Source organism: Ischnura elegans, chromosome 6 (assembly GCF_921293095.1).
Source record: "Ischnura elegans chromosome 6, ioIscEleg1.1, whole genome shotgun sequence".
NCBI classification, from domain to species: domain Eukaryota; kingdom Metazoa; phylum Arthropoda; class Insecta; order Odonata; family Coenagrionidae; genus Ischnura; species Ischnura elegans.
The window spans coordinates 18,665,721-18,737,809 of NC_060251.1; the positions used below are offsets into that span (position 1 = coordinate 18,665,721).

General features: G+C 39.1%; 2 protein-coding genes across 2 annotated transcripts; both read right to left on the bottom strand.

Moving 5' to 3' along the window:
* Positions 1-883: 883 nt before the first annotated feature.
* Positions 884-30,585, bottom strand: LOC124160506 (zinc transporter ZIP1-like). Its single transcript, XM_046536365.1, has 5 exons — positions 30,267-30,585; positions 27,086-27,329; positions 25,700-25,953; positions 21,242-21,488; positions 884-912 (listed from the first exon to the last, which is right to left on the bottom strand). Exons 1-5 carry the CDS (start codon positions 30,519-30,521, stop codon positions 884-886), a joined length of 1,029 nt encoding a protein of 342 aa, XP_046392321.1. The 5' UTR covers positions 30,522-30,585.
* Positions 30,586-62,080: 31,495 nt separating this feature from the next.
* Positions 62,081-65,015, bottom strand: LOC124160507 (piggyBac transposable element-derived protein 4-like). Its single transcript, XM_046536366.1, has 2 exons — positions 63,927-65,015; positions 62,081-62,120 (listed from the first exon to the last, which is right to left on the bottom strand). The coding sequence occupies exons 1-2, from the start codon at positions 64,946-64,948 to the stop codon at positions 62,081-62,083; spliced, it is 1,062 nt and encodes a 353-aa protein (XP_046392322.1). The 5' UTR covers positions 64,949-65,015.
* Positions 65,016-72,089: the final 7,074 nt, after the last annotated feature.

Genomic DNA, 72,089 nt, shown 5'->3' on the forward strand with positions numbered 1-72,089 from the left:
ACGTCGGCAACTGTGGAGTTCCTGACCCGGTGGCGATCCCGAGAACTCTTCACTATGTCCATTCGCCGGGAAAGCACGAAATCTTTATTAACAAAAACATAGCCCAACGGTTGGTAGAAGGACGACGCTGATGCCTTATCCTCGAAAGAATGGTGACCCGAAGTTTTGGCGTGACCGTGCAAGCGCGACGCGAAACGGTACAATTTCATCGCTAATTTTAGAGCTCGTGGAGGCGCCTTCGATCTTTCTGCACGCGGCAAGAGAAGTGGTAAGGGGGCGCTGGTGCGAGCACGACCGAAAACTCTTTAACCGTTGCGAGTGACGCGGCGATGCTACATAGTTTTGAGTAAAGACGTGCCTTTCAAACGTCTTTACGCTTCGCTGAGTCTCGTGGCGTTAGCGGAGGCCTTGAAGTTTCTTTCATGCCGCCGTAGGAGGGTCGAAACAAAGAAGACGCAGCGTTTTACCAAGATCTGGTGTTTCATCTCGCAGGGACCTGCCCATCAATGTCGCAGTGAGGGATTATCTTAATTTAGAAATTTTGCAATCGTTTAAGGGAAAGGTCGGCTTCTTATTCGTGTTTTCCGATGAAGTCGCCATGTTAACGTTACTCAAGCTTATTTTTTGTTCCATTTCTAACGTGAATATTAATGAAATGCAGTTCGGTAAACCGAGGTTGCGTTTTGAACGAGAATAGCTTCCCAGGACGCAATTTGACCATGTAATTCCCCGTAGAACTCAAAGAATTGTGTTTTAATAACAAATTTCAAAATAAATATTTAATTCACTAAATTTAAGCGATTTTCTCTTAACGTTAGCATTCATTGTTGTAAATTTTAAAAATGATGGCTGCTTATGGTTGTATGGGTCCATGAAATTGTTTTTAGTACTCAGCTCGCTGGTTGGTGGCTCCTGGTTGAAGAGAACATTAAAAAGACGTATTTACAAGAAAACTCATTTGAACTCTGAAAGTACCCATAGAAATTGAAGGGAGGCTTCGTGAAATGGGAATGCTTTGGTTGATAGTTTTGTCGTTAGTTTCATTGTAAATCGCTTTATTCAGTACATACGAGAGACAAAATGTTTTGTGCTAATAGCATTGACGAATTAATAACATTGATAAAATTGAAAGCCAGTTTTCGTAAGCAATATAAAATTCCATTGTTGAAAGGTAAAAATTGAATTGATTCTCTGCAAATAAATGTATAGAATCATTCTTGGAAGCATTCCCATTATTTAAGAAATAAAATGTTGCTAATAATTTAAATAAATTACCCCAAAGAATGTAAAAGGGGGATAGATGAATATACTGCAGGCTGCTCTCAAAATCTCATTATTTATCCCTGAAGAGACAAAAGCCGATCGAAAGCTACCTTCAATGTTGCTTGTCTGACCTACAAGTACTATCGGTGAAGAAAGTATTCCCAAAAATTGAGTGGTGCCACTACCTCGCCTGAACGAAATGTGACTTTCTCTATTGCTACAAGTTATTCTAGGCTACAAGCATGAAGAACAAAATGCTTACTGATTATTTTTATCTGTTTTCCTTATCTTGACCTCGTTTAATTCATGTTAAAATATTTCTTGGAGTGTAGGTCAACGAATGTTATGCAAAAAGTTATAGCCAATGTTTTTGTTTATTTTAAACCACAACTTTGTACACATTTATTGATAATATCAATAAATTATATATAATTGATATTATCACTAAATGTGTACAAAGTTAAGCCCTGATGATGGTTTAAAATAAACAAAAACGTTGGCTATAACTTTTTGCATAACATTCGTTGACCTACACTCCAAGAAATATTTTAACACTGATTATTTTTAGTAAAAACGAGAATACCATTGTAACGCAATCTTGGGTGCGCTGCTGTTGGAATGACAAAAGCAGCGTTTATGCATTCAAGAAAAGATTCTCAGGTCACTTTTAGCACAGCTGTAATAGTTAATACGCATATACTGGAGCACTTCAAGATTATGTTACCTCTGGTCCTCGGATTCCTTGCTCAGGCTTAGATGGAAACCACCCGGATTAGCAGGCGCTCGTCCGTAACCGTTCTGACCGTCAACCGCTTGTGAAGGACGGTGATAGGAATTGCCCGGCATTATATTCGTGAAAACAGAATTTCCGTATAGGACACCTCAGAAATAATCGTTAGTTTCAGTGAATTTGTTTTTATCTCTCCATATCTCTAATCCCTCGGATAAAGGCCGGGCGGATTTTACGTCCAAATGCTGATTTCTGAGAGCTGTAACCGTTCGCTATTTGTTGGCTTTTGTGTATTTCTATTGCCTTTGTTGGTGAGGGATTTTAATGATATTAGTTGGCAAGCCCGAATTCCAAGAACCAAGTCGAAATTTTTTAGCGTGATTTCCTGTGTATGTGTCACCAGAAGTGGTGGACCACATAGTAACTACGACTTAATCTGCCCTTGATATTTATGTGGGTACCCAAGCACATAAATAACCAGACAAGTGGACAAATAAAAAAGTCCCGGCCGAAGGCCGACTATTAAATGCCTCAATGAGTACCTACTCCATTGCTTCTAGAATTCAACAACGCTTTCCCGGATAGTCCCTTCGATTAAACACATACTCATATTTGTAATTGAATACCCAGACAAATACGTGGGTACTCGACTACCTAATATAGTTCTCGAGTACTTTTATGGATACTCCATTTATTGTTGTCTAGTTGAATACGGTTGCTTAAACATACGTGCCTACTCCTCTTCGAGTACCCACGGTAATTAACATGGGCAATGAAGTACATTTTTTGACGCTCATACCTCTCTGGTTAATTGACTACCGAAGTAGGTATTGGCGCACCAACCATTTGTGCTAATTTACACATTCGTGTACTGCAATACCTGCACTCGAGTCGGTACATTCGGCAGACTCCTACGCCGCGGTTTTGTGTGGAATCTCCGTGGCTGGCGGCATCGGTGGAGGGGACAGGTTGATGCAGAATCTGCGGGGCCCCCTTAAGGCAGGAGCGGGCACCCATCCCACCCACCCATCCACCCCGGGAGCGATTGTCGCGTCTCCAAGGGCAAAGACGCATGTCGTTGGAGAATGTGCGTCCTTGGAGGAAAGACAAAGGAAGAACGCGGGAGATAGGCGGAGATGTTGGCTGAAAGAGAGGCAGGAATGCGCCGCGGATCGCGAAACGAAACGGGCGCCTATCCTCGACAGATTCGTGAAGACTCACTCCACTCTTTGTTTCGTCGTCTTTATTTACTCCTCGTCGACGAGGAGCCCGCCCCGCAGAACTGTGTCGCGACTCCACCTGCCTTACGCCAAAGGCGATCCTGATGGGTTTTCATTTTCTTTCCGAAAAGTAGCAAGTGTAATTTTCTCACGTTTGAGAATTTCATTTTTGGCGAAGGTTTTTAAATATGGGTTTGATTTTTTGCGTTTGTATTTTTATGCATGTGTTAAATTTAAGAAATTCAAAATCCGTTTTTTATTCTTTCCAGGAGTGTTCTTTCAATAAGTGTTCAATTTATGGTATATGTTTTTCCGTTTCAACATTTTCAAGTCTTATTTTTCCTTACAAATCAAGGTTTAAATTGTTCAAATTAAACTTTGATTTGAAAGGGAAAATGTAGCTTGTTTTTGAGAAAAAAATCGGTTTTCTACCTCTGGTGGAAATAAATATTATAAACAGCTACCTTCGTCAACTAGGAACTTCTGTACCATGTCGCGGCCCACCTGCCTTACACCAAAGGCGAACATGACGTCTAATCCTTAAGGCGCCTGCATGGTCTTGGAAAAATGAAAATGATGCTAATCCAGCCATAGGCGTCCATAAATGTATTCAATGAGGCTAAGAACTGGGAAGTTATTTATTATCGAAAAGCATCACGTGTAATTTTCTCATGTTCGAAAATTTCATTCTTGGCGAAGGTTTTCTAACATCTTGTGTAAATTTTTTTGCTCTCCTATTCTTACGTATTCTCTCAATTAAATAAAAACAAAATGCGTTTTTTATTTTCTTTCCAGGCGTGCTTTTTCGCTAAGTTTATGGCTAGATAATACCTTGATTTGAAAGGGAATATGTGACTAGTTTTTAATTAAAATCGAATTTCAACTTCGTGAGGAAATTTATCCAGATGTCCAGTTTTTTCATTCCTTACATTCTTTTTAATGCGTAAAAAAATCCAAGAGTACGTAAGAAAATGTAAAAAACACGTTTATGTGAATGTTGATGTATCACAGGGAAAATGTTTCCTCGCGCAAAAGAAAATATACTTTCTTGTCTGGCATAGTTGTGCCATTTATGGCCTGATTTCTCTCTAAATCGAAATTTGTGTGGCAACAAACGTATCCGAAATATTCATGTTTAACCTGTGTTAAGCTAAAAGAAACGGGGATATGCTTTTTTACGGCAAGAAGTTAAGCAATTCCTTGGAAAAGTTAAGCTAAGACTTAGAAGATTAGCATATCCTTAGCTGCGTCTCCTGTGAGTGAAAATTTTCTAAATATTTTGCAATGTTATTAACCCAACATGAAGAAATGAGAAATATACATTGCAAAGGTAACTCTATTCGAGGTTTTTTGCGAAGGCACATGAATATTATGGACGGAAATGTTTTTAAGTAAAATTAAATGTATATTCTTGATGTTACATTTAGAAATCTACTCATTAAATTTAAATTATAAATTCATTTTAGCAACATTACAATGTTTTGAATCGTTTTCAATTTAAATTTTTATAGTTCTTTAAGATATTTTTCAATTGACTTTAATATTTTTGTGATGTGCTTTATCGTAATGCTTTTTAATGCTTTTGATCCTGCGGTGACGTAATTTATGCTCAGAAAAGGCACCATCTGAAATTTAAAGAATAAATTCTATCATAAACTGGAGATTCGTTCGTTTTTTTTTAATGGCATTGTTTTCGTTATCAAAAATCTTTCTTTATCGTAAATCTTTAAAAAAATTTATTTATCGAAAACTCACGACGCTGAAGGCAAAGCAAGGGGAAGCCGTGGTAAGACATGAGTAAACGAAGGATCAAATGCATTGCAGAACAGGGACTTGACACGATTGATATTTCTTTGAGTGACTAGGAGAGTAGCCGCTTCCTCTTGACCCGTGCGTGGGCGCCCATGCATCTAAGCCTACCTTAATCTCTACCTGCACACTTTTCCTCGTTGAGGAACACAATCTTCCTCATTATTTCCCCGAATTAATTGATTCTCACGTCATTATGCTGTTCCTTGTGCTACTTCCTCCGTCGACTTCAGGCATTTCCGGAACTATTGGATCTCTTCCTATCGACTGCCAGAAATAGCCTCGGTTCGCAAAAGCTTCCCTCAAGTAAAAATTTCTGTAAATAAGGTATAAGTTTGCAGTCATGGTTTAGAAAGCTGAGGTTAGCGTTTTCTCAAATCCAGATTTTAAGAATCAGTACCTCAGCAGATTATATAAAAAACAGCAAACACGCCTTGGGTCTTACGTCAGTACCTTGAAAGTTGTTAAGTAAATAAATAAATAAATATATGAAGCAGCCAAACTGAGGTTTTTAAAAACACGATTCATGCTGGCAGAGACGTTTGGGTACACGTAGTTTGGGTTTATACCAGTGACGTTATGGCAAAATCAGCAGTGCCGGGACGCGCTTTCCTTAACCCATTTCCGCCCAGAAAACTTTTTGTTTGCGGTTTTGAATATATTTTATTATTTTAATCCTATGGCCACCTTAAGAACGCCTACAAAGTATTTTGGTGATATACCATACCGCTTTCGAGAAAAGACCCGTAGCCATATGACTACGCTGGGCAGTTATGGAGTCAAAATTTCGCAGGTACCTGCGATTTTGGTGCTTATATTCGAGAAAAACAATATAGACTATTCATATAAAGGTTTGGATTTAAAGGTAATAATAATCTGGATAGCTTTAAAGAAGTTTTAATTTTTATTGTTTACCATACCTCAAAATACTGTAAAATTACAAAAAATTGACTTGAAAATCATAAATAACATGAGCTGTCAAAGCATATTTGATGTTGAGCATTACATTTTTGAGTGGTAGTCCTTGAAACACGGTATGCAAAGTCCACGAAGGCATTTCGAGCATGGTGTTCGAACTTGGATTCTGCAGTAATCACCGGCACATCTTAACCTCCTGTTGTCAGCGTTTTGAATGACAAAATGATCCACACCATCTAACCGAGAAGATTGTGTGCAGAACTGCTGACCACTAAACTACGACCAGGTCCCCGACTTATAGTCTTATAGAGCACAAGATACGTCTGCACAATGGCTTTCTTTGGAAGTGAAATATTACTCTCTGTGTTTTTTATTGCAAGTAATTATTTATTTTTTCTTACTTAATTGTTTGTTTTGGTTACGAATGCATAAATCCGAAACTTTGAGGCAGCAAAATTGATAAAAGTGTTATTTGACTATTATGTCTTTTTTTATAAATTGCCGTTCCGGTACCATGACACCCCTGGTTTATACCGTGCGCATAAAATCCCATTAGCCTCTTCTTCTTCATTATCATCTTCCTACACTCTTTTCCTCAATCCCTCCTTATTTGACAGCTCGCCGCATGCTCAGCTTCTCCACGTCGAGATCCAATGATGATTCTTTTAATTTAGTGCCAAGGTTACGCCGCGAATCGAAGGGAATGTCATCTCTGCAAATAATTCTAAATATATCCTTGTAATGCTTTTGCTACCGTCAAAAAATGACCCTCAATGCCACATTCTTCGGAAATTTCACTTTAAAGTCAGCAAAATTCTACACGGCGCCTATTCTATACGGGAGGGGGTAAGGCGCCTTACCCCCTCCCTTCAAGCACCAAAACGTATATAAAGACCATTTTAAAGTGGGCACGTCATTACGCAATCTGACGTGCGTACGATGGCGCAATCAAAATTGCGTCGCGTAAAGCGGTGAATTGCTAGAACACATGCGAGAATGCGTGGATGTGACACGGCAAAATACCTCCTGCTCTAATTCTCGCATCCTCGCGTTTTGAACATTTTTTTCAGATAGATGTTGCAGTGGTAGCCATGAATATTAGTCAGAATCTTCTCGTGAACTGAGCAAAAATTCCCCTAATTTCTACTAATAGATAAGAATCGTATGTGAAAATGACAAGTTGTATGAGAATAAATGTCTAAGTACCTATATGAAATATTTGATTAGCTAACTTTTAGTGATTTCCAGATCATGGTGTCTTGAATAATGTCTCGCGATACTACAGTGGTAGAGAAGTAAACGCAAGAAAATATCATTAGAATATCGTTTTTTTCAAATCTATGTATATCTATTGCATTAAGTATTGAACAATAGGAAGGTTTGCGACGCATAAAATTTCTTAATCTACCGTACCGTTTAATGAGTGAATGATTATTTGATTCATCTCGAGTGTATGTTCTATGAAGATAGAAATTAGTTTAAGTTCATGGTGCATTCCATCACATTTCCGGCAGATATAATATTCAACCATGTTACAATATTTATATCCATATATTACAATATTATAGAGGATTCCTTTGTTAGACGTGAAAAGTTTGTTATTCTCGATCATGATTTCAGCCTTATTCCGATTAGTGCGCGTCGCCGGAAAGTATAAATTCCTGGAAGTGGCAAAAGCAATCTTAACTATGCATGGAATCTTCGTCTCCCTTCTCACCGCTTTACCTTATTAATTGTACGCGTATTATCGTCTGCTAAAGTTTCAGGATAATCGCTTTTGTGACAGTGCATTTGCACGGACCAGTATGTCAATAACGCTGCGCAGTGAATTTCGTTTGTTCCTTGTTCCAACAAGTGACACGCCACTCGCGCACTCCACAAACGAAATTTCGTGAATGAATTGCGAGTACCGTGTAAAGCGGCAACGCATTTGACTGAGAAATAATTTTTTCACGCAAGATTTAGTAATGAATGCAGTGCTAACCTGCGCAATGACTTGCCCCGTGTAAAACGGCCTTAAGGAAGAAATCTTAAGACTTATTTTGCACTTATTATGTTTTTGTAACAACGAAACGCGCCGTGTTAAAATAAAACCCAGAGGAAATATTGCAATACCTAATTTTACTAACATTAAGAACCTCCACCACATCGTGCCTCACATCAAACAAGATTATATGAAAGATATTGAACAAAAATGGCTGGTAAAATTTACTAGTCTAAATTATACTCTGCCCAGTATTTCTTTGTAACGATTATCACAATAGGGTAGTTTCCTTCATCAAAGAAAACGAAAGGCATTGATTGTGATTCGTTACCCACCATTAGTGTATTCATAATATGCAAAGTATTTGGTTTTAGAAATACCGGTTTAGACAAACGGCAATGGTCAATTTTTATCCTCATTTGAAAAAGGCCAGATTGGCGCCCATGCGATGCCACTTCACGTGACGTCACAGAGACCTAGTTTCTATACGAGTGGATAGGAGTTTTACATCGTCTGAGATTACCAATGCATGCATGAGGCACAGAGCTCAGGGAAACATGTCTTAATAATCACTTATTAAAACTCGCTAAGCCGGAAAGTTTTCTTCGTTTGATAAGGTATTAATAATCCTTATTTAAGCCAAGCGCTACCAGCTAGCAGGGCAATCAGCTACCTGCTAGCATCCTGCGTCGTATCAGCGCTCAAAGCCTCGCTCCAAGGTCACCTCACTTGTGGCAGCGGGAACCAGAACGACGTCACACGGAGTTTTCCCGGCATTCATACTTAGCCGTCGCGTTTTCGCGCGCTTGAAAATTTTCACTTTTCATTTAATTGCGAAAAATAGATATCGTCATTTAAAAATCTAAATGCGTGAAATACGTACTCCAGGAATAATAATCTTTTGATTTAGGCAATAAAAAAATAATAGGAAACCACCCTATTGAAACCAGAATTTGTTACGAGAGAGTTGGAATTATGTCCCCATTAGATTTGAATCTTGCTGTCGCGTGAGATCCTTTTCCAAGTCTTTCTTCACTTCCTCCTATACTTCGATTGATAGACATTTCTATTCCCTTCAATGATCACCTTCCTAATCCTTCTATCACCCATTCCTTTCAGATGCCTTTGAAATGTCAGCATCCTTCACGCTATTTTCCTGTGATGACAGCTCATATTCTGCTTCCGTGTGTCGGTCACGGTCTAGATCAAAAGTCTTTTTATTGCTGCGAGACATTTCTGCTTTAGCTCTCTAACTTGGCGTGAACATCTGGAGTTATGTTCAAGACATGCAAAGTCCTAAGAATAGGCCAAAGGAAATCATTACCACGCATAGGGGAATGAAATTATCCCGCAGAAAACCCCCTTTTCTTTGCCTACCATACTCCGGAAAACACTCGGCGTCAATTCACAGCAGTTAGAATCAGGAGATGCCGTTATAAAAGTTAAGTATGGCGTAGTGACGTTGAATGGGACGTTAAGTATAGCGTACAGAGCAAATTGATAGCCGTATGACATGATATTTTGATGCGGCGACTCAGAGCTTAGGTAATTTGCGCGACTAGCGATGGGTGAATCGAAACCTGGCATCAGTGGCGTGCGGTGATGATGAGCCTCGGTTAACCTGTAACCAATGCGGTAGTAATGCATACCGCACGTCACCGTTAACTTTTGTAAAGACGAGATGGAACGACGGAAAATAAATTCTCGAATCGGCGCATGATTAAAATTTATGATCAATTTTTTATTCCCCTGTTCTTGGCCACGGTTTTAATTTGTCGCTCCATATTTTCACCGAATTCATGCTAGATTCAATGCGTCTCTTGCAAAAATGAGCTAGTCGGGCCAAAGGAAGAATGTGTCCCTCTAGTCTTTTATGCTTGACTATCACATTAGGACGATGATTATGAGTGTCCTAGCAACCTTTGCTACACAAACTTATATCATTAGAAAAGAGGAGATATCGCTGAGATTACCTCCGTCCGAGGCATCCAAGGTTTCCGACATTGAGAATGTCCCGACGCACTGCCATCCGTAGACCACTGGCAAAAAATTCATAACGTTCAATCTTGACTGCCTGGTATCAGCATTAGGCTAATCTTAAACAATGGAATATCGAGAATTCAAAATTCCCGGCTATCGCCCGAAAATATCGGTGACAATTCAATGGAAATAAAAATGCTCTTAATCAATTGTAGTGAAGAGCCATGGTTGCGCCAATGGTAATGGCTGGTGGAAGCCATTCACCATTTTGAGTCGTCCGAACTATTTCCCGTGAAAAACTTGGCTAGATTAATCAATTCTATCCCAGAGCTGCAGGGAGAAATTAAATTTCAAGACTTTTAATTATAAAAAAGTAAAAATTTTCTACTCAATCATAATCAATTATTGTGGCAGCCACATATTTCACCGTTTAATTTTACGGCACAAAATAACATGTTGTTTAAATCTTTCCTGAATAGAGCTGAAAATATAGACAGTTTTTATGTAACTTAGAAGAAACATTGGGATATAACGGGTTTATCTAAATTTCTCAATTATATGATTTTACAACAATAATATAATAAACTTTAAAATCTTTCATTTCCTCGACTCTGTATCATGGAATGTCATTAATTTTGAGTTTTGGTAAATAGCGAAAAATATTAAAGAAAGCATCTTTTTTTAGAGTTTTCTCTCTCCTGTCAAATAATTGACAGGTTTCTCGGGTGAAGTATTGACGCGATAAAAGAATTATTCAACTTCGTAACGCTACTCGAATCCAACATTTAATGCAACGGTTTTTAAGCAAACGTGTCATTTTCAGCTACATACTGCCATGCTCGAGTAAGTAAAAAATGCGTTTAAATTAGAATTAAAGGAAGATTAAGAAAAAACTTCAATTATATTGCATATATGTCCCAACATTTCTCCTTATAATGCCTAATTTCCAGAGGCGCTGCTGGATTAACCATGCTTCAGCACACTAAACACGAAGACGGTGTCCGCTCTTTCCTGAGTTTTACTTGGATGCTTCGCATGACTACACTGAGGCCATCGGCTGTCGAGATCTTTTTAAGATGACCAGTCTGGTGAATGACGAATGCCGCGAGACTCCGATTGTTTTTTTTTGCAAGCTCCACTCAAGGTTCGTACACGGAAGGCGAAGGTCATCCCCACAATCGGTTTTGCGGATTAGTTGGCCCCGCGCTCGCCGCAGGAACGGGCCAAAGGAATGCAGTCGGAGATTTACGAATTAAAGGAGAGGAAATTTGCTATTTGGAAATTTAGAAATATCTTTATTGTTCTGGGACTTATGTCCTCTAAGCATGGGCGTACCCAGCGAGGGGCAGGAGGGGGCAGCTACCCCCCCCCCCACCCCTAGAAGCAAAAATCGCAAATGTCTTTAAGGAAAATAGTATTTGTTCAAGCAAATAATTGTAAAAACTAATAAAGAGCTGTTGCAGTTTCCTTAAAATGTTGCTTTCATTCACCTATCTATGCTTACATCTTACCTACAACTTGAACAACCATGGCACATATACCATGGTTTTCATATGCATATGCACAAAGGATTGTAATTAATTCCAGCTAAATAATTATGCGTAGCATTACAGCCCATCAATCATCCAGCGACAAATCACAGAGAGTAGAGCCAATGAGGAAGAAGTTTTAGGAAAAGCATTAAGTAACTTACACGATGAAAAGAACAAACAACCTAAGAAATATAAGAGATACTTATAAATTTTTCTTCATGTAAACAATAAGTCATAATGAGGAAGTAAGTAATAATCTATAAACTTTGGCCTTTAACGATTTAAAAAACAATATTTTTTACTTCATCTGGTAGATTATTCCAGAGATAGGATCTTACAACCTGGAATGATTTCTGGAAAGATGCTGTACAATGAGCGGGATAGTAGATGACGTTTGCATCTGATCTTGTAGTCATAGTAGTATTTTTAGGCTTAGTTTTGAATAGGTTACGTAAATATTCAGGATTTTTATAAAGAAACAATACATAAAGGAAAGCAGCGAGGACATATTTCCGTCGTATATTAGTGGAAAGCCATCCTAAGGAAAGAGAAATGTTTGGATTTTGTGAATGTTACCGACATTCACAGATAGAATCTCCGAACCCGCGCAAATTCTCGCTGCAAATAATGCCAGAGAGGTTAATGTTAATTCTCAGTTGCCAAAACCGGAGTCCTACTAAGCACCGAGCTTCCGTTATTACCTATTATTGAAAATAGGAAAAAGTTATCAGAGGAAAAGTTGGCTCCGATAATGATTTGTAAATGACAGTTTAAGCCCTGATTCTCCTCCTTCGTGAGTATTTAATTTTATAGAAAAAATTTCTATCGAAATTATTAATAAAAAATAAACGCTACCATCGTAATCAGCCAATAAGACTCCTTCACGTTTCACGTGATCTCGGATTTTACCGTTTAAATCTTAGACGCTATCCGCAGAAGCCAATAATGGGTCTTGTTTATATTTTATTTGAGAATGAACGTTTATACCTTATGTCGACATCGTCGTCACGGGGAGGACCACTAATTTGCTGATTTCGTGGAAAGAATTTCCTGAAATGAAGCTCATAGCTTTCTTATTTTGAGTGAAAATTTTATTCCCATAGCGGGGAAAGGGAGGAGAAAATGGACCATGAAAGGCAATTGACCTTACCGGGAACAAAAGGTAAAAGTTCACAAAGAGAAAGGGGAATGGGCCGCGGTGAATCGTAAAATCGTTCATATTAACCCAACCTAACCGGTATAATACCCGAAATAAATTATACGCTTATAAAGAATCAGGAAAAAGAAGTAGTATTAGGCGCTGTAGAGCATACATTTTTAAGGTTGCATTTTGATAGCTTTTTTATTCATTTTCCGTACTATTATCGGGATTATTCCGAAGTCACATGTTTTCTCTGCCGGCCTCGGAAGACAAAGGGTGTCTCACGACAGCAATGCGTACTTGCATAAATTACGATGACGCTGTAACATAGTTCAGACAACGCATTATTCCCTTGTTTTCTGTCATGGATTACCCGCGTTAGTTTCAAATTAATCCAATTTATTTGTATTTAACGGATATACAACGTTCCAAATTTTCCAATTCTCTATTACCATGCTTCCTGGACATTTAAATTTTGTTTCATTGGCTCCGTTTTCTTCTGTATTCTTGGCATCTGTGATTCTTAGCCTGTTTCTACGCCTTATTCATTCCGAGCTTCGCAGAAGTATTTATTTATTTTGGAGATCTTCTATTTGCACGTGCCAAACCAATTTAAAATTTCGTCTGTCTTTAGATTTCATCCACTAAGTATTGAGTTACTTGCATCAAACATTCACTTCATAAGTTCATTCCGAATTATTTCTTACACCAGTTCCCAGATTAACACACATTACTTCTTCCCGCCTCCCCTTAAATCTCAATTCCCTTCCTCCGAGCGTTGATCCCTCTCCTCAAATCCCGAACATCCAGTGGTAGACAAAAATGGGGGGCTCAGGGGGCGCGCCCCCCCCCCCCCCCTTGCGGGGCCGTCCGCATTGCCTAACAGAGCAGAACCAAAATTGTACCTTTTTTAAATTATAAGACGGGATTTTCTTGTATATGCGTATTATAAGTTTAAGTAAAAAGATCTTAAACTTTGCATGTGACTTAATTATTTGTTATTAAGACAAAAGTAAAGGTAGTTCAAGATATATTTTGCGCCTCCCCCTTGAGTTTTTTCTGTATCCGCTACTGCGGACATTTTGGCAAACTTGGCTCTATCTTGCCTATATGATCATGAATAGCATCACTAAATAAACACTTCTTATCAATTTTCCGATTCTCTTTATTTCTATATAAACTCTTGATTAATATGTACCTACTTGTTTTCAGTATTTTTATGCATTTGAATCTCGCTATCATGTATCTGATTCTTGTAAAATTAAAAATGTGAATTATCGTAGTAATTTATATATTTGCTTGTTATTAGCCACCTGCACATAGGCAATATTTCAGCATGGGGACATTTGCAATAAAATAACGGTTTTTCTTTCATTAAGTGCCGCTCTTCGCGGTTCCATGGCTCTTTACCATGGCATCGGAAATTTTATACTAAATGGTAAGATATCATATCAATCTCCATGGTAATATTCTAATTGATAATGCTCATAATCTTCATTGACAGTGCCGTAGGATTGAATCGAAGGTTCGCGTCCTACTTGTTGCCCATAATGTTCTTCGAGCAGGGATTTTTCCGTTGCATTGTTAATATTTCCCTTGCGTAATAATCGAAGGCAAATGCATTAAAGCGAATTGCAAAACGCATTATCCGTTAACAGCCTACTGTTCTCGCTATGAGAATTATATCCCTTGCACAATGGATTCCATTAAGCGAGTGTCAACACGAATTGTTCCTCTCCGATGGCGGGCCGTTGCGCCGTTGTCCAATTAGACGCGCGTTCTTTCTCGTGACGGGCCGCAAGGCAGCGAGAGACGCCTGGAATGAAATGCCTCATCCCCTTTGATGTGCTTTTGACGAAAGCGAAAGCCCGCGGCAGCGTAAACACAGCTCCTCAGCCGCCGCCCGCTGCGCCGCCTCCGTCACGGTGACTGTGGGAACTCGAGGAGAAGGGGCTCGGAGGTGTTGCGTCATCCGCCGCGGCCTATCGATGACTCGCGCACCGCCGCCGGATGCGAAGCGAAACAGGTGACAAAGGCGAAGCGAAAATGAGAGCGGTGGAATGGCGCCTTCGAAATAATGCGACGGCGATCAAAGTGAGACAAGAGGGATACGCCCGCTCGAGCGCGAAACGAGAGCGGTGCGCTGGTGTCATATGGGAGAGTCTAAGGGAGTGCCACGGGTAGATTTTTTTCGTGTTGGCAGTCAATAGTGTTCTTAGCATCTTACCACCAAAACTAGGGTTATGCTGTTTTGTAAAGCATCACGAGCGAGGAATGTGATACTTAAGATAAAAGTGGGTGGTGAAAAACTTGAGCAGGTTGTGCAGTTCAACTATTTAGGCAGTACGATAGAGGAAAACGAATACAGTAATAAGGACATCAGGAAGAGAATTGCATTAGCGGAGGAGGCGTTCATGAACAGGAAGGAGCTTCTGAGAGGATCGTTATGTAAGAGTTTAAAGCAAAGGTTAGTGAAGAGTTTGATCTGGAGTGTAGCTCTCTACGGTGCGGAAACGTGGACATTGAGGAAAGAAGACGAGAGAAGATTGGAGGCATTCGAGATGTGGGTGTGGAGAAGAATGGAGAGGATGAAATGGACGGAGAGGAAAAGGAACGACGAAGTGCTGGATGTGGTTGGCGAAGGGAGGCAGCTTTTAGATGAGGTACGGAGGAGACAGAATGTATGGATGGAGCGAATACTTAGCTGGGAGGGGATATTGAAAATGGTGTTAGAGGGTAGAATGTTAGGGAAACGAGGGAGGGGAAGGAAAAGAATAGGATTTTTAGATAGATTGAAAAGGAGTAGGCCTTACAGTGAATTGAAGAAGGCAGCGCTGGAAGGAAATGGAGGCTCCCATATCACTTCTTTAGTACTACATGGAAACCTACCTTAATCGGTAGAATACTGTAACAATAATAGTCAATAGTGACTAGTGGAGCTTCTCCTCACTGCCAGTTATAGATGTGCACATTGCTGGAAGAGAGTTTGAAGTTTCTTGCTCACCGTTTTTCAATCAGGTTCACTGTTTTTTCCAATCAACGATCTTATTCCCAGTTATCATCTTTTATTCTATCCCCCCCTGCCTATCCTCCATTTACTATCCGGCAGTGACGTCAAGGCAAAATTAGCAGTGCTGAAACGCACTTTCCTTGACTTTTTTAAGTGTAATATTACTGTCTGTGTTTTTTATTACAAGTTATTATTTACATTTTATTACAGTTTTTTGTTTTAGTCACGATAATATATTTATTAGAAATTTTGTGGCGATAACATTGATAAAAGTGTTAATTGACTATTATATCTTTTGTTCTTTTGCGGTAAAATGGTGGAAATGTTATGGCAGATCGATATTTTTCATGTTCTAAACCACATGATCCAGTTACATCATTGCCACGCGACGTTAACTAGTTACTAGTTTATGCAAATATATCTCTCTACGACGTACTTGTTTATACAAGTATATTTCTCCAACATATTTACTATGGATGGAGCTAGTGCTTGGCGGGTAGGGGATGTTGAAAATGGTGTTAGAGGGTAGAATGTTAGGGAAACGAGGGAAGCGAAGGAAAAGAATGGGATTTTTTTTAGGTAGATTGAAAGGGAGTAGGCCCTACAGTGAATTGAAGAAGGCAGCGCTGGAAGGAAAGGGAGGCTCCCAGTTCACTTCTTTAATACTCCATGGAAACCCACCTTAATCGGTAGAATACTGTAATAATAATAAAATAATATCTTTTGTTAACCAGTGCCGGAACGTTCCAGCACCATGAGTCCGGTCTAAATCCATTAGGTTAGGTTCAAACGCTTTTGCTTCAGTTCACACACATATTTGTCATCGAGGGTCCCGGAGTTCGTTTGCCTCTTTCATTTCCATCTGGCAAAACAATGAAACCACCGAGAAAACTCGATGAATCGAGAGTTTTCGAGTTAGGTAGTTTATTATTCACAATAATGCCGAACCAACTATAGGGTATCCAATCTAACCTTTGCGTTAAATGACAGAGTGAACACAGCACCACCCTTGCTCATATCAATCTGCTTGGAAAGTGTATATTGTGCGTGTTTATAAAACATTTAAATATAATCCTGTATCCAAAAGTTAATACAGATTTAAGGTAAAAATAAGCAAGGCAAAACTATGATGGTACAATTGCTTAAGATGGTCATTACCTTTGATTCACGTTTTGAAGTACCTAATTTCTGAATTAAGAAGGGTTGTCTTTGATTATCTGATCGCGACGTTTCCATTGTCATTTTTTCATCGCGTCAACTAGAGGAGGGAAGTCCCTCATTCAGAGTTAGCCCTTGAAGCGTGGAGGAGAATTTAATGAGCGCGGAAATGCATTCCCATCTGGGAAGTTTCAAGTCGCGCCACACACCACAAGAAACCTCCCTCCCAACAGAGAGCAAAGGAGAAGAGGCCTCCTGCGTCTATAGCATAGGCTACAGTAGACTGATGATGAATCAGAGCCGTGGTCAATGAATGAAATCAGGTTTACATCTAACAAATAGACTTAAATCTGTGTCACAGTAGTTTTGCTTGGGTTATCAGCACAACTCTAGCGCAAAATCGTTGCATAAAAAAATACCTGTGCTTATATTCAACTGGCATGTACTTCCTTTTTGGGGGTATCGCTCCCCGTACGATATAAAAGCACAGAAAAAAGTAAATAGTATCCACAAAAAGATAAGTATGCCCTTAATGCTGCCTACACACACTAGTTCGACCACAGTTAAGATAAAAATACTATGAAAAATAAGAATTTCAGGGATTACAAACTTTAATAATTTATTCTGGTTCTATTCCTTGTAATTGCACTGTAATAAAAACCTCTACAATGACCTTTTCGAATAACCCTTACAAGAAATCATATGGTTCTCATTATCTTCTGACACCTTCATTTAATATTTTGGCACCCCAATTTAATGTTTGTAATTTTTTATTTAATCTTTTTACACTTACTATGCTGGAAATAAAGCAGATAATGAAAGCGTAGAATTTTATCATCGAAAAAACTTTGATTTAAGTAATCTGACTCTTTTTTGTTGCACCTTTCACGTAAACTTAACTATTCATAAGGACGCTATGGGGGCCCCTAAGCTCGGGGCCATCGGCGATTGCCGACCAGCCGACCTGGCCAAACCGCCCCTGGTTCAGTCATTCATAAAATTCAACGCTTTACATGACCACGCTTGTACAAGGCTTGCTCAAAAAATTCCGTGGAAAACGGTCTTAAGGCAGAAACGGAAAAATAACAAGGAGGCAATGGCTTCATCTTCAATGGCTTCTTCTGCGACTCGTTTAATATATTTTGTACCTGTTATTTCCCCGAAATCCCATAAAAGGATCTATTTGTATTATACGTTTTCCTTAAGTGAATATTCTGGTTTCATTTGTTTTTCTCGTGATAGTAACATAGCCTTCTTAGGCCTATAAAAACTTTAACATATTAATTGATGCCGGAGAAAGATCGTCTCTCTCCCTTGAAAATGATTGAAAAACGTTCCTTCCTGTTTTGACACATGTGGGGAGAGGATTACCCTCGCATCAGCTACGTCACAATAAATTGTAAAATTGCAGTCATATTGGAGGTGCATCAAACAAGAAGCAATTAATATCCATGTTACCTATACTGAACATTCATAAGTTTGCAGAATCCTTTTCTGGGTGCGCTCTTGTCTTGTTATCTTTGGGTGACGAAGGTCTCGTTTCCTATCCTTCCCATATATGTCCTGGTCGAGTTGTGCTGCATTATGAATCAACTAGACGCATGCATGGATGTCTCCAGTACAATTGAGTTAGCTTTCGTCATAGGAAGTGTACCCACGCGTCGATTAATCCGGAAAAGGACTACCTACAGACGCTGAGGACACCTGCCGTATGGAATCATAACCTCATGTAACATCAAAACGACTGCAGGAATGAGACTTCTGTGGCCTTCGCCAAGCGGCGATGACCAGCGATGACTACTTCTATCTTTTCAACAGCCAAAATTGTAGCCAAAAATGGTTAATATTTAAAATAGGCAAACATTAATTATGCAGGGGTTTATTATAAAACGTATTCATTTCAAAATAATCTGTAAGAATAAAATTATGCATAGGTACCCATGGAAAGAATCAACTCTGAAGCGAGATTCCTCCGCGGAATAAACAAATTTATCGTAGTTATACATCGTAAAATGCTTACTCTCCAGATTTCATAGATTTACGTTCAAATTGGCGGAGAATAACAAGAGAACTGACCTCATGGTAAAGAAATTCAGTTGTATATAACTTGGACAGCCTTCAATGTGGATTATTCGTCCTCGCCTCGGAATTAAAAACTCGAAGTTACATTTTTAAGCTAGATTTATTGTTTTCAACCCGCTGCGCATCGCACTAATGAAGGAGCGAGATTCTTCTGTTCTTTTTCCCTCCTCTCCTAGAACTTACCGTGATGGCTCATCATCGCGGCTGCTTCGGCATACTTTTCTTTTCCGTTTCTTCCCCTCTCCGAGATTCAGGGAAGAGGTATGTATAGGGTAAGCTGGAAACAAGTAGCTTTTTCAACCGAAGATCACGAGCAGAATTAAGAGTAAAACCATCATTTTTCCAGTGGTTAACTTGTGTCTCATCTTGGAGAACAATGAGTAGTTTTCTTTGAAGTGGCAATTATTTTAGAAATCGGTGAAACATAACACATGAAACCATGGTTTGCAGTTAGAGTGGAGTACTTTCACCCATAGTTTCTTAATAATTGCGCAGTTAGCTTTCAAGTCAGTCTATTTAACCAACGAAGCGGGTCTATGGGTTACGAGAATCACGAAAACTTTTACTTATCGCATTGCGGGGTAATAAGGCGAAATCAAGAACTGTTACACATCTTTTGAATGCCGCATGATGCAAAAGATTTCACTGAGGTTCTCTTTAGGCAGTGCGAATGCAATGCTTGATAGCTACATCGAATTAGGAGAAACATAAATATTTTTATCAGGGGAAATGAATTAAAGATGATGATGACCTTAAAATACTAGGATTGCAAAATAGTGATTGATATTTCACGAATACGTTCACTGCCTCCCTCACGTGATAATTCGGCACAAAAAAGGGCAGGATCCAGGATCGCCGTTACATTTATAAAATGGAATTGAGGAAGAAAAATAAATGTGTTATCATGGGACGTGGATGGGCTAGAAAAAGATCTCCTTGAATTACCAATTTTGGCATGTGGACGTTGACTTACACCGAAATAATAAAACCTAAATAAAATTAACGACGGCTCAATAGTGTGTCAGGGAAAATTTGGGAAATCGTGTTCGTTAGGTTTAGGGTAATCGCTCCGTAGCACTTCCAAGGAAATATGACAATAACATTGCACAGAGATTACTCGTGTTTTGGATTTAAAAAGCCTTATCAGCGGGCCCTCTTGGTTATTTGCGAAAAAGACTGCATCTGCAAGGAAATCTCTTTATACGATCGCTAATGTCGTCAACTCATAACGACGCTATCGACCGTGCGATATGATGAGTAAGTCGTTTAATGCCCAAATTTAAATTCTAAAACTGCATCTCCAAATGATAATATGAAAGCTAAGCCAATTTTTTCCCTTGAGATAAGCGATTGCTGGTTAAAAGCCGAGACAAGATTCTCACGACCGCGTAACTTAAAGAAAATCAAAAGGCAGTTAGCCACTCGGGAAATCAAGCTGATTTGATGGTGACTTTAATAAAGCCAGAAAAGTGCTAAATAGCTTTATTTTTGCTATGAAAGCCTAATACCGGACCACGAAGAACATTTATAGAAATATGTATGTGTAAATTTTAGCTGTGATGGACTTCTACATAATAGATTTTTCAGAATTCATTTAAGCACATTCAGTTTATCAGTGCATCCGAAAACCAAACATCATCCTTTGTGGCGTAAGTTGCATTGCTAAGAAACATTTTTGGGGTTGAGGATAACAATTTTGGGGAAAAAAACATATTACGTAATGATTGTTTATCTTAATTATTCATTGTTTCGTTTGAAATGCACATTAATCATTGAAACGGCCGAACATTCTGATTCAGTTAGTACCAGTGGCGTAGCCGGGGGGGGGGGGGGGGTGCGAGGGATCCGGACCCCCCCCCCCCCGAAATATAAAACCACAATTATTTTCTTTAATAAAATAAAACAAAATGTTGAAATATCATGAATTTAAAAAAATTTTCTTTAACAAATGACGTTTTTTCGGTTATGAAAAGTGTTAAAATTAGTTTAAAACCCATTACTTAGTGCTCTGTTTTTCAAAAATTTTTCTCCCTGGTTTTGGACCCCACCCCGAACGAAATTCCTGGCTACGCCACTCGTTAGTACATACTAGCTAACCAAAAATTCTCCGCTAGATATGTCGTAACGGGTTGCATAGTTTTAACGCGCGTATGGGCTCGGAGACCATCGAAAGATCTCTCGAGTGAATTAAGTCCCTGCGAAAGCTTACGTGCAGAGAAAATGCACGATTACGATACTAACCCTGCGGAAGTGTCACTCCACCCGCAACTGGAGTTTGTTTTTTTTGTGGCTTCCCCAGCCACAAAATCGTATTCTGCTGTGAGCTATCGCGCGAGATTTATATCGCTGCCTCGTTGCGAAAAAGTCTCGACGTAATGAGAGGATCGGTGAATGAACAAAAGAGTGTGACTTACCGACGTGGAGCAGGCCGTATGTGGCGAGGAAGCCGCAGAGCGCCGCCAGTAGGTGTACCAGTCCAGAGGCCCTGCCTGGCGGCCCTGGAAGTGGCGAGTCATCCTCTCCATCCTCTGACGCTTTGCCACCGCGCTGCAGCACCTCGAAGAAAACCACGTAGATGAGGGTGCCGGCAGCCATGCCTTGCAAAACCACCACGGCCACGGAGGCTCCAGGGTCGGTCGTTGTAGCCGCGTCGTGGAGGCCCTGGGAATAGGGTGGTTTCCTATTATTTTTTATTACCTAAATCGAAAGATTATTACTCCTGGAGTACGTATTTCACGCTTTTAGATTTTTAAATGACAATATCTATTTTTTGCGATTAAATGAAAAGTGAAAATTTTCAAAGCCGCGAAAACGCGACGGCTAGAATGAATGATGGGAAAACTCCGTGTGACGTCGTTCTGGTTCCCGCTGCCGCAAGTGAGGTGACCTTGGGGCGAGGCTTTGAGCGCTGATACGACGCAGGATGCTAGCAGGTAGCAGAGTACCCTGCTAGCTGGTAGCGCTTGGCTTAAATAAGGATTATTAATACCTTATCAAGCGTAGGAAACTTTCCGACCTTATGCAGTTTTAATAGGTGATTATTAAGGCATGTTTCCTGAGCTCTGTGCCTCATGCATGAATTGGTAATCTCAGACGATGTAAAACTACTATCCTTTCGTATAGAAACTAGGTCCCTGTGACGTCACGTGGAGTGGCATCGCATGGGCGCCAATCTGGCCTTTTTCAAATGCGGCTAAAATTGACCATTGCCATTCGTCTAAACCGGTATTTCTAAAACCAAATAATTTGTACTTTATGAATACACTAATGGTGGGTAACGAATAGCAATCAATGCCTTTCGTTTTCTTTGATGAAGGAAACTACCCTATTGTAGGGTAGGAGATATTGTTGCTGATTGTTTAATAATCAATAAAGAATCGGCAAGCTTTTTTTACTCTGTTATAAATTGAAGAAAAACTCTGATACACTTATCAATTCTTAAATTACCTTAAATACAAGAATAAATTGCTACCGGAAACCAAAATGTCTCTTAATGATTACTACTTGAACAAGGTCCGAAAAGTCAACTCAGACATAAGAAAAAAATGGATTTCTTTCATAGACTTGACTGGGGAAGAGAACCCTGCCCAAATGTACTTGAAACTTAGTATGTCGAAGGAGTAGTAAATGATTCCTTTGCTTTCGCAGAAGAATTTTATAAATATTTTATTAGTGTTTTTGAAGCCTCGCACACATTTAACGATATTCGAAACAAGTTTAATTCAGAAGACTTCTATTTATGTACGAGTATCCTGAATCTTTCATGTAACAGCTCATGAATAAACGGCCGATTTAAATTCTATTTCTCAAGATAAATCTACAGAGAAAGTTGGCATTGACAGTCGATTACTAGGAAGTGTTTTTGCATTGACAGCACTGGTCCTGTTTCCCGTGCATAAGAATGGGCGGGCATTACGGACCTATTTCATTTCAGTCCTAGATGATTGAGAAATAAATTACTAAATTGACTTCTAAAGTACCCTCATAGAGCAATATTTTTTTAGCGTGAATCTGTTTGGTTTCTCAGGTGGTTCCGAATGTGCATTAACGAACTATGCTACCGATGTTTACGGTGTCAATGCCAATAAAGGAGTCGGGACTATTTTCATTGACATTTCAAGCCTTCGAATTCATGCCACAAAATACTTACAAAAGAATTTGAGAGTGCTTGAGGTATATCTCTTGACTGGTTCCGAAGTTATTTATTCAACAAAAATGTTAGAAACTTCTTTAGTACTATTAGCAGCATTGGCACTGGTGTACCTCAGGGATTCGTTTTTGGTCGTAAGTATACTCTTGTTAAATGTGATGGTGGGTGGCGTAACATGGTCGAACTCCTTCATGATGCACAAAGGGTAAGAAAAAAGACTTAGCTGTTCCACATAATAAAATATGTATCTGCGACCGGTTTCGTTGATACCCCGTATAGCGTGTGATGGCGGTCAGATGATGATACGCTATATCGAAACCGGTCGCAAATATATATTTTAGTTTGTGGAACAGCAAAGTATTTTTTTCTTACCCTTTGTGCATGCTCTTCTTAATTTACGTGAATGATTTGTGCAACCATAAATTCAAAGACAAGGCAGTAACTTTTGTAAATGATGTGGCCTCAAATTACGTGAATTATGTAATTTTACCTGGAAGGTAGTGGTCAATGGCATGAAGCTTGACGAATCCAGTTTACGACTGGTTCCATCTGGTTTTATTATAATATCTTGCATTTAGTTTAGATAAAAACAAAAAAATCTAATATGACATATGTGATGGTAATAACGTTGATGCTACCTTTCTGTATCAAACTATAGAATGCTCGTCACACTCTTGGAATTGGCTCGTCATTAAAATGGCAAAAGATACTAAATACTTTGGAGTAACTTAAAACTATCGCTTGAATGGAATAAACAAATTAAAAATTTATGTGCTTCCTAAAACAAGTTTAAAAGCCATAATAGTGATAAATTTTTAATCCAATTAATTTTGTGCATATATTTTGTCTGAATTTTAGTTACATGTGACTAATTTCCTAATATTGTTGCACAGAAGTTAGTTTGATCACAAGGTTATTGTCTTTTTAGCCAACTTCCTACTTAAATATAAATAATAACTACATAAAAATTGTTTGGAAAAAATATTATATTTTAAAATATTATAGATATTAAATAATTAAGAAAGGCGCCCAATCCGAAATCTAAGCGAAAGATCCAAATCTACAAAAATCAGAGTCAAAGAACGGGGTCCCAAAAAATGTTGCAAAAGATGCGAAAGAAATTTTAATCGCCGTTAAAATAAAGTTAGATTTTCGTTGATTTATGTATTTTCTTCATAAAATTATTTTTTAATATGCAAGCTTTTAAGCTCTTGTCATTTTAATTTTGAAAAAGGACGGTTTCATTTCGGTTTTCCTTTTTCTGTGGTTCTGCTCCAATAGCGACGAATTTTAGTAGAGTAAGTTCCTCCTTTTACTAAGGGTTTGACTTACGATGGATTCGTATAGAGAATCATGCCAATATTTCACGTGATTTTTAAAATTTCATATTTCGTCGATTTTACTACCACTCGCGCATTATATCATCCGTTACGTAATTGCACCCCTTATGTAACTAAGAAACATATTTTTGACATTGCCGCAGTTTCATTCCTTAAACTGACTTCGAAGACAATACAAATTAAAAATTATTATAAAATGGAGTTAACTTTACGATCTGTCCTTCGGATCGGATCCATACCGTAAAACTAACACTCTACTGGACTATGATACCAGCAAATATTCTCGTCCCTAAGGAAACTACGGTTATACCTGTAAAAAGCAAGTAGCTGACAGGTTGAGGGGATTCGAAGGGCTCTAGCATCATCGGATAAGTTTAGTATATTTTTAGTGCATCCTCGGAGAGAGCACCCCAAAAACTTTTCCAATTGAAGCAATATGACTAGGGCAAAATTTCGTAGTTATTTTTGCAAAAATATATATAAAAAATGCGAAGAACTCGTGACTTCCCTTGATTATCAGGCGAATTGCTGAACCAGAATATCTTCAAACTTTTCTCCAAACTCTTATGAATTGTATAATTGTTTTTATTTGACTGATATTTGTGGTACGACAGCATTCCCTCCAGCTCAAAACTTTTAACCAGTATCACCAGCTGCTGTAAAGCTAATAAATAATACTGTTGTCAATCAACCAACAGGACATTATTGCGAAGATTGCCTACTAAATTGTTGTGGCATTCGTCTGTGTAAACACTGTACTCAACCGTGTTATGTTTTTATTTGATTAGCCACTCAGTATAAAAGTTATTTATCCAGGTGTTCAATTGGGTTGTACTGTTGTAATAAAATTACGTCGAGCACACTTGTGACGCACCTGTGAGGCTGTGACGGTAATACCGGCTCCGATGCCGAGTGGGGTGACCATGCCGTCGAAGTGAACAACCCCAAAAATTTTATGGTTAAAGCAATGCAACTGAGGTTGAATTTCCCAGTAATTATAGCTACAATGCATATGAAAATCACGAGAAACTTGTGACTTTCCTTGGGTATCACGTGAGTAGTTGTACCGGAATATACCCCTCTCATGAATAATCTGCCTATTAATTATAACATTATTTTTGTGATACGAAAGCATTCGCACCAGCTGAAGTTTGTTTTAATCGATATCACCATCAGCACAGCTAATAATACTAATGTCAATTAACCAAAGCGAAATAATTGCGAAAATTTCCTAGTGGATTGTTGTGGTATTCGTCTGGGTAAACATTGTACTCAACCGAGTTACGTTTTTATTTGATTATGCACACTGTATAAAAGTTATTCATCCAGGTGTCCATTAAGGTTGTGTTGTTGTAGCAATGTCAAGCACACTTGTGACGCACCTGTGAGGCTGTGACAGCGATTCCGGCTCCGATGCCGAGTGGGGTGACCATGGCGAAGGTGGCGACGTACGCGAGGAGAAGGGCGGGCCGGGTGCGGGCCGACACCAGCTCCACACCAACACAGAAGGCGATCACCAACTTGTGCGCTGCTATGGCTCCACACAGCACCCACACGCTCGAGGCGTCCGACTCCAGGCCCACCGCAAGGCCCTCGAACACCGCGTGGAACGACAGGGCAAGCACGGCCAGTAAACCTTGTAACAAGATGACAAGGTTGAAAATTTTATAAGCGGGACATTTGAAGAAAGAAACCCGAGCATTGAAAAGAGCCTGAGAACATCTAAAATCCTCCATGTTTACAGTAAATAGGCTTTACTTTGACCGTTCCTTGTCCCAGTATAAGGATTTGATGAAACCTTTTTCAAGGCCCTTTAGGTACGATTTTGTATATAAAGGTATTGTCAATTATTTTTAGTTATAAGAAAAACCCAGTCATAAGAATGCATAAACACTAGAAATTCAACTGTCGAACTTTTCAGCGAAATAGATTAATCTTCTGCTTTTCTAAGCTCGCATTCCTTGTTTATAGACGCCAGTGATAAAAAATAATCGTTCCGGTATTTTCATCATTTATGGTTTAAAGAAAAGGTTAGTGAAGAGTATGATCTGGAGTGTAGCGCTTTACAGTGCAGAAACGTGGACACTGAGGAAAGGAGACGAGAGAAGACTCGAGGCATTCGAGATGTGGGTGTGGCGAAGAATGGAGAAGGTGAAGTGGACGGAGAGGAGGAGGAACGACGAAGTGCTGGACATTGTGGGTGAGGAGAGGCAGGTTTTAGATGAGATACGGAGGAGACAGAAGGTATGGATGGAGCGAGTATTTAGCGGGGATGGGATGTTGAAAACAGTGTTAGAGGGAAGAATTTTAGGTAAACGAGGGAGAGGAAGGAAAAGAATAGGATTTTTAGATAAAATGAAAGGTAGTAGGTCTTATTGTGCACTGAAGAGGGAAGTGCATGATATAAGGGGAGGCTCCCGGAATTCTTCTTAAGCACTCCATGAAAACCTACCTTAATCGGTAAATTACTTTAATAATAATAGTACATTATAATTTAAACATACAGAAAGCTGTACAGATTTATTTCATAAAAATAGCTGATAAATTCGTGATAGCTGGAAGCTATCACGAATGTATTGGCGAAAATGTATAAATAAATACATATGTGATTAGCTTTAAAAATATTTACTCAGAAAAAGGGGCATTCACATATTTACCAGTATTTGTGTGGGATAACCCACTATTCTCAATGAGAGAGAAGTTAATATATAAACATATTTACGAAAAAAAAACAGGTCCGGCGAAATCCGTAAGTTTGGTCATTCTACCTTTAAGGGAAGGGACTTCTTTAACTGTCGGGCGCAGGGCCGGGCCCTCGTTTTCTTGCATCACAGACGCCGTGGAGCAGCGGCGGGCGCCGACGGTTCGATGCACGGCGTCCTGAGCAGCTCCGCCGATGGCGCTACCGTGTACCCAGGCGTGCGCCATCTCCTCCACCAGGTAGACGAGGAAGAATCCGGCGAAGAGGAAAAGTTCTGGAAGCAACGGAAGTGAAGGTAGGAGGCCTGAGTCCTGTAGGGAGGGTTACAACAGATGCTATATGAACAGAGCTGAATAGACAGCGTGGTAAATTGCAAGGAACTACAATCTATGCCAAAAATTCAGAATGGTGAACTGTAAACATGTATGCGAAAATTTTCTGGAGTTCCTCGGAGTGCTGTATTGAGTTGTGCCATTTATTGTTCATATGATCACAAGTTACAGTATTCAAGAAGTGGTTAGATATAAAAGTTGTTTATATTATCATAAGTTACATTATTCGGGAAGTGGTTAGATATAAAAGTAAATACTCTACGAAGAAAATGGTGGTATAAACTTGAATAATAATCAAAGTGAGGGCGAAACGGTCGTATTTTTTCATCTGCGTCTCGTCACGGCCAAAACATTTGCTTTGAACTCGTCATTGCATTTTTTATTAAGAGATTCAAACTTCCATAGTAGGCACAAATATATATTTTTTGAATGGAATTTTGCCCAATATCTGGTCGTTGAAATGGCCACAGCGTTGACTTCATTTCAGGAGATTCAGAATAACATTATCGACGTTACTCATGCGGTTTTGAAAATACTGCAGCAAAGCTTTTCATTTGATAAAATATTGATTTTGGTACCCTAACTTAACATTAACCACTAAGAAGTAAATCGTCTCGCGTTAAGTTCACTTCTGTTTTGCCGTGCTGATTTTATATGGAAAACTTTTGTTTCTAATTTCTCTTTAATAGCATATGCAGTGGAAGGTAAAACGGCATATATAGGTTCCTTGGATACAAATATCATATTTTTTACATGAATTATACGGTTATTTGTAAAACAATTAATCTAAAATGTGCGAATATAAAATAATATTGAGTAACGTAGATTATTTCGTTAGTTCAATCAACGGCGAAGATTAATCAAAGGGAAATGTACATAAATTAACTATTTCCTTGTGAAAATAAGCAGTACTGCTTGAATAATGAGCTTTTGACACGAAATTTTCTCCAGCCTACATCACCACTAGATGCGCAACGACCTGCCTTGTATAAGAAGGACCACGACTATGAAAAATCGATTATCGGAATAATCAAATCGTATTGAATCGACGCATATCTGCCGTGAATGTTTTTGTTGAAGAGTCTATTGGTATTCTGCAGTCGGTCCGCATATTATTTTTCACAACCAAAGTTTTTGAAGTTTTATATGAGTGACCGGAAGGATAATAAACACTACCATTGATGATACACTTTTTTCCAAGATGATTCTAGCCTTTTTATTGCCCCCCTCGATTTAATCATTCGGAGTGAATTTATCATGTACGAAACCTGAAAACCGATATTACCTGTTTAGTTAGCCAGACACAGGGGCGCAGCTAGGTGTTAAGGCTAGGGGGGGTTTCAGGAGAAACTAATGCTGGGGGGCTTGGGGTATTGCATATCCACCAGGGTATGCGGGGGTTATGAGGCCCTCCGTCGGAAAAAATTAAGATAAACGGTTCAAAATGTTCAGTTTTACGGCCTCCTGAGGGATATTCTATTAATCTTCACCGTATTCTATACGCAATATTAATCCAATTAAGTAAAATAGATTTAACTTAAAAATTTCTAAGAGCTCTGGGGGGGGGGGGGGGTTTATCCCCCATAACCCCCCTCGGTGCGCCACTGGCCAGACAGATGAAGATAACCCCATAGTAATGTACACAACTGTTTTGCTGAGCTGTTTTATATTGCACTGTGCTTTTTTTGGCGTATCGAGTTTAGTTTTTATTATCAGTTCTGATTCTAAAATAATTTAGAGCAACTTGAATTTCTCAGTTCAATTGTGGCATAAATTCATCACCGAAAAATACCCTTTATAACCCAATGTTGCTTCAAAGAAACATAAAAAATGTTTAAACTTTCAGCTCTATTTAGGAGATATGTAAAATAAATATTATTTTGTTGAGTAAATTTTAATGACGAACTATTTAGCTACCGAGATAATAATCATTGAGTGTAAAATTTCCAAGTTTTCAAAATGAAAAATCTTGAAATTTGATTTCTCCCAGAAACAGCTCTGGGGTAATACAATATCTTTTCCCTGTGCAAGTTAACAGCACTTCTTAAATACCAAGCTGTTGATACGTAATGTACGCCAGACCACATATATAAAAACACTGAACCAAAATATACATGGCGTCAACAATCGCTGTTAGCGGCTGAGGTTTGAATGGTTGAAGGACGGTGCCACCAGGCATTTTCAAATTTGTGACACTGCGAACGTAAACAATGGTCTATTCCTTTTCATATTTTTAAAATTACAATAGGGTTGTTTCCTATTATTTTTTATTGCCTAAATCGACAGATTATTACTCCTGGAGTACTTATTTCACGCTATTAGAGTTTTTAATGACGATATCTATTTTTTACGATCAAATGAAAAGTGAAAAATTTCAAGCACGCGAAAACGCGACGGCTAAGTATGAATGCAGGGAAAACCCCGTGTGACGTCATTCTGGTTCCCGCTGTCACCGTGTGAGGTGATCTTGGAGTGAGGCTTTGAGCGATGGTGCAATGCAGGCTGCTAGCAGATAGCAGAGTGCTCTGCTAGCAGGTAGCGATTGGCTTAAATAAGGCTTATTATTACCCTATCAAACGAAGGAAACTTTCCGACCTTATAGGCATTTTAATTGGTGATTATTAAGACATGTTTCCCTGAGCTCTATGCCTCATGCATGCATTGATAATCTCAGACGATGTAAAACTCCTATCTACTCGTGTAGAAACTAGGTCCCTGTGACATCACGTGGAGTGGCATCGCATGGGCGACAATCTAGACTTTTTGGAATGCGGTTAAAATTGACCATTACCATTCGTCTAAACTGGAAATTCTAAAACCAAATAATTTTTATATTATGAATACACTAATGGTGGGTAACGAATCGCAATCAATGCCTTTCGTTTTCTTTGATGAAGGAAACTACCCTATTATTACCTGGAGGTGGTGAACGGCTTCGCGCACCTCTGGCTGCATGTGCAGGAAGGTGGTGCACAGGAGCACGCCGCCTCCGAAGCAGAGGAGCAGGGAAACGGTGAGTCGGCCCCACGGTGACTCCGGACCTCTCTTCGCCCGCACCACTGCCCAAGGCAATAGGCCCAACACCAGGGGGCCCGCACCAAGCACCAACATAGCCGCAGCCTTGGCCTCCGTGGGGCTCGATTCCTCAGCACATCCTCCCGAACAATCCATCGCACTTTGACTGTCTGCAAGGATGAGGGAGATTCCACGATTCCGATGCTCTTCTCAGAATAGATGAATGCTAATTGAATGGTGAGAGCATGGCGTGACTGCCGGTGGCGCACTCATAGTCCTTTGGTGAGGCTATGAAATAAGTAGAACGTGAATTGCATACGGCAATCAGTGGTGTAGCCAAAGGGGGGTCCGGACCCCCCTCCCCGAAATTTAAAAGCACAATTATTTTCCTTAATAAAAGAAAACAAATTATTGAAAAATCATGAATTTACAAAGTATTTTTTTAACAAATGAAGTTTTTTCGGTTGTGAAAAGTGTTAAAATTAGTTTAAAACCCATTACTTTGTACCCCATTTTTTTAATTTCCCCCCTGGTTTTGGACACCCCCCGAACGAAATTCCTGGCTACGCCACTGATGGCGATATTTAAGTAGTGTGGAAACTACCATTTGTTTTTTTATAATGGTATCCCTTCACTTTTATTTTGTAACTTCAAGACTACACAGCAAATTCTCATCTTCACTTCTTATTGAGAACCACCTTGCAATATTTGGAAATTATTTCACTCCGTAAAGTTCAACAAAAATAACATCTTTGAAACATTACTTGTTGACATTATGGCCAAATATTTTGTATCAGTATGAGATACACGAGTGTTGAATAGGGCTACGTTTATGATGAACTGTTTGGGAAAAAAATAAACATTTTATCTGAACCATTGCATTGCCTAAACATTGCATGAACATTGCCTAAAATATTTCAGGGAGTCATTTTGAGATGGGTACACTTATGACTCACAGCATCAAACTTTCTGTGGATTTAAACAATGAACCACTCCTCCCCTGTCTACAGCCTTGCTCTGAACCCTCTTAACTCCACTTTAGATCCAGCAGCTGCGATTGTACAGCAAAGGGAGTAATTGGGGCAGGGAGGTGCCTCAGCGTTTAGTATTCCCGTAATTCTAATGGGGAAAGACCATATAAGAGTAGACAGGCCTGATACTAAAAATTGTTCTGGGGTCAACGTTCAAAAATTGTTCAGGGGTCAAGGGGGAACGTTTAAAAAATGGACAAGATTTTTAATACGGTTATCTTTATGTTCGTTTTGCTTTCTGTATTACAGAGCCTCAGCAATTTCATATTAATATTAAAATATAGAGAATATTTAGTACAGTAATTGTTGTATGCTTCATTTAATGCCAAATATGATAAGACCGTTTGCCTATCAGACCCTTGTGCCCCTCCAGAAAAAAAACCTGAATTCGCCCTTGTATTTAACCGATTTACAGAGTATCATAAGGGAGTGATGCCATAAGGGGATGAAGTTTCAGTAATTCACAGGTATATAGTACGGATAGAGTGTCATACATTTTTCAGAGGCTCTCCGATCCCTACTTTGTGCCTTGATGAGGGCACTTCAAGTGCAGAACTCCGTCCGTCGAATGGGACGTTAAGGAGATCCCCTTGGCACCTTTCGTTTGGAGTGGGCTAATGTCGAAACCGGGTTTCTCTATTGTCGAACAGCTTAGGGCGCACGTATTAAAATATATTTATTATTTAAACTAACTGTTGGAGACGAAAAATTCGAAAAATAAAAAAAGGTGCAAGTAATTCTATATCAATTAAAACCTTGTTCAAAACCACGCATTATTTTATGATAACCCTGTTTATTATTTTCAACTAAATGCTCATTTTTACAAGAAGGAATGAGCTCCGTATTGAGATGACATCTACATCTACATAATACCCTGCCAGCCACCTCTTGGGTGCTAGGCAGCGGGTGATCAATCACCAGCATGTGGCATGCAATTGGATTCCCTCATGCATACCGCACGGTCCAAAAAACGTTACGTATACTAACATATTATGCTACCACACATAGGCGGATCTAGGGGGGGCACGGGGGCACGTGCCCCCCCCCCCCCACACCCTTAAAAATATGAAAGATTTATAATACGGTCCCATCATTGCGTTAGTTTGTATTACGAGGTATCCTTGTGCCCCCCAGAACAAAATCCTGGATACGGCCTTGCTTGAGCCCCCCCCCCCCCCCCCCAAGAAAGAAATCCTGGATCCGCCCCTGCTACCACATGCTGTTAGAAATAATAATAAAATTCAGAAACATGCATTAAGGCATACATAAGTTAGTAGGCTACACTACAAGTCATCTAATCTATTTGTGAGTTCTAACGCTGCTGTTATAATCTCTTATTGATCGTGAAAAAAAGACACTCTGAATCTGTCTGTCCTACCGTCTATCTCTCTTATTTTATTTATATGATTTTGGTATTCCGTAGCATGTTGGCGTTCGTAGGATATGGCTAACTTAGTTAGAAAAGACACAGCTCTTGAATTTATCTAAAAGATTTAGTCTATTTTCCTATCTACGATCTGACAGATATTCCCATCCGAGTTCATCTCGTTTATAACATATTAAACAGAATTTTTGCGATGTAGGTACTTGCAGGGTAGGTGAAATGAAGGTGATTTCGCTGGACTGAGCAAATATTGCCAATGGAATCTGATTCGCGAAAGAACATGCGAAGAGTGGAGCGAAAGGTTTCTATGAACACGTGCCGCTGCAAAGCGTAGCCGAGCGATCTGTGGATATGCCATCCAATTAGCGCCCAGCGTCGGAATAAGGCGACAGGTCCGCATTTCTCGGCCTGTCATCTGGGCCGTGGTAAACTTTCAACCGCTTAATTTTCCCTAGGCCGTCCACGTGTAGCCCCAGTGAAAATTGCACCTATTATGACCATTCAGGGCTCCAATCTGAAGGTTGGTTAGATTAGGCGAAGGCAGAGCTCACCAAGGGCGCAGCCAGGAATCAAGACTAAGGGGGGATTTTAGGCACAACTAACACTGGGGGGTATAAGGGTGTGGAATACCCGCCAGGGTAAGCGGGAAGTGCAAAGGCCCTCCCCTAAAAAAATTTTCAGATAAATGGCACAAAATGGTGAGTTTACGGCTTTCTGAGGGATATTTTATTGATCCTTACACTATTCTATAAGTAACATTAATCAAATTAAGTGAAATGGATTAAACTTAAAAAATTCTCTAAGCTCTGGGGGAGGTTTTATCCCCCAAAACCCCCCTCGCTACGCTCCTGGAGACCACTATGGACTAAGGCAGTGGGGCGTGAATTTCCCACATTTGTCATTGGGGTATTAGTTCCATTTCCTGGGTCATTCCGGTATCAAAACCTCAAAAAGCAATTAAATGCCCATTTTTGTGGACTTAAGGTCGTTTTACACGGGGCACGTACTTGCACAATCTGACGTGTGTACGAAGTCGCAGTCAAAATTGCGTCGTGTAAAGCGGTGAATTGCTTGAACACATGCGAGAATGCGTGGGCGTGTGATGGAAAAATAGCCCCTGTTCTAATTTCGTTCATACATTCGCGCAATTCCACGCCATTTTAGAAATTAATGCAGCTCTAACTTGCGCAATTCCGTGGCTCGTATAAAACAGCTTTTGCAGTGGCCCACCACCGGATCATCAATTAGACGTAGTAGCAGTATCCGCAGATATAATTCGATTGAAATGCTTATGCGCGTTTCGAGCTAAAAAGAGAGAAAAATAATGTCATGAATCGAAGCGACAGATGAAGTGAAGTTCCCAAGTAGGCTTCCGCGGAGTTATTGACGGTAAGCAGCGATTATTCCGGGTTTCCAGAAATTTGGTCGTCTTTATATACAACAATACAAATTTCTGCATCGACACTTCAGTGCAGTGGCGCAGCGAGGGGGGGGGGTTTGGGGGATAAAACACCCCCCCCCCCCAGAGCTCAGAAATTTTTTAAATTTTAATCCATTTTACTTAATTGGATTGATATTACTAAAAGAATCGTGTAAGGATTAATAAAATATCCCTCAGAAAGCTGTAAAACTCAACATTTCCAACCATTTATCTTAAAATTCCGCAATTTATTAATCTCGCACCTACCGCTTATCCTGGTGGGTATACCATACCTCCACAAGCTCTGATATTAGTTGCACTTAAACCCCCCCCCCAGCCTTAATTCCTAGCTGTGCCCCTGCTTCCGTGGACTTGAGAACATAGGCGAAATATTGTCCAGTAACATGGATAAATGCGGAAGGAAACCCGGAAGAATCGCTGCCTACCAGGTGAACAGGGGCGCCGACTTATAAAAAATATTGGGGGGGCCCATATTGGAGGTCTTGCCCCGGGAAGAGGTTAAATTCAAAGTGTGTCGCAGCACCAAAACACTACCATGATTCACACCACTTGATTCAGTTACCCTGCTCAACCTTATAATTATTTGTTTCAACACACATTGTTGAATTTATTTTAAAAGGTAACTTTCGTCAAACATGGGAAATAAAAATTAACAATATATTTTTGTGATTTCACATAACAACTTAATTATTTTCTTGAATTATTGAGGGGGCTCCGCCCCCCCAAACGAATCTTTGAGGGGGCTCGGGCCCCCTCAGGCCCCATGGAGTCGGCGCCACTGCAGGTGAAGTGAAGTATCTGGGAGTTACGATATCTTCCAACCTATCGTGGGAAACACATGTAAGAAATGTATGTGGCAGAGCCCTAAAGAAGCTACGATTCATCAAACATATTGTGGGAAAATTTTCGGATGAAAATGTAAAAGAGAGGTACCATTTCGCACTCGTCCGGCCTCGCCTGGAATATGCAGCGAGCATATGTGATCCGGTGTGGAAAAACTTAATCTGTGAACCTAATAGAATACCAAGGAAAGCAGCGCAATTTGACAAAAACTGCAATGGGTGTACAGGAAGCGTTACTTTTATGTAAAACGGATTAGGCCGAGAGCGGCTAGAGACTCGGAGGCTGCGCGCCAGGCTTTGATTGCCTGAACAATTGAGAAAATATATCTTTAAGAGCAACACGGAGCAGGGGTGCCGCTAAGAATTAAGGCTAGGGTGGATTTTTGGCGCAACTAATACTTAGAAGTGTGGGGATTATTGCATACCCGAAAAGGTAAAGTGGCAGGTGTGGGAAGACTCCCCAGAAAAATTTTAAGATAAATGGTTTAAAATGGTGATTTTTATGGCTTTCTAAGGGATATTTGACTAATCCTAACACTTCTATAAGTAATAATAATCCAATTAAGTAATATGGATTAAACTTAAATATTTCTCTGAGATCTGGGGGGGGGGGGTTTATCCCCCAAAACCCCCCTCGCTGCGCCACTGAAATGGAGAACATCATATGAGAACCGTACGAGTGGCGTAACTATGAGGGGGATTAGGGGATAGACTTCCCCCCCCCCCTCAAAGCCTCTGAGATATAAAAAAGTTATTAAAAACTATTGTCTAGTTTGAACTTTAATAACTTCATCTGCTTAAAGTTAAATTTTATTGCCAAAGTATACGTCATTGGGTGGTGCTCTTTGGGAAAGGTATGGCAAGGAGTGGGGAATGTCCAAAAAATATTTGTTTGTTCACAAGATAAATGGCTCCTTCTTGCACAATTTCCAGTTTTTCCAAAGTGTCCAGTCTCTGGCCTTTTCAAAAATTTTCCCGAAAAAGTTGCCTGGGGTCGCCACCCCAGGCCTTCCCATCCCCCAAAGCATGTTCCTAGTTATGCTACTGAACCGTATTATATTTCCATGTCTGACAGAAACGATAAATTAAGAAAGATATTTTGGCAAACAATTCATTTTTCCCTCGAACAATAGAAGTCTTTGCTAAAATCTAGGGGGAATATCATTAGAGCATTTCCTTTTTATTTTTTAACAGCTGGTGTCCTAATAACCCCTGCCGCACACCTAATGAGGCGGCATGCAGGGTAGAATGATGATGTAGATTTTACTCCTCCGGTGTTAATTTTGGGGGTGCCCAAAGGCTTAACTGGGAGCTTTTGGTCTGTAGTCGCTCGAGCCACTTGGCCCTAACTCTGTCATATAATTTTGATGCCAATGTATTTTATTTGTGGATGTCTGCCATTCACAGTTGTTTAATGAGTGTGTGTGCTGGCTCTTTAGGAGTATTGAAAAGATGATCGTTGATCAGGAGTTCTGTGGTACTTTTATTGAGTTTATAACAGGCACGTAGCCAAAAATTTGCTTTGGGGGTGCTTGAAATGTGTGCAGGTCGCCTTCACTGAAATGTTTTGTCAATTCTTATGCATCAATTCTAATCATACATTTCATGGTGTCATCTAATTATTTCGTTTACATAGAGCTGAAAATTTAATTTATAGACTCATTATTGGCGAACATTATGATATGTAAATGTATCGAAAAATGGATTGTCAGAAGATAGATGCTTCCACACTAGTTGTCTATTAAGTGTGGAAGAGAACAGAGTAATTTTATTTTATTCTATAACAAAAAAAAGAAAATTTAATAAAGGTAATACAATTTCTGCACTTCTTTGGCATAAATAAAGAAAATAAACCTTATCTTGTGCTTTTTCATAATTGTTTTGGTGTTTTACGTTAGAATTTTATGTACCTTTCATTCTGGCTAAATAGACAAATGGGCATGCAAGACAACCCCCTATTTTTCCAAAACTTACCATAAAAGGCTACTCATCCCTCATCAAGCACATACCAACTTGTGCCATGATATCATATAACCATGCTATTATATTATTATTGCTTCAATAGTGCTCAGTTTCCACCCTGTTCTATAGATTCTGTAATCCTGCGCAAAAGTTTGTAAATGGGCACTATGAAACCGAACCCAGCATATAAGACAACCCCCAAATTTGAGAAGATTTTCCTGGGTTATAAAGTCATCTTATGTGCCAGAATATATGGTAGATAAGCAGTTACTGATAGAATATGAATCATTCAGCTGCAGTAGGCATGAAGATCGCAAGTCTTCCACTGTGTGCAGGAAAATTTGCCATTGAGTCAAGAGCCTTTTTCTTCCAGGAGATACTGTGCAGTAAAAGATCCTTGTGATCCCCCACTGACCTGAGAGCCAGTGAAGAGAACCTCACCCACAGATGGATTGGTGGAATTAGGATAATTTGTGAAATTATGTCATTGCCCAAAATCTACAAAACAAATATGCAATGACATTTTGGTCATTGCATATTTGTTTGGCATGATAGGTCGATATTTACTCACATTGGTTAAAACTTATCTATGAATGTAACATCTTACATTCAGTTACCCGAGTGCATTGAGGAATAATGGAAGGACAGGTAATAACTCAAGGGTCTGCAAATGCTATCTAGGTAGGGAGGGGCTTGTTAGGGTAAGAAGAAAGGGTTGCCAACTGTCCCAATCATTAAAGAAAGAGTTAGGGCTATAAAGAAAAGAAGAATCTGGGAGAGCAAGGAAGAAGAGATGACCATATATTCCCATGCATGTTTCGTGCAGTCACTGATACACATTTTTTGAACATGCATGTACATTTTCTGCTGCCTAAGGGATAATTTATTGTTAAGTCTAACGTATGGTTATACACATGCGTTTATATACATGCATAAAGTCATTCACAATGAACACAGTATGTTCACAATCCATATATGCCATCATGGGCTAAGTTAGACCTAAGTCTCCTCTCATGTCAACAATCAGCCAGTCTTTTTTCACTTTTATTAATACTGGCTTTATACTGGTCAGGGGAGTAAGGAAATCAAATATTGGGGATAAAAATCATGGAAATATCAGAGAAATTACATTATGGTCAGGGTAATATTCCAGAGGTGCATTAAAAAACAACAACACATTGCTGCATTTGTGTGGTGAGGTTGACATTATGTGTCATCCAGGCTGAGTGGAATGGAATGGCACACATTAGGCATTCCTTGACTTACCCATTTAGCACAATGTGTTGCTGAAACGTTGCAAAAGGGTTGTGCGAGGTTGCTGGAGTTGCAGGATGCAGATAGGCATTTGACAACATTTCTGCAACGTCCCAAACATCGCTGATTCACTCGTTTGGTCTGAAAAATTTTATAATGTAATATTTTAGCAAGAGGATATGCATATTTAAATCCAATTCATACCATTCATAAGACAGTGATTGTATGCGAGAGTGGAATATTCTCTAGGTTGCAGAAAGGTTGCGACATGATTCTGGTCGCTTAGCGGAGTATTATTTGGACATAGTTTTCCCCAAACATGCATTCAAATATGGGGTTTTTAAAGTGTATATTAATCTTCTGAAGCAAATTGGCTCTTACAAGAAAATTTTTAGCCCTTGAGACAGTGTTAATAAGAAAAGGAGGAAATGACCTCACCTATGGAGTTTTTGGCATTACATATATACTACATCTTTAAAGACAATATTGGGAGGCTTTTCTCATACTTTTCATAAATAAATATTTTTTTTCTTTAAAGGCATATTGTGAGTATTATTTTAAAGGGTAGTATAAATGTTGCAAGTATGTTGCAGGAGTTGCAAAAATGTTGCGAGTGCATTTGCAGGAGTTGCAAATTTGTTTCACCAGAGGTTGCAGTTACGTTGCCATTAAGTTCCAAAAACATGGTAGAGAGGACTTTGCAACGTTGCCATTATGTTTCAGCAACTCCATGCTGGTTGCAGCACAATGTTTCTGCAATGTTTTCATAATTCTTTTGGTTTACAGGGTAATTTCATAATAAACCTTGCTGAATTTTTCCATGGAATCCCTATGTAAGAGTAATTTGCCATTTATTGAAAGTCAGGGAATTTTAAACAATTACCTCTAGAAATCAGAGAAAAGTCAGGTGAATTGGAAATGGAGAGCTGGTATGAACTCAATATTATTTTCTTTCACATCCTTTGGCATGGCTCTCAACCGGTTGTGGCTTCTTGGAAGTCCTTTCTCCCTCTCGTTGCCATCCTCGATGGACCGCGAGGGCCTAACACCTAGCCTCACTATAATTGCCATGGGAATTAAAGAACCTGGATAGCGTAGTGGTCTGCGCAGTGGCTCAGAAAGCCAAAGGTCCGTGGTTTGATTCCCAGTCCAGGGAAATTTTTTCTCATGGCAAATGTAGTATATTTCACCGCTGTTCATGTGGCTGGATTAGAAATATTACGCAAAAATAATTGACGTTAATTATTGTTTGGGAAATATATCTAGTCACTTTTTTCCTGAGAAGCCTCCATTTTATTACTCTAGGTTGTTAATTTATCTGTAGATGCTGAACACATGGATAGATTGAAATTTTGAAATTGAAATTGATTGCAGTATTTACAGTAATGAATTTTAAAGAACTGATTCATAATCATGTAAAATGAATGAGTTAGTGGTGAAGACATTGGCCAAGAGGAAAATGAAGTGAAAAGCAATTTTTAATTACTCTGGGAGTTAGTATTCTTTGATGCAGTAAATACGTATTTGAAGAGCTGCTATGGTGATATGTCATATTTGAACCCTGGTTTAGATTAATAACCTATGAAATTTGACGGGTGGGAGGCCTTGTCATAGTATTCCACAGCTTTATTCTTTCATCTCTACAAATATTTATCCCGGCATAGTAATGACTTCTTTTACTCAGATGAAAGTGGTATTCCTTACTTGAGGTAACTTTTTGAATCTTTTTATGAACATTCATTTCTCAATGTTTCATTTACCCATTAATGCTCCTTTAATGGACACTTGTCTTTTGATCTCCTGAAAAAATGTTTTCATGGTGGTTAATCACATTGGTTTATTGCAGACTCCATTAATTTTTTAATCCTTACACTACTAATGACGAAAATATGCGGCAGGAGGTTTCTTGACCCGGGAGATGAAAGCAGCAAATTTTTGTCGAAGATTTTTCTACACAGGAGAACGAATGCCAAAAATATATGTTTCCTTGCTCTCCCCCTTTTATGACTGTTGTGGATTCCTGAAGTCTTAGTTTTGGGACCCAACAAAGCGGGGCTTAGGCCGTACCCTCGAATCCGGGAGCAGTTATGCGGACCCCTTGTCTTATATTACTCCTCTTTGTGGTCATTCAATTGTTCATTCAGTCAGTTTTTGAAATATATATTACATAGTTCCTTTCTCAAAAAATGGAAACAAAGAATTAAATTCTTTGTCTTTTGAGCAGTGTTTACAATTTTTAAATGAAATTCTATGATAAATATTAACTTATATCTTTATATCAGTATAAGCATCGAAGTAGAAATTGTTGCTGCAGTAAATGTGTTAATATTAACAGAAGAGCATTGGTCAAAATTTGATGATTCTCAGAATAAAACGAGGAATTCAATTCAAAGTCTGCAATTTACATGCAAGCAACAATTATCCGTATTGCTAATTCATACAAGCAAAGCATGATTGACCGCAAACCAATGCTGCTGGTAGGCTTATAAATCCTGACAGGAGGAAGCCCCACAACTGCTCAGAGTACGAAATAATGTGGAGGTGAAGAGATCATTCTACATGAAGAGGAATCTACTTGCAGCTGAGAATACGAGCATAGAAGTAAGGAAAAAATTAATCAGAGGCTAAAATGAAGCATATTTACTAATGGACACAAGGTATGGGCAATGGCAGCAGAATAGAAGTCAAAAGAAAGCACTCAAAATGCGATCCTAAGAGGAATAATGAAGATAAATGGATCTTTCTGTTTTCCTCCACTCTCTTATCATGCATTAGAAAGTTAAGATGAAGCCTTTAGCTGTAATTTCCTCCATGCAGTGAATTGGAAAATGGTGATGGGGTGGTTTCCTATTATTTTTTTATTGCCTAATTCAAGAGATTATTACTCCTGGAGTACGCATTTCACGCTCTTAGATTTTTGAATGACGATACCTATTTTTCGCGAAAAAGTGGAAATTTTCAAGCATGCAAAAACGCGAAGTAGGAATGATGGGAAAAGTCCGTGTGACGTATTTCTGGTTCCTGCTGCCGCCCTGTGAGGTGACCTTGAGGAAAGGCTTGAGAGCTGATACGACGCAGGCTGCTAGCAGGTAGCAGAGTACCCTGATAGTAGGTAGTGCTTGGCTTAAATAATGATTATTAATACCTTATCAAACGAAGAAAACTTTCCGACCTTAGCCAGTTTTAATAAGTGATTATTAAGACATGTTTCCCTGAGCTCTGTGCCTCATGCATGCATTGGTAATCTCAGACGATGTAAAACTCCTATCTACTCGTATAGAAACTGGGTCCCTGTGACGCCACATGAAGTGGTTTCGCTTGGGCGTCAATCTGGCCTTTTTCAAATGTGGTTAAAATTGACCATTGCCATTCGCCTAAACTGGGATTTCTAAAACCAAATAATTTGTATACTATGAAAACCCTAATGGTGGGTAACGAATAGCAATCAATGCATTTCGTTTTCTTTGATGAAGGAAACTACCTTATTGTGGGTCACTCCTGGACTTAACTGAGACCTAAGAAAAAATACTGATTTCCTTCCTATTTTGTTAACTTGTTCTTTCCTTTGGGTTAAATCAAGTCAATATCTCTTGGGTGCTCAAGGATTTGTCAACACACTCAGGCTGTACACTAAGAAATTACAACAGCCATGCTGGGGCCTCATCCTGCAAGCCTGGAAGTTTGATCATTAGTGCCCAGTATGTCCTGCTTGAGAGACAATCAAAGTACAGAAAGCACCCATAAATTCTCCCCCCCCCCATTAGATATGATATCCAGTGTAAAATTCAAGACAAGAAACTGGTAAAAATTCACCACAATCTCGTACTCATTACATAACACACTTACCTCACTCAGATAATCGACAGTAACATGGAATTCAATTTAATAATTTTCTTAACCTAGTCACTATGAATAGCATCATGGCCTAAAATGAAACTCATATTACACTGAATTATCTTCTAAGTAACATGACAGTTTAAAAATCTGGGACAAAAGGAGAGGATCTGGAAGGTCTGCTCTTAATATCACCTGATCCACATGATCAGTGGTGCAGCGAGGGAGGGTTTTGGGGGATAAAACCCCCCCTCCCAGAGCTCAGAGAAATTTTTAAGTTTAATCCATTTTACTTTGTTGGATTGATATTACTAATAGAATAGCGTAAAGATTCATAAAATATCCCTCAGAAACCTGTAAAACTCAACATTTTGAACCATTTATGTTAAAATTCCACAATTTACTAATCTCGCACCCACCTCTTATCCTGGTGGGTATACCAGACCCCCACACACCCCGGTATTAGTTGCACCTAAACCTCCCCCACCCTTAATTCCTGGGTGCACCCCTGCACATGATGCATCCCAAAGCAACCTTTCTCCGCTGGTACCTCTATATTTCTAGGCCTGATAATGGCTATCACTTGGCCTGGTAACCATCAACCACCAGAACTATAGCCCTTGAGATACACTAAATCACCCAATTTAAAATTCCTCCCCACTTTTGCACATGGGCTGCTATCGACCATATGATCTGATCTCTTTTCGCAGATGGTTAGGTTGTGCAGTTATGAAATTATGCTTGTGACCAGCTTCTCATTAACATTTTTGGAAAAGATTTTATTATTTGATGGTCTTGGTGTTGTCATCAAAGTTAATTATATATGTAGGTATTGGGCTACTCACTTCTCCACCAATGTGGGACATTCTTTTTAAATGCCTTTTTACTATTTGGATAATCCTTCTAATTGACCATTTGAAGAGGGGCTATGAGAGGTACCTAGCTTAAACATTTAAAATATATCGTGAATCCACTTAATGATGGATTAGACTTACCGTCGGAACTGGTATAATTACATACCTTATTTCCTAAAGGAACACATCTTTTTTCTTGATTGAAGCTTTCGGAGCTCATGATGATTAAAAAATAACTCACATACGCGTGTCGTAATGGAGATTGCCCCGACATTTTGTTATATCCGCAACATTTCGTTATCTTCCCCCTCCAGTCCTAACTCCTCACAACCTCCGCCCACCCCTCCCACCTGAAATATAAAAAAAGGCAGCAGAAACTAATCCCAGCATTATTCCCTCGAAGAAGTGACCAGCAATCGGTTGCGAAACGTCGGGGCAATGTCCATTACGACACGCGGCATACACCCGTATGTGAGTTATTTTTTGAACACATTTTTTACATAGTAACATAAACATGCATAATGCTCTTTAAACTGATTCCTTGTCTGGAAATAAGGTGGATATACATAACATATTTTCCCCTTGGAATTTGCTTAATGATCAGCTATCTGGAATAGACCACTTAATATTTTAAACTGGGGGTCTACTGCAATGTTTTTACTCAGAAAAGTATATAACTCTGCAGTTACAAATGAAGGCCTACTATCAGTAGCAATCTAATCTGCAATTCCAGTAATAAACCTTATGAGTCATAAAGTGACCACAGAGGATAGCATGGATCTTTTTGTCTTCTCTACCTCAATCTAGCTAGAGTAGGCATCAACCAACACGTCGATGGCTAAGTTCTAACAATGCGTATCTCAAAAAATAGCAACTTTTCAGGAGAGCAGAAAAACGATTAATTTCTTTTATTTGCTCACTGAAATTAAAAACCAAAAGTTCATAAAACTGAAAAAGAAGCATTCATTTGCAAATAAAGAATTGTTCTTTGCTTGTATTTTATTTTTATGTTATTACACTTTGTTTAAGATACCTGTCTCAAACTGGCCAAATTTGAGATACCTGTTGTTAGAATTTAGCCGTCGACATAGAGAAATCAGATCAACAGCTAATGAACAGTCAAGTTGAAACCTTAACAACGGCTTCTGTTGTTCGCTCCACTTGGGATTCAGAGGGCATTGATCTGTTTGCACAGCATGCATGACAAGAATTGATCATGTTTCCAATCTCTCTGTCTACTTTATGCCATCAGATGGATCTAATAATAATATCTTTGACTGCATCTCTCCCTGATGTGTGTGTAACATTTTCTATGCCTAACTTCTTAGTTTTTCCTGGCAAATTACACCCATCCATCACTGTCAGGGTACCTGGTGAGTGGGTCCTGAGGAAAACACGAGCAGAAGGTGTCAGCTATCCCCTTATGCCAATCTCTCAGCCAATGCAGGATCTCTGGTTGTTGCCTAATTAATAGCTCCTATAGTGAGGAGGAATCCAGTTGGTGCCTGCTGGAATGGGAGGATACCCGCTGAATCAGGCGCTAATGTCACCACAACTTCTGCAGACTCACAGTGAAATGGGCTAAAAAAGTGCATACACATGCTCTTTGCATCCATGTGGTTGATGAGTTAATCTGCATATTGTAATTACTCAGTAATAACACCCAACACAGCATGGCTGGACTGATAACATCTGAAATTTCTTTGACCTGTTGGAAAATCTAAAAGAGGCGTAAAATCTGTGACTATTACAATGCGTCGCCTAACCAAGTACATCCTGAAATTTTTAACCTAAGAAACTACGGTAGCTTTCTGAAGAAAGAATTGATCACAACAGTTCACATACCTCAAATAACCTTTTAGTTCAGTCACCTAAGTGGGAGATGGAGAATTAAGAAAAAAAATTATTTTCTCTTTCATACCTGTAGGCTGTAAACCCCTCTCTGATAGAGAATAAACAAAGAAATCCAGGTACATTGAATTTAAGCTTGTCCACTTTTAATTTGAATCCCACATTCCATAAGCTGGACAGCACTGAATACACGAGCTTCCACAAAAGCTCTCTTGAGGATGCGTGATAAAGAATATCATCAGTATGCTCTAATTTCCTCTCTATCAAATAGGATGGTTTCCAAAATTCCTTGGAAGATAGAAGGTGCGGAATATAGTGTAATTTCCCCTTGAAGCCATTTTCATGGTATTGCGGCAAGGATGGCATCTAGAAGCCAAATGGTTTCATCCAGCAATATTCCCTTGTGGAATTCTGTGTTCAAAGCTTCATCTTACTTTTTAACTGGAAGTTACCGGGCACAATAAATAAAATCACCTTCATCTTGAACTCCGTAATGTCTTTTGCATTCAAATTGAAATGTAATTGTTCCTTAATCAAGGCCCAATTGTTGACATTACCCGATGAATAGCTCAGTAAATTTTCCACCAAGCTGCCCTCCATTTTAATTCATGTGGTATCAGAGTTGCAGTGAAAAAAATATCTAAACCAATTGATTCTCCTGAAAAATGCCATGAAAATTGCCACATCCCATCCGTGTCTCTAGCTTCTGTGTCCTGGTTATTAATCAAGTCAGTATTTCTTGAATACTCAAGAATATGCATATGTTTGTAAGTAATTTTTCATTTAGTCACTTGGTTGCTGGAGCTCAAGATTTGCTACAGAGTGTGGATTTGCAAGTGCGTCACAATAGGAGGACATTTCGCTGCCTTTTGGGTTATCATGAAGTGTAAAATATCTCTATGAGATAGAGGCAGTGGCATAACAAGGAATATGCTTTGGTGGGGGATGGGATGGCCTGGGGTGGCGACGGGAAGGAGGGGTCAACGGCAAATTTTTGAAAAATGACATGCCTGGATGTACATTTTACATCATTTTGGCACTAAAGATTTAACTTTAAGCAGATGGAATTAGTCCATGTCAAAACTAGACGATATCTTTAAATAGGTATTTTTTTATTTCTTAGGCTTGGGGGGGGGGGTAAAAATCTATCCCCTTAAAAATCTATCATCCTCCCCATAGTTACGCCACTGGATGGAGGTAAGTCCATATCTCCCTCCATAAATGAAAACACAGAAAGACATGCATGAAAAGCATGGTCATTGTACAATGTATATATACTAAGTCACGCCCCCACCCTACCCTTTCCTTCTACCTGGTTAGAATGTATTTCATCATGGTAAGAGTGGCAATGATGGGGAAAAGATGGTATGAATTTTTGGCAGTTGCACACAATGGAGGAATATTTTGCATAGGGTTTTGCTAATTGAGCGGCCTATTGACATATTGGGTGAAGGCTTAGGCCCAGCGCAGATGGTGTGACTGTTTTACAACTACCATTGCAAACCAGTTGCGCGCACAACTGTTTTGCGACCTCAACAATGTATTGGAGTGGGGAGGTGCACATGACGCAACTGGTTTTTGACGATCTCAAACCAGTCATATACAACCATGGGCCTGCAATTGCAGTTGCATTGCAGACTTCAGTTGCACGAGACCACGTGGTGTTTTGGTGGTATTTTGATAGCCGTATAGTGTTGGGTGCATGTGCAGTGTCGAGTCAGTGCATGTGTCGAGTGCATGTGGGAGTCCAATTGCTTGCTGCATGCTGGTGATTGATCACCCCCTGCCAAACACCCTACAGGTGGCTTGCAGGGTATTATGTAGATGTAGATCTCAAAATGAATGATCAAGAACTCAACATGAAGCTCATTGGAGCAGTAGAGAAGCATAAAGACCTGAACAAATACAAACTATCTAACGTCTTTGGTATTGATAATAGTAGGTACACAGTGTCTTCTTTGCCTGACTGTGATAGTAAGCGCTGATGGCCAAGTCAAGGGCTAAAAAACAACACGTACCGCACTAAATAATCACTCCACTTTACAATCACTGCACAATAGACGAAACCGATTTACAACCAGCCCTTTGTCGTTATACCTGTGTGCAGGTAGAAGTTTTGTTTCAGTTGCAAACTGTTTGCAGAGCAACTGATTCCCAACTGTGGTTACAAAATAGTCGCTTCGTGTGCACTGGGCCTTAGACACTACTGGACAAGGTGCAATTTGGTCTAGGGGAAGAAAGGTGGTCCTCTAATCTATGTGTGAAAACATATATGTTTTCAGGTTATTCCTTGTTTAGCTCTACCCTCACCTATCCAAATAAATCTCCCAAACAAGATGCTGAGTGAGTGATTGGCGCTTGTGTGACAAGGATCTCTGTACGTTTTACTCTGAACCTTCAAGCAATGTCCTTCATCTGCTGCTAAAATAACTCATTATATCACAAGTATTCCCATTATTCTTCTTTCACCTTTTTTATCTTCGGTTTGCTCTCAATGACTCTTTTTGCTAGATAACATCTTTGAGGAGTTTGTGCCTCAGCCAAGAGTTCTCTATTTTTTTTGTTTTGCTAGATTTCGTTAATACTCTCTCCTCATCAGTCAATTCCCATACCTCTCTCCACACTTCACCTAGAGTGCACTTATCTTATTGGACTAAATCTGTCACTATATGTACTGTGTTGGGTGTGGAAATATTGTAGGATGTTCAGGAAATATGAACAGAATGTACAGAAGTTTTCAGAAAATAACAAGAACCACATTTTTTGTAGCTCTCGTGAGTTTGGTGAGCCTGAGTTTTAGAGAGCCCGAGTTGTTAATTTTTTTATTTTGCTGGTAAACATGCCCTTGAAATATAACATAATTTTCAGCTGTATTCATTGTTTACTTTACGAGTGGCAGCCGCTGAGGTTAGACGTGTTTTTATCATCTTGATGATTTTCGGCTTGCACTTCATTGCTTGTTCATGAATTTTTGCCCAAAAACAATAATGTAACGCATGGGCTTACCCAGTGAGGCAGTTGCCCCCCCCCTAGAAGCATAAATCGCAAATGTCTCCAAGGAAAATAATATTTTTCCAAGCAAGTAATTTAAAAAAAAATAATAGAGAGCTGTTATATTTTCCTTAAATTGTTGATTTCATTCACCTTTTCCATGCTTAAATCTTACCTACAACTTGAACAACATTTATCCCCCCCATTAACCCCCCTTAGAATTTTGATCTTGGGTACGCTCTTGCTGTAATGATTCCCCAGACTCCATATTTCTCCAGACATGGCTCCGTGCTTTTTTCTGCTTCCAAAAATAAAGGGGACAACAAAGGTCAGTTGTTTTGCTAGCTTAGATGAATGAAAGAAATTGCTGACTGAGCAAAAAGCCATTCCAAAGATCAAGTTTGAGAAGTGCTTCGAGGATAAGAGGAAGTGCTGGAACACAGTGGCACAGTGAGGAAGGGGTTTTGGGGGATAAAACCCCACCAGAACTCAGAGAAATTTTAAAATTTAATCCATTATTCTCAATTGGATAACTACATATTCATAGAAAAGTGTAAGAATTAATAAAATATCCCTCAGAAAGCCGTAAAACCCACCTTTTTGAACCATTTATCTTGAAAATTTACTTGGGGAAGGAACCCACAACTCCCGTATTCCACACCCCCCAGTATTGGTTGCTCCTAAAAGCCCTACTAACCTTTATTCCTAGCTGCGTGCCTGCTGGAACAAGTGCATAATATGTAATGGGAACAACTTGGAAGGTGGTAAAATCTATGTAAACGAATAAATAAATATTGTTCTAAAAACTAAAATTCACGTTATTTTTTGAACACATTTCTTGTGGAATTAGATTCTGACTACAATTCAGGGACAGTGGCACAGCAAGGCGGGGTTTTGGGGGATAAAACCACCCCCAGAGCTCAGAGAAATTTTTGAAGTTTGATCCATTTTACTTAATTGGATCAGTATTACTTATAGCATAGAGTTTGGATTAATCAAATATCCCTCAGAAAGCCTTAAAATTCGCCATTTTGAACCATTATTCTTAAAAATTTTCTGGAGGAGTGTCCCTCCGCCCCCCTCAATTCCTGCTTACCCTGGCGGGTATGCAATACTGTTCAGGGAGAGGGGAGACGGAGGAGGAAATAACCGTGACCATAAGCAATACGCAATGCACAAGTATGCAGTTAGCAATGTACGAAAAAATCATAAATCAGAAATTATGTATTTTTTTTAAGTTAAAAGATTTTCTTGCCAAATTAATTAATGATTCGGTTGCGTACCCTTTGTTGCTAAGGGATGTAGCCGAACATATTTATAAGGAATTTTCATTGGGCGACACTGGAACAATTTTAACCCCCTCATCACCAGAAACCCATTAAAGACCAACAAATTTGGCTATTGGGTTTGGGATAACCTGTATCCCGTGTACTCGGAACTCAGTGATTGACGCATTGTGACTTCAGTTTAACGCGTGTAGAACTTAAGTGTTTTTATCTTTTTACTCCCGGCGTGAATTACAGTCAATGTGAGGAAAAATCTTGGCACTAGCTGACATTCCTTTCGCCTAATCAGTGGCGGCTTGCCCATAAGGACTCTCGGACGCCACCCCTCCCAAAGATTTTGAAAAAGGAAAAAAAAATAAATGCCCATTCCTTCATCTTTTCAATTCATACATCTATTAACCAAGGTGTTTTTTTCAATCGCATGCATCGAAAATGTAGGAAAAACACGCAAAAATAGCGCGAGAAGTTCGCATTTTTAGCCGCGGGGCGCTGGCCACAACGTCCCAATCCATCACCATGCAGTTATATGAAGAGTGGTAGTGGTGGGGGCTACTGGTGCCATGACGCGTCTAAGCTTGAGCCTTATGGAAGTCTTGGGACGCCGCCCGAGCATACGCAGAGCGACGTATCTAGTGAGTTGACATCACCGCGCCGGCCGGCGGGCCTATAATCTTAGTGTTGCAGTGTTGCAGAATACTTTGTTTTGGTGACCAGTTGACTTAATATGCGTAAATTGTTTTATCAAATGAGTGATTGGTATGTAAACAGGCCTAGTTGTAGTTTAGTTAATCGAGTTAGTGATTGTTACTGTTTTAGTGCTAGTGATTGTTTTGTGAATTAGAGAGTCATAATGGTATCTTCATTGCCTTAAAAATTCACTAAAATATACAAAATATTAAAAAATGTTGACCTCCCAGGTGTAGTGTGCCCCTACCAACATTTGACTCACGAGCCGCCACTGCGCCTAATTTTAATGTTATTTTATGGTCAGAGATATAGCCCGACGTTTAGTGATCCGCTGCTGGTCACTTATTCATGGGAGACATACTAGCTGCCGATGTTTGCTCTTTATAATTTCATGTCATGCTTGCTCTTTATTGTGTCGATAGTTAAGAGCAAACATCGTTAGCTAGTATTATTCCCATGAATAAGTGAACAGAAGTGTTGCTCGAAATGACGGAGCAAATCCTGGTGCGGCACACGGTGTACTACCGCATCATTAATTGATCATGCACACCATGAGCCGAGAAAGATGAAATAAAGAAACGGGGTAAAAAGGGTAAACCGGGAGGACATCCTCGCCAGCTTTGACGTCGCGTCACTCTTCACGAATATACCTGGAGAAGAAGCGGTCAAACTCAGTAGCGTAGCCAGGAATTTCGTTCGGGGAGGGGTCCAAAACCAGGGGGGGGGGGGAATTTTTGAATAATAGGGAACTAAGTAATGGATTTTAAACTAATTTTAACACTTTTTACTATCGAAAAAACTTCATTTGTTAAAGAAATATTTTTAATTCATGATTTTTCAATATTTTGTTTTCTTTAATGAAGGAAAATGATTGTGCTTTTATATTTCGGGGGAGGGGGTCCGGACCCCCCGGACTTCCCCCGGCTACGCCATTGGTCAAACTAATGGAAGAAATGTTCGACAAGAGCATCGCTTCTCTGACATCAATTTGCCTGCACAGAACATTCTTACGATGGAGAAACAATTTTTACGAACAAGTTTTAGGGGTGGCGATGGAATTTCCCATCTCTCCAGCGGTGGCAAATATTTATATGCAACACTTGGAATTTTAGGGATGGGAGGGAGGGAGGGAATTTAACTAGGATTTTTCGCGTGGATTCCAAGAATGATTTTGAGCGCACGCGCTATAAATGAAGTCATATGCAAAATAGTATGAAGCAAGTTTTCTTTTGAATATAATATAAGAAAAGAACTAAATTAATTTTCCGTTATTTTTCCACAATACAGGATTCCATTAGAAATCAAGTATACACTCTCTGGGTTTTGGGTTAGACTTTTTGGGTTTCGAAGGCTACTTCAAGTTCCCAAGAAATCGCACGATCGTTCCACGGAACCTGCAGCTTTGGTCACGTTGCTCTTTTTCGAAACTATTGTGGTAGCCGTAATTTCGGTGCATTACGAGTTTTAGCCATATATATCGACTTTGACTAACTATGAATCTCCCTCTATATAATAATAGGGCATTGAAAGATATGTCGACGTTACGAATAAGAAAAGAAAGACATTTCATGCAAAGGTCCCGTCATTTATAAACTGTATGGTGACAAACCTCGATTAAGTGTTTAAATTATGCTCCTTTTTGGATGGAACCCATCATCAAAATATTATTTAGCACATTTAAGTTTTACTCTAGCCATCCACAGCCTTCGTATACGCATGCCACATCGTGTATCGTAACGCCATACGCGAACTAAAAATACCTACTATCAGTACTGTGGATTTGCAATCTGATTTTATCTACGCAGCATTTTTAAAGTTATACTATCATGTGTTCGGGCGAAAAAATACGCCTAAGAATTTCCTTGGTATCTTATTCTTGATTTATTAATGATTGGCCATCCCTTTGATGGTTCGGCTTCGTTACTGCCGACAGTACCTATGTAGTTTTTCGCTGACCACAGTTTTGCTGATCAGGTGTTGCACCAAATATTTTTTCTCTCTATTGATTCCATAAAATTAGTGATAGGGGTTTTAATCATTGAAGATTAAAATCGCTAATAAGATATAATGCCAAATCAGTATTGTAAGCAATTGACGAAGATTTAAAAGACGTCGGCAAGGGTTAAAATAAATCAACATGTGGGAAAAGCAAAGTTTTTATTCCTTCAACTCCTAAGAAAAAGGATTTTTCTTTGAAAGAAAAACGAGAAAAGAAAGAAAACTCGTACGAAGTCAGGCCCGCTACCATTGCTTATTTAGAAGATGCTTCAAATCATAAATTTTACTTATAAAACCGATTTCACAAAAAAATAAACGCGTTCTCAAAGACGTAAATTTTACTGGAAGCGCACGAGGCTCCCATTGCGGTACCTATACTCCTGGTTGTGAAATGCTCGGAATCGTGGCTTCTATGGAATGCGTCAAAGTGGGAGGTGGGGGGGGGGGGGGGAAGAGGGCGTGCTCAGACGCGGGCGAGGGGTGTTTTCAGTGGTCCAACCCCTCCTCCCTCCTCCGAGCCACGGCGTTTGCGTCGATGGGTGGAGGGAAGTGTATCCACTTTGGCCGATAAGGATGCCCACACTCGCCAGATGGAAAGAGGTGCCCTCGTCATTATTTCTTCGCATAGATAGGGGAAGAAGGGTGGTTGCTTGTGCTCCCGCGGTTGCTTTAGTTCTCCCCACGAAACCACCTGCGCCTTGACGCTAAGCCAACCGCTCCATTGCTACAGTTCGATCTCAGTCCTCCGACGCATAAGCAACATCCAGGGCCGGATTTGGGGTGTGGGTGGCCCTGGGCCCGTTTCGGTGGGAGGCCCACTGTTTCAAAGTATTGCAATTTATAACGTACCTAATAAGAGAAATGCAGACTACAATAAAGAAGCATACTCCATATGATATTCCTAGTAAATTGCTTATTATCTTCAACGCTTATATTTTCATCTGTAAGAAGACTCCTCCTTGCTGAGGAATTCCGTCATCGCTTGGCCTATTCCACAGACTATTTTTTTCTGGCTTTGTTCATTGCTGTCCATGAATTGTAGTGGTGAACTTGTCTGCGTGTTGTTTATATTGGTAAAAAAAATTATTTCCCCTCAAATTTAGCACTTTCATGGATCCAAATATTTTTTTGGACTCGATTTTTTCTTTACTTATTATCATCATAATGTCAGAGCTATTAAAAATTAGGGCGTTTCAGAGTTGTTTCCAATTTTTTACCATTTCGTGGGCACCGTGGACGAGAGGCGCAGCGAGGGGGGTTTTGGGGGATAAAACCCCCCCAGAGCTCAAAGAAATTTTTAAGTTTAATCCATTTTGCCTAATTGGATTGATATTACTAATAGAATAGTGTAAGGATTAACAAAATATCCCTAAGAAAGCCGTAAAACTCACCATTTTGAACATTTTATCTTAAAAATCCGCAATTTATTAATTTCGCGCCTTTTGCTTATCCTGGTGGAGAGGTACCGTCTTCAGCCGACCGACGGCTATTCCAATAAATCGAAAGCCCTGCGTCATGGCGATCGGCATCTGTAGCCAGCGATAGCCGCAAATCGAAAGCGCCCACAGGCACCTCGGCGCACTGCGATCTCTGCCAGCGTCGTTTGCTCGCTTCCTGTTGGAGAGCGAGCTTCCCGTGAGTGACGCAAGAGGGAGGGACTAGATCACGAATACCTACTACAAAAGAGGATCCTCAAGATGACCTCTAAATGTGTTGTCAACCACCGCGCGTTTAAATAGGTTTACAGAAGTCGCCACTCGCGTCGCTGACGGACAAATTGATCCGAGTTTCACAGGGAAATAAGTTATGAATTTATAATTAGGGGGTGCCAACCGAATTTTACATTCATAATGATGTGATTTACCAAATTCATAACTCTTTCATCCTAATCTTCGCTTTTGTAAAATCAATATTGCAAAACATTGGAAAAAACATCGGATCGCATTGCACTCATCACCGCGCCGCGGTCATTTACGAAAGCCAATTAAAATGCGACCGAAGCGGCAACGGAAATCAGCCTTCTTTGAGATGAAATTGGGCCTCTTGCACGCAGTCCCCTTGGACTAGATAGCCCACGAATATTACAAAAGAGGATCCCCAATGCCTTGTCTACACTACAGACTTAACTTAAGTGACTTCTTATTATTATTAAAATAAGACATTGCAATATTTCCACATAGTTTTATTATTACACAACGCGTTTTGTCGTTACAAACAACATTATCAAGTGTAACCAGTCTTAAAGAGTTCCTCCTTATATATATGCCTTGGTGCTCGAAGGGAGGATGGGGTTATATGGGGGAAGGGAGGTAAGGTGGAGGATGGGGTTTGGGTGACGAGAAGTGAGGATATTGAAGGCTGTGGGGGGGAAGGGTCGTTTTTTAGGGTCTCGAAGAGAGGAACTCTTTAAGATTTGTCACACTTGATAATGTTGTTTGTAGCGACGAAACGCGTTGTGTAATAATAAAGCTCAGTGGAAATATTGGAATGTCTTATTTTAATAATATTAACAACTTCCACCATATCGAGCCCAACATCATACAAGATATTAAGTGACTTCACTTAAGTCTAATCTTAAGTGTGGTGCAGTAGCTATACTTGAGCTTTAAGTAGACTTTTGCGCCGTTATTGTATATATCGGGAGACAGTTATGTTGACAGATGAAGATCTAGGAGAGCAATTAGTGATTCTGTGGTCCAAAGCCACAGATATTTGAAATAAACTTCCAAACTCCGTGAATTGACCATTTTGGATTTAGAAGGTTGAAAGGAAAGACCGATTTATGTTCCTAAGCAAACGCTATTTGGCGAGAGGAGATGGAGCCAGAGGAATTTAGAATTACTAAGCTTGACTTCGTGGAATCAGTGGAATTACATATTCATAACGCAAAAGAAAACACAATTACTCAAATTCCACTCCTTTATTAAAACCATTTATGTAAAATTTTAACCTTTAATTCCTCTCACGTCCAATTAAATCGCCATATCTTATGCCCCTCGGCATCCCCAGGACTAAAATTGAAGCCCTATGCAATGACTTCAATTCCATTGTGTGGGATTCTTCTAACAAAGTGCATTCGTTTACGTTATTTTCGATTATGACACGATGGAGACTTAACTGTTTCACCGGATCCTCTACCGTCATCTCAGTCCTTCCTTTTTCGACTCCTTAAAATGTCAATTAATTTCAGTCAATTCCTTAAAATGTTTCTAATCTTATAAACCGGGTTTCGCCGTAAGCAACAGGAATAGCAATTAGTTTCCACGGAAATAAAACCAAGATGAGAAACTCCACAAAAGAAATTCGTCGATTTAATAACCCCAACACTAGGAAGTCAACTAACGAAATAGAACGCTCAAAAACCATAGCATGGAATACAGCACAACTTAGAACATGATCCACGGGATGAGTCTGGGGTGGGATGGGTATTATCTATGGGTATTATCATGTGCCATTTACAACACTTGAAGAGCGTCAACCGTGCGGAAACAGTTGCCTACGCAAATTAAGTATGGGTTCTAAGTGACTTAAGTGGAGGTGTACTTAAAGGACGCTGGTGACACCTACACTACCACCTTAAATAGAGAGCCAACTTAAGTCTTAAGGTACTAGTGTAGACCCGTCACAAGTCGGTCTCTAAATGCTTTATCACCAAGGAGGCTGTAAGTATCTGGAGGGGGCACCACTGGTTTCGAGCGTGGAGCGAAGTGTGGCCGGAATGGGGGTGCTTGGGTAGGACAAGCCACGCCCACTTTGACCAGAACATTGACAATCCCATAAGGGCCAATGCTCACTATTTTGTGAAATTTTTGGTCATAACTCGGTATTACATTAAAATAAACTATTGAACGCACAATTTAAACCTTTTTTTCTTACTTCATTGGTAGGCATCGCGAAGTTATGACTCAAACATCTTTTCCCAGAGAAAAACTAGTATAAATCACCAAGTTTACGTTCTACAACCAGCTCAGTTGAAAATAAAATTTTACAAGAGTAACTAGTCATTTACCTGCACTTATAAAGATATTGAATTTTCTTATAGCCAACGGAAATTAACAATTACAGTAACAAAGTATATTTTCAATGATATCCCAACCAATAAAGCGGCTAACAGACACAGAGTTCATACATTAATAGAAGTATCGTGAATGATGGGAAAAATCATATGCCAATCAGCGGCGAAATACTTGTGATTATGGTAGCATTTTTCACTTAATGTAGTTCGTTTTCAGAAAAAAAACTTAGCATCCTCAAAATAACAGCCATAGGCCAAAGATTGTCAAACCAAGATGGAGGAACTTTGACCACGCTAAAAACTTGGAAACAACGCCTCCAGATTTTTACACCCTCCTTGGTTGTCACGCACCGCGCATTTAAATGGATAACAAAAGTCGCCACTCGCGTCGCTGACGGACAAAGTGATCCGAATTTCACGAGGAAATAAGTTACCATTAGGGTCATTAACCGAAATTTATATGCATGATGATGTGACATATCAATTTAATAATATCCCAATGCTATTCCTTGCAATTAAAAACATAATAATGCAAAATATTGGGAAAAACGGGTCGCATTGCATTCATCACCGTTCCGCGGACATTGTGAGAATCGATTAAAATGCGATCGAAGTGGCAACAGAAATGAGACCACTATGGAATGGAAATGGGACTCAACTATGCAGCCCTCGTGCGCTAGTCGAACGGTATATTGCATGTGAGAATCAGGCGTAAAGCTCTCCGCGTGATCTTTCAGTCTTTCTTCCAAGGGGACTGCATAGAGGAGGCCCAATTCCATCCCATTCAAGGCTGATTTCCGTTGTCACTTCAGTCCCATTTTAATAGGCTATCGCAAATGACCGTGGCGCGGCGATGAGTGCAATGCGATCCACTATTTTTTCCAATGTTTTGCAATATTGATTTTGCAAAAGCGAAGAATAACATTAAAGAGTTATGAAGTTGATAAATCACATCATTATGAATTTAAAATTCGGTTGGAACCCCTAATTATAAATTTATATATTAATTTATATAACTTATTTCCCCGTGAAACTCGGATCAATTTGCCGGTCAGCGACGCGAGTGGCGACTTCTGTAAACCTATTTAAACGCGCGGTAGTTGACAACACATCTTGAGTCATCTTGAGGATCCTCTTTTGTAGTATTCGTGATTCATTTATTCCGTCGACTCGTATGCGGCTACTCCACCACGATATTGAGTTCGCGAAGGAGTTCGGCTGCTTTAAGTGCGCCGTCCTCTGCCTCTCTGCGGGCGAAGAGGTAGGAGGCTAGTGCGAAGATACGGATCAACTCACCGATTCACTATCGAATAATTTATTGTTTAACCGAAATCGCTTTTTATGCTCTTTTTAGCCAAAAGCCTCCAGCCTGCCAGCGCCATTTGTCGACACACTTATCACACGAACCCTCGAGGGGAGAGATATGTGCGGCAAGACGAGCCATCGGCGCGTGGAAGGTGAGTGTGACTTTGTGATTCTCCTGTGAATGTTCCGAATTTTTTTTAAGGCAATGGCCCAGCTGTAGCCTTAAAAGTTTAGTAAAAGTGTGTTGTAAAAATGTGCGTGCAGAGATCCAGCGTCGAAAAAACTGAACCACTTACCTGTACCACTTGGTACGACTGAGTTAGACCCTAAGGTGTGACTGCGGAAAATGCAATCAGACTGACTCGCTAAAAACAATATATCGATGGATAAGTTCTAACAACACGTATCTCAATAATAGCAACTTTTCAGGAGAGGAAAAAAAGGTTAATTTTTTTACTTGTACACTGAAATTAAAAACCAAAAGTTCATAAAACTGAAAAAGAAGCATTCATTTGCAAGCAAAGGGTTGTTTTTTTGTTTGTATTTTATTTTTTAATGATATTACACTTTTTAAAAAATACATGTCTCAAACCGGCCCGGCCCGAAATATAGATTCTATCCTTTGCCCGTTTTGACCTTGTAGCCCAAGAAAGCGCAGGTAGGGGGATAGAGGCGAGGGAGGGGGTTCATTTATTGTTATGGTGCATTCCTGGGGGGGGGGGGGGAGGGAGGGCGGTGCATTGCTCATCTGGGGAGTGATTCATTGAGGACTGTTAAAACCCAAACATTTAGGCGTAGCGTTTGAACCCCTAAACTTCCCTGCTCACTATGGTCTCATAGTGCTGTAGCGGCGTTTATTAGTATGAGTTTGATGTGGAAAGGGAAATCGCTGCAGGATAAGTATTCGAGAAAGGTCGATTGTATGTTACTTATAAGTAATAATTATAAGTATAAGCATAGGCGGATATAGGGGGGCACGGGGCCCCCCCAGGCCGTTGAAAATATGTAAGATGTTTAATACGGTCCCATTATCATTGCGTTCGTTTTGTATTACGCTTGTGCCCCCCCCTTTCAGAACAAATTCCTGGATACGCCCTGCTTGTGCCCCCTCAGAAAGAAATCCAGGGACCGCCCCTGAGTATAAGTACTATAAAAGTATAATTATAAGTAATAACTATTGAAATTAAGGATTAAAAATCTATCTCAAATGTGTTTTCTTCAATTTGACCGCAAATAAATTTATTGTCATTATTATTAGGCAAAGCTGAACCTCCAAAAATAACAGGCGACCGCTCCTTGCAAAATCCCCCCTTTTGATGGCTGATTCGCCGCACAGCTGGTGAAAAGTGGTGCCGTTGAAGATGTTGTAAATTTATAAAGTGATGCCAGTGTGGTTATCGGAATAAATTGGTGCCGTTAAGAAAAAAAATATTGTCACAGGACGGTATTGCATGCCTCTGTTCGAAAACGGAGTTTATATCTATCCTGCAATTCTCGGAAGATTACATGTTGAAGCTTAAATCTCATATTGGGGTGCAATATATTCACCGAGTTAATTAATGGTATTATTAATTGATTAATGGCATGTAAAATGGATTTGTTTCCATTCAGCGGATTAAAGTTTACCACATTAATTAATTCCATTATTTTGAAGCGGAAATCCGGGGGAGATTGCGGTATTTGACCATAATTTGAAAATGATACATGAATAAAACGATTAGTTTTAGCGTATTATCATAAATAAACAGTGATTGAAGGGATGAAATGCATTAATTTGAAAATATATCGTTGCATCACTGCCACTTGTGCAGACGTCGTCATGCGGGAAATAACGTCTCACTCAATGCATAAGGCCTATTGATGCGCTGTGGTTTTTGATTGACGTTTCAAATCACTGGGAAGCCAGTAACTTTCTTCCTTATTTGAATTTTTAGCATTATTGACCATTAAATTAGCTTCTCTCATTTCTCAAGAAATGCAACCAAATTCATCCCGATCATTCTTCTCCTCTCAGTGAAGGTCATCTAAGTACCCATTTCAATTCCTTCTTTATTCTTACTTCCAATCTACTTTCATCTTTCCACCATGAGCCTTTTTATCGCGTTTTCTCTCGTCTCACCATCTTTTATGTTGCTGTTATCTTCTCAATTGTTGTCCACTTTGCCTGTTTGAAGTGAATTACGTATTCCGGCTATTTATTTATTTTAAAGATAGTTTCTTTATTTGGGGCCGAAGATTGTTAATAAATTACCTTGTTCGATCAAAGAGTTAAAGAGTATAAATAAATTTTGTAAAAAGGTCAAAGATTGGCTATCATCCCATGATAATATAAATGTTCTTTTTTGATGTGTTTGTGAATAATATACATATTATTATATATTATTTTTATGTTTTGTGAAAGGAGGAAAAAGAAATTTATTTTGTCCTGTCCATATATTATACTTTGTTCTTGTTTATTGTAAGTTATTGTTACATATATGTTTCATAATGATAATGTTTAAAAAAATTATATATACTTTCTTTTCGTTTTCTGGCTTGCCTTGAATTTAACTTTTAAGATGGTGGCTTCCATGCTGTTTTTTTATTTTAACCATTGAAGCTACCTAAAGCTCCATTAATTTTGTGCTATTAAAAAAAGTGTAAATTCAAGGCTGGAGTAATAAATTCGTTCATTCATTCATTCATATATTCAGAAACCGTGGAGGAACGCATAGGGTAATATCTGGTGTCTTGCAAACACCATTTCAGGACCCTTAAAGAAACGAAAAACTGTCCCGGTCAAACCTTCCAAGAACCGCTTCAACTTACAAGTTTATTAGATGTATTATTTCATGTTTCATGGGTTTCATGGGAAAATCCTCACTATGAGAAGTCTTGCTTAGGTAATTACTGTCAGCTGTGTTAGAATAAATCCTTTCAAAGAGCCCTATAAGTAAAAAGTAACCGAAAGCTTTGTAGTGTGAACATTTTATTACTGATGATTTAATTTCTTCTCATAGAATGCCTACCCACTTCCATCAATAGCACCCAGTTTATTGCAAACGAACGAGTTAAAAAAATCGTTTGCTCCACTTTCTTCCTCCATCTTCTACTAGCCATCCATAACTTGACGCAGAAATTAATGGTATTATTCACCGCAATACGCCACATTCCCGACCTCTATCGATCAGGATAATTCTGCATCACCCTTCATAAGCGTAAATTGTTCGTATCACAACTTCGAGAACCCGCAACAGCTGTAATAAACATTATTGTCTCATTATTCTTGACCCTTCGATTAATTTTTCTTCCGTTTAATAGTAAGGTCGGAAAAGAACGATTTTGCAACTTCTGGTCATGCGGAGAAAATGAAAGTTTCTGTCCTTTCAGAGAAATTGAAAACCGCTGATTGGCCCATTCCAAAAATAGTATTGTAGGAATTTTTATGATGAAATTGATTATTTTCAGAAGAAATTCAATCTCCATAAAAATTGAGATTAAATTTTGAATGAAATTTCTGGCTTATATATACTGTTCAATTGAACTTCATGATGTAGTAGTTTTCGGAAGTTACGTTATTTCAATTTTGTCCCTGAATTTCGATAGAAAAAATGAGAGCAACATTGAATTCATTTATATATTACATAAAACCAAGCACAGCATAAAACGTAGAAAAATTTCCACCGGGAGTTTATAACAAAGCCTCCCCTATGTGCATTTTTACTCACTTTTTTGTCAGTGGTAACCACTTTTTCATTATCCAGCACGCCATGTTTGCCTCGATGGTCCATGTTTTGAATGATTTTTTCTAAGTCAGAGATTAAATTAGGGTTATCGCTGTAGGCTTCCTGGCCGTTAAAGCTTTTCAAATTCAATTTGCAGCGAGCACAGTAAATAATAATAGGATGTAAAGATAAAAAATTACATACTCATTTTACGGAGAAAGCATATCACTTCGAATCATAAAAAAATTAATAAAAGAGATTTTAAAAACACTCATAATTTTTGCATCTAATAAGGTTCTAATCCCAACATTCGATGTTGGACGAGTTGACTAAGTGAAATTTGTGGTAACAAGATAGAAAAATCCGAAGTAAATTTTCATACTTATTAATTTACCTCAACCGGTTTCAACGGCAATACACAAGTCATTTTTAATTTACTTTGAAATTGACCTGTGCATAAACGTTGAAATCGGTTGATAAATAAATAAAGAGTGGAAAATTACTGCGGCTGTTACTATCTCGTTATGTTACTTGTCATTAGGTACAGCGCGGGTATTTATGGAGGGAGCTGCAGGTAACATTAAAAAGTAGCTTGTATTTAATTCTATTTAAATAATCTGATTAACTACGAGGGCATCGTGGTGACCCATTGAAGAGCATTGGACTGCTGATGGAAGTGATCTGGCTGTGAGTCCCAAATGAAGCTTTCTTTCCTCCAAATTAAAATTGTGCGAGAAAAAGACGTGCGACGGGCTCCTGAGAAATTAATCGATCTCCTACCTTGAATTTGTATAATTCACACACATATGTGATTATGAGGTGAGCTCTACCCTCACCGATCCAAATCAAACTTCGGGTTGAGTCGATCCACTCTGAATGGGTTCATCCACTAGCCATCAAATGAATTGAGCTATATAATGGGAATAAAGTATCAAAAATATACGCGTAAAAATAAAATTTTATATCACATTCAGGAGGCATCTCATGAGGTCCAGAATGGTAATTTTATATAGGGAACTGCAAGTATCATTAAAAAGTAGATTGTAGATTCGATTTAAATAAACTTATCCACTACGACGGATTCAACGAGATAGGATCACGTTCTGGGCCGTTCTCCCGGCTCCATTCATTTCATTTTTATTACGACCGACGCTGAAGTGGTCATTGAAAAAGTTTCGGCTGGGATTAATTAGTCGCCCTATCCCTCTTTACTCCCCCTTCGATTGATTATGGCTTGGGGAGGGGGAGTCAAATCCGGATCATCCTCTGATGCTCTCTACATTATTAAATTATTATCATACGGTGGAACTTGTTGCCTGAAGGGGAAAATAAATAATTCCAGCTTATCCGAAAAATTTGAATTATACAGGTTTATATTAACGTCAAAATAACTCGCATCTGTCGTATGAAATAACGAGCAATTATTTATGTCAACAAATCAATGCGCGTATAACTGGTTTTGCTTGATTGATTAACTTAAAATAAAATTTCTTCGTAATTATTACAACATAACATTGACTTAAATTAAATATGCTACGGACAGAGAAAATGTTTCAAATTGAAGGAGAGCTTAAATTATTAAAGGTGGAATGGCGGATCTTCCGCCGTACCTGGCATACCGCTTACGCTAACTCTCGTGGACTCGCTCGAAAAAATTCAATTTGAAAACTAGCCTAATATGGACGTTATTTACACGAAGTAAGAATTTCGAAAAGGAAATGTTAAAATTGAGAGGCAGAAGAAACTTGATGGAGACTAATGTTTGCTTTTTTTAAACTCAATGTAACAATTTATTGCTTCCCTTTTAGTACAGTATTTTTCAACTCACAAGGAAAACAAAGGGAAGCTTAAGATTATCCCAATGATAAAAACATGTGTGGGGGTGCCAAAAGTCATCGTGCGAATGGAACATTAACAAAAGAATATATTTACCAGGTTTAAATCAGTGCGACTCTAATTGATGTCACTATTAATTAGCCATTCTTTTTCTGGTTATAGAAACAATTTCAAAAGAAATATTGCATATTATTTTCTAAATAATCCAAGTTGAAGAGCAATTATGTGACTTTGTTGAGAATAACATAACCTTATTCTCTATTTTTTACGTACTGTTTATAGGGGTGAAAGATTTTTGTCGATGATTAAGCAACTAGTTAAGAAGTAGTTAAGTTAAAACTTTTGCGGATGCTCGTCATGATGAATAAAAACTTTTGGGCTATGTCTTCGCGTCAATTCTTGGGTGGCCCCAACGTTTCCGGACCGATGCTGGTTGCTTTCTCAAGGGTTTCTGGCGAAAGATTAAGAAGCCCTTGAGAAATAGACAAGCATTGGTCAGGAAACATTGGGGCCACCGAAGAATTGACGCTACCACATAGCCCAAGAGTTTTTATTCGATATGAGCAAACAAAGATTTCCTGGAATTCTGTAATGTAGGGTCTTTGGTAGTGATGGACTTAGTCGGTCATTCACGTGATCCCAATCACGGTGACCATTCATTTGAGTGACTCTGTCATGAACGGGAGGTCATGATTGAATGGGTCATGATTGTGGAAAGTGGACGGCAATCACGACCGCGTAGACAAGCACGACCGCATAGACAATCACGACCGAGGGGGCAATCACTACCCTGTTGTCAATCATGACCCGCTTATCGCTTTCTTCTTAACCCTTCCGCACTCGCGTCAAATTTTGGGACAAATATGCTCGCGTGGCGTCTGCTAGACGCCAATAGTGTACATTATAATATAATAGTTAATATTAAAATTAAATGCAACACACTACTTTTATGTTATTTATTTGCTCCTTTACAAGTTATAACATTGTAAATACAATAGTTTTTAACTTATTTAAGACATTTTAACCATCTTTTAGTAACTAAGCACATTTTTGATACATTGCTCTCAATTAAACCACATCACAGCAACAATTACATATTTTTATCCTTGCAAACAATACAAACGTATTCAGAATGCTCTAAACATATATAATGATCACAGGAAATGCACCTATATTTTGTCATTCGATTTTTTTTTCTGTCGCAAATGTAACATCTCTTTCTAGAATTCTCTTTTTTCTCCTTCGTTTTTTCCTCCGATTTCCTACGAATACTTTTGGAACTGCAAGTACTTGACTCATTATGTTCAGTTTCTTTGTCTTTCTCACTAATGGCTAAAGTTCTTTTTCTCAATTCCCTCGGTAAATTTACCACGTGACTACGTTTTTGCAGGTGCTCTTTAGTTAGTTCTTGCGCAAGGACTTTGATAAAATGCCTTCTTTTCAAAATTGCATGAGAACTCTCTTTGTTGTTTACAAGGTAAATAACCTGAGCATTTATTGCTGCCACATTGAGCATGGTATAAAATATAGTCATCGGCCACCTTTTGGTGTTTCTTGCTACTGAGTAAGTCGCGCATAATTTATCAACTACATCAACGCCAGATTTAGTTGCATTGTAAAATGTCACGATCTCTGGCTTATTCGAATTCCCTGTTGTTTCATCGATTGTGGAATCATGATGCATTGAAGATATTAAAATTACATTTTTTCGTGGCTTTGGTATGTATGATACCAATGTGCAATGCCTATCAAATCCAAAACGAGTTGTAAATGGTTCTCGACCGACAGGGGATGTAAAACTGGGTGGAAGCTGCCGTTTATTCTTCCTTACTGTTCCTACATACGTAAGGTTAGCTTTGAGTAGGTCTAAAACTAGCTCATAACTGGTAAACCAATTATCGGCGGTTATATTGCGACCACTGTGAGCAATCGGTCTAACCAACCTTTTTACAACATCATTGGCACTGTTACTAACGTAAAATGGGCCTTCCGGCTGCTTCCCAACGTATACTTCTAAGTTCCCTGTGTAAAATGTTTTAGAATCTGCTAGAGAAAATATCTTAATTCCATATTTTCCTGGTTTACTCGGGATGTATTGCCTAAATGCACATCTTCCTCTGAATTTTGATAGCATTTCATCAATAGTTACGTATTCTCCCAAAGAATAACTTTCACGGCAATTTTGAACAAATATATCAAAAACCTCTCTAACAGGTGCAAGCTTATCTAATAGCTTCCTATCGCTTCTAGTTGCTTTGTCATCAAACCGAAGGCTTTGTAAAATAAAGTGGAAGCGCTTACGAGACATCACCAATCGAAAAAATTCAACACCAGTTCCATCTGTAGACCACAAATCACTTGTATTTAGCTTACTATTTCTAAGGAAACCTGCCATATACAGTAATCCAAAGAAAGCTTTCAGTTCACTCAAATCGGTAAATTTACAATCTCTTTCCCTATCGTAACGATCTTTTTGGGATTCAATGAATTTATTAGTGTTTTCCAAAATAATAGCAAGCAGACTGTCGGTAAAAAAACATCTCCAACACTCGAGTACAGTCTTAGCGGTTGTAGCACTTTCTTTCACACGTGAATTCAGGTTTACAATATTATGACGACGAGTCCTTACAGTCACCACTGGTATTTGCAAAGCCCACTTCGTAGTTTTGTCTTTCCCAAAAACAAATTCTTTACCTGATTCTTCATCCTCTCGGTCACTTTCTTCCTCACTAGTAATTTCTTGCTCCGTATCCGTGTTTTGCAATTGTTCCACTAAGGAATCTTCTTCACCTTCGCTCTCATCATCTACTGCAGACAATTCTGAATCTGATGATTCCATCAGAAGACGCTGCAGATAGCTACGATCTTCCTCACGCATTAGGTTTAGCTGTTTTTTTCTCTCCATCTAAGGGACGTAAGTAAATCCAGAAGAGATACATCATAATAGGGAACAACCATCTACAGCGTGATTAATTTCATAAATGTATATGCATAAATATAAAGGAATATAAAACTTACACTTTCGAACAATGAAACACTATGAAGTGTAGCTTGTTCCACTGCACCACTCTGGAATTACTCGCACGTTTTACTGATAAAATTCAGGGGCTCCTTGCAGTCACAAGTTCCTTTCTGACGCACCAATACACCAACGGACAAAGAATGAGTGGTCGATAGCGGGATACTTGGGTATTTATACGGAGGAACTACAAGAGTTGCACATTTGTATATCCAAAAGAAAACAAGTTAGTAAATTAGCGCAATATGTGGGGACCCGACGTGGCATCTCTGCGGCTGCGAGAAATAGATAAGAAAAAGATAACTTGTCATAGATATGTTGGAGAGTTTCTCTAAGGTTGCAGATTGAAAAGAAAACAAAGTCGTCACCGAAATGGTTTTAGAGGCGGCGTCTATCACACTGTGCTGAATAGACATTGATAAGATACGTTAAAATTGAGACTCGACGAAAAGGCAAGCGTTGGACCTACGCAGATAGAAAACAAATTAGCAGGGCATATGCCGAATTCAAAAGAAAGCAAAGTCGTCACCGATATGGTTTCGCGACGCGGCGCCTATCCACAGTGCTGAATAGACTAGGGTAAGATACGTTATAATTGAGACTCGACGAAAAGACAAGCGTTGGACCTACGCGGATAGAAAAAAAAGCAGCTGGGCATATGCCGAAACAGCAGGCCGTGGCGTGCCGCTCCCCAGATTGCAATCAATTGCTGTGCAATTAAGTTGCACACAAAAAACCCACAATGGATGGGTGGCTGAAATACGACCTTCGAATGATTGTCTCCGGTGAAATCGAGAGCAGTAATTCCTTGATATATTCCCGCAGTAAACAAAAACGCGAGCTTAAACCACATAAATAAATAAGAGAAAAAAATTGCATTTTTATTTACAACAAATTAAAGATAATCATAATTAATAATAGCATTAAATAACAATTATAAAATATAAGAAATGAGCATTGATTGAAAATAAAATATTTATTAAATTGTAACGAATCTAGTCGCGTGGCGTCTGACAGACTCAAATACATTTCAAAAACCCTTGCCTGGCACCCTGCTATAAATTTATCTGATATGATTTAACTGAATGGCAGACAATTCGAAAAGAGTAAGGTACCTAGAAGGAGAAACTATTATACGCACACTTTGGCCGAAGAAAAACAAAAACATATTGGTTGGCGTCCAGCAGACGCCACGCGAGTAGCGGAGGGTTAAGGGCAATATCTATGTAGCTTGTTAAACGAGAGATGAGTTGTTATTATTATCATTAATCTATAAAGTTTTTTCATTTGTTAAAACCAGAAACTAGTTAATTTTTATCTTAATTACTTCCAAAACATTTGCAAATACAGAATGTGCCTTAAATGTTGTTTATTACACTCCTTTTATTGTTTTTCAAGATACAGAATCAATGATAATTTCCAATCATTCGTGGGGCATAGGGTTAGTGATAAATATTTTATTATGGAAAGCCAATATAAATAATGGAACTGATTGAAAGGCATGAGAGATAAATGGGCTCTTTCAAGATTTTCGGCATATCACCTGAGATACGAAGGCCATAGGTAGGTACCCTGAAATGTCGATTATAGAAAACTTAACAATTATTACGAACATTGCCCCTAAAAGTGATTGCAATACCATGCCATTCATCATCACGAGTGAAAGAGCAGTCAAAAACGGTCAATTCAGGTCGCGAGTGACGATCATCAACCGCGACATCTTCGAAGAATGATAGCGATTGGACTGTGTTTGAGAATGACCTATGCAATGAACAATCACGGATGACCCAATGGCTGGCGATTGACGGAGAACGACCACGATCACGAATGACCTGCGTCTAGAACAATCATGAATGACCGACGATCGCGACTGATGGAGAACGTCCACGGTCACGAACGACCGACGTGAGGAAATGACCCTCTCGGTCATCTGAATGATCCCGTTCACCGATCAATCTCGGAGATGACCCTGGTCACATGATTCGATCGTTCATGACCGACCCATCACTAGTCTTTGGAGCAAAAACTTGGATTTAATACGAGAATTCTATTTGTATTGTCTTATCACTACGCCATGCAAATTACCTCTCTGCATTTAACAAATTGTCAATTCTTACATAAATTCAAACAAATGTCGTAAAGGCAAAATTTTCTACTCGTCAAAAAGTGGAAGAGTGTGATGACATTGATTTAAAAAATAGTTATTCTTAGTATTCTTTACTGGAGATCCACGGCAGGCTTGATAGTGAACTTATAGGCACCTCCTCAGCAAACAATTTCGTGGCTTAATTTTGAATTACCAAGAGCGTAGTATACACAATTTGATCAAGAGTATCCGGACACCTGGCTGAAAACGACTAAAAAGTTCGCCCTCCATCGCTAATTCTGGAATTCAATGTGGTGTTGGCCCACCCTTAGCCTCGAAGTCATCATAACTCAAGGCTATGTCATCAAAAATGCCATTAGATGCCATGAAAACTATAATTACGTAAGTGATTAATATGTACTAAAAATAGTCTGGGTCTAGGTAAGCACAGACCCTTGCGGGATACATTTTATGGTTTTCCCCCTTAAATGCATAAATTTGTAGATACGAGCAAAAAAAAAAATTCCTGGTAAACTACATCCAGAAAGGCTACAGTGACTACATTTTATTACATTTTTCTCCTATCTTTTTTAATTTTTAAGGAAGATTTGAATATGTATCACATTTTACACATGCACATTTTTAAGTTTAATGCCAATACGTATACACCATTAAATAATATACATTCTCATGTTGTTATTTAAGGCTTAGGTTACATTAAAATATTTTTCTTCACTTGTTTTTGGAATAAATTCACAGATATAAAATCGGATCAATCCTCTAACTCGTTTGTCATGCAGAGAGCTTGCTTCCTTCTACATAATGAGATGAAGATCGTCCTAGTAACTAAACCTGAATCACACGATCACACTTAGTTGCTAAACCTGAATCAGAAAATAATTTTTTTCGTCACGAAAAGTGATCATTCGAGCGATTGCTTTTCGCGACCAGAAAAGTGATGATCATTTTTCTGAATAGGGTGGTTTTCGATTATTTTTTATTGCTTAAATCTAAAGATTATTACTCCTGGAGTACGCATTTCACGCATTTAGATTTTTAAATGACCATCTCTATTTTGCGCGATTAAATGAAAAGTGAAAATTTTCAAGCGTGTGAAAACGCGAAGGCTAGAAGGAAAGTATGAACGCTGGGAAAAGCCCGTGTGACGTCATTCTGGTTCCCGCAACCTCCGTGTGAGGTGACCTTGGGACGAGGATATATACGCCACTACGATTTAGGCTGCTTGCAGGTAGCGCTTGGCTTAAATAAGGATACCTTATCAAACGAAGGAAACTTTCAGACCTTAGGTAGTTTTAACAGGTGATTATTAAAAGGTGTTTCGCTTAGCTCTATGCCTCATGCGTGCATTGGTAATCTCAGACGATGTAAAACTCCTATTTACTCGTATAGAAACTAGGTCCCTGTGACGTCACGTGGAGTGACATCGCATGGGCGCCAATCTGGCCGTTTCCAAATGCGGTTAAAATTGATCATTGGGATTCGTCTAAACTGGGATTTCTAAAACCAAATAATTTGTATATTATGAATATACTTATGATGGGTAACGAAACGCAATCAATGCCTCTCGTTTACTTTGATGAAGGAAACTACCCTATTACACGGTCCCTCCAGCCGTTGCTTTTCGCATCATTTCCGATATCACAGTTAGTTGTCATAGGACCCGCATCACGAAAATATATATTGTGTTTATGCTCACCTATGTCGTTCCCACGATTGCCAAACGTTGCGCTGCAATCGCTCCATACGGGCATGAGTTCTGGTCAGATTGTGTGGGGTTTCAGCGACGGTTTCAACGACAGAAAAAGGGACCAGACGAGTGATGAAAAAAGTGACGGGAATTCTCATCACTGGAGCTATCGCGAAAAAATTCGATCATTTGCGAGTGATCACTCGAGCGATCCTTGGAGCCAGCCTTGGTAATATCCTCGCCTGCCAAACAAAGGTCGCGGGTTCGAGTCCCGTCCAGCTAGATTTCCCCTGTCCAGGGCATGGTTGTTCGTGTACGTTTAATTGTTAGATTTGTTGAATACCCCGATATAAAATGGCCAATATGAGCTGTATTCGGTGGTTTGAGGATAAAATAAAGTTAATAAATAAAAATAAGAAAATTTTGCTCCCCCACGACAATTCTCGTCCGCGTATGGCCAATCGAAACCAGGAGCTCTTGGATGATTTTTGATGGGAAGTTTTCAATAGCCCGATGTACAGCCCGGAATTGGCGCCGAGGGACTACCAATTGTTCTCATTGATGAAGACAGGGCTCGTAATGCAACGATTTGGCACTGGATCTGAGCTGCGCACCGGTGCACCTAAGCCTGCGGTTGAACTCGCAAGTGGCAGATTTCTATAGAGAGGTTATTGAAAAGCTTGTGCCACGTCATGATAAATGCCTCAATATAAATTGCATGCATAAAGTGGGATAAAAATAGCCAAAGAGTTTAATTTCAAGATTTGCATGATAAATATTGTTATTTTCACTTTATGTTTTATTTCAAAGCGTGTGACACTTTCTGGACAGCCCTCATGTATAGAAATCAGACTCACTGCTTGCATTAAGCATATTTATGTCCATGTGTCCGACGATAAGTAGACTTTTTACAACAGTTGTCACCAGACAGGTCATCTAGAAATTGAGGACCTGGAATGTTTTGATTTCTATATATTTTTAGGATTTCAAATTCAATCTTGCCATATTTAATATGTAAGTAAACACAATTAGGAGCTTCAATTGATGGCAGGATATTATCGCATTTAACTTCAGAATTCGCATAATATCCACCAGCTCTATTTACATTATTGCATTTAGCATGTTCACTGAAGCCATTCATTTTATAAAACGCAAAACGCTATCTCATTATTTATTCTTTTTATCCTAACTAACATTCTACGCCATTATGATATCATTAACAAAAAATGTAAATTCATGATGATGAATGCTATTTTTCTTAATGAAGAATTAATGTTTTGCTTTGCATTAATTACTCACGTTGTTTGTTTAGTCTGCGTAGGCAGATGAAGCAGTATCGTGGCGCTTGGAGCGTTTTAATTTTTTTTTATTAATTAAAGGCCCTTTCTGTAGCGTTCATTTCTTACTTCTGATAAAACTGGAAATATACACATTCATTTTGCTTGGCTACAAGAAGCGGGGTCATTTCCCTCAGCCATTTTGAAGGAAAAAGATCGGTAATGACATCTTCAGGTAGTCAGTGGATAAGAAACCCTAGGGCGGGCTCGCCGGTTACACTTCTGGGGGCAGGGTCTGGAAGCGTTAGCTTATCACCTCTGCACCACAGAAGAGGGAGGACTGAAAGGAAAAAAGGAAGGAGGCGCCTCCGCGGTAAGAGCCCGACGACGCCTCCTGGGAGTGGATAGGGAAAGAAGGGAGGGACGAGGAATCCCGTTCCGTCACAGAGGCGAAATCAGGCAACAGCCATTGCTATTCTAACAATTGTGGAGGGTTATCCTATGAGGAAGAATAATCCAACGATCAAATCGTTAGATATCTTTAGGTAGTCAGTCCCCCTCGTCTTCACTGCTTCCACGAAAAGCCTCCTCCATTGGTAAATAAGTATTGAAAGTTCCAATATAATTCTTTTAGCGTGCTTATAATTTAAAATCACCTTTATTCGCCCTGGCAACTATGGTACCAGATTCAACTTATTTGCATCGATGTCCAACCTTAGATAAGGGAAAACCAAAAACAGGTGAATTTCCTCTAGTAATAGGGAGAAATATCAGAAAATTTGATTCGTTATTGGTTCCATATTTTTGATTTTCGTCTCTTAGAGTTTTTGAAGTAATTTTATAATTTATTTTGGAAAAAAAACAAAATAAATATAAAAAAGTCTCCAGAAGTTCACAAACGTCTAACTAAATAGTATCATGCATTTTCTGACCAGTGAGAAAAGAGTTTAAGTCTTCGAGAACTGATGCAAGTCATGGATGCTGAATTTCTGCAGACGGATATGGTTATGTTCGAGGGGGCTTACCGATGAATTCTAGAGAACACCATAATTCATAGAAGGGCCCGATGTTTGCGCCGCAGTAATAATAAGAGAAAAAAAGGGTTATCAGGAAAGGGTGGTGTGGTTTTGAAAATGGTCTACATGAATTTAAAATTAGTTAAAGATTATGTTTTTTGTTTTTAGAATTTTTCTCCTCTTGTACATAATTAATAAATTTTAATATATGCGCCCATTATAACCCAATGTTGCTTCCCAGCAACATCAAAAATGTAAACAAATTCAGCTCTATTCAAGAAAGATTTAAACTACGTGTTATTTTTTGATATTAAATATTATGGCGAAATATGTAGTTGCCACA

What these genes read in the sequence shown, in the direction of transcription:
- LOC124160507 (XM_046536366.1), bottom strand. Translation starts at nt 64,948, where the DNA reads ATGTCTCGTAAGCGCTTCCACTTTATTTTACAAAGCCTTCGGTTTGAT. An exon ending in GAACATAATGAGTCAAGTAC is followed by an intron (nt 62,121 to 63,926) that starts TTGCAGTTCCAA and finishes TTTCCCCTTCAG; the next exon opens with GCAACAAGTTCCACCGTATG.
- LOC124160506 (XM_046536365.1), bottom strand. Translation starts at nt 30,521, where the DNA reads ATGGATTGTTCGGGAGGATGTGCTGAGGAATCGAGCCCCACGGAGGCC. An exon ending in AGAAGTCCCTTCCCTTAAAG is followed by an intron (nt 25,954 to 27,085) that starts GTAGAATGACCA and finishes TCTTGTTACAAG; the next exon opens with GTTTACTGGCCGTGCTTGCC. An exon ending in ATACGGCCTGCTCCACGTCG is followed by an intron (nt 913 to 21,241) that starts GTAAGTCACACT and finishes CTCTTCAACCAG; the next exon opens with GAGCCACCAACCAGCGAGCT.